The sequence below is a fragment of the Tursiops truncatus genome, chromosome 11 (assembly GCF_011762595.2).
Source record: "Tursiops truncatus isolate mTurTru1 chromosome 11, mTurTru1.mat.Y, whole genome shotgun sequence".
NCBI lineage: Eukaryota > Metazoa > Chordata > Mammalia > Artiodactyla > Delphinidae > Tursiops > Tursiops truncatus.
In genome coordinates this window covers 50671684-50743772 of record NC_047044.1, presented here as the reverse complement: position 1 = coordinate 50743772, position 72089 = coordinate 50671684, and the positions used below count along the sequence as shown (strand labels likewise).

Here is a 72089-nt window from a genome sequence, read left to right as displayed (position 1 = left end):
CACAGTGAGTCATAGCCAACCCCTGCCTCCCCAGCAGGCCCTGTAAAACCTCTAGGAAGCTCTCTGGTCCCTCTGTGGGCACTGTGCGGGCAGTTCAGAGTCTGACCTAGCCCAACTCCCACATATAATAGTCCCCAAAGTCCACAGCTGCTAGAGCTAGACCGTTTTCAGTGTTGGGAACACTCGCTGTCCATTCAGATATTCCATAGATGCAGGGTTTACCAAGCCGATTGCACGGATTTAATCTGTGGTTTGTGCAGCTGCATGGAAAGATTTTTGTTCCTCTTCCTTAGTCTCTCTGCCCCTAGGGCTCAGCTGTGGTTTTAGCCCCACCTCTGTCATTCAGCCACCCACAGGAGTCTGCTTCCAAGGATGCCCTGGAGCACTCGCGTCTGCCCCGGTGAGGACAGGGCGTGGAGGTGGCATGACTGCCTGGGTCGAAGGGGCCCTGATGGCCACAGGTGTCCGGGAAAGCTGGCAGCCACAGGCACGAGAGATCCAGCCCCAGTGGGAGCCTTTCCTAGCACCTGGTGGCTGGTGTGAGAAGGTCAGCCCTGGAGGGGGCTTTTCCTAGTGCCTGGCAGGGCAGGGAGCCAGTGTGTGGGGAGAGAGAGGCTGCAATGGCAGCTCCACCCCTGCGTGCCACTCAACTGTGGCACTTTGCTTCTATGGCAGTCTGGGTTTCCTCCACAAGCATTCCTGGTTGTGGATTTCCTCCCTCTCGTCCCCTCAGGCTGTCTCCTCACAGCCAACAGCAGTCCTCCCCCCGGTTTTACTCTCCAATCCCCAGGTTCCAGCTCTCAGCCCCTGTGTGGACTGGTGGACACACGTCCAGTCTGGGGCATGCAGGGCTGTGGCACGGACCATCTGTGTAGGTCTCACTCTGTCCTGTCTGCCACAGACCAGCCGTTTCACAGTCCTCTGACAGCCTCAGATGCTCCCTTTGTGTCCGAATTGATTTCCCCTTTGGTGATGGGGCTTCCCCGGATGCAGGAACCTCTCCTCTCCTTCAGCTCCCCACCGGGGAGCTTCTTTTTCCCTTCCTTCTTTCGTCCTACCTAGTTATGTGGGGATCTTTCTTGTCCTTTCCGGTGTCCAAGGTCTTCTGCTAGTGTTCAGCTGGTGTTCTGTGAGAATTGTTCCATCTGTAGATGTATTCTTTTTTTTTTTTTTTTTTTTTTTTAGGTACGCGGGCCTCTTACTGTTGTGGCCTCTCCCGTTGTGGAGCACAGGCTCTGGACGTGCAGGCTCAGCGGACATGGCTCACAGGCCCAGCCGCTCCGCGGCATGTGGGATCTTCCCAGACCAGGGCACGAACCCGCGTCCCCTGCATCAGCAGGCGGACTCTCAACCACTGCGCCACCAGGGAAGCCCCTGTAGATGTATTCTTGAGGCATTTGTGGAGAGAGATGAACTCTGCATCCTCCCACTCCTCCACCATCTTGGTTTTTTGGACACTGTTTTTAAAAGTACCAAAAATATCCCCAAAGTTAGTTTGCCCAACTGGCTTTGAATGTGCAGTGCTTTCTTCCGCCCTTACCCTGGGACAGAACTTTCTGACTACTGTGGACTCTGGTGTGACCCAGCCTCTTGGACTGGTTTCCCCATTAGCTCATTCAGGTGTTCTTGGGTGGCTGGATAGATGTTTCTGAGAACGTACCATTCTCAGGGCCACAATGATTGAGCTAAAATAAATCTTCCAGTCACCTACAATTCTAGCATAATCTTACAGATACAGCAAATGGCATTGAGAAGATTAAATCACCAAGTCTAGCCACACCACCCCCACCCCAACCAGTGACTGGAGCAAACTTGTTAGAGCTGCATCAGAAGGAATAGAAGAGCTTTCAGTCTTTCATGGCCCCTAAGCATTTGGTAATAAATAATAAAAAGTATTTATTACATGTTACAGTGACATTGTGGAATTCAAAAAAATAACACTTTCTTCCTCAAATGTTAATTAAAAAGAAAGAAAAAAATATTAGGATTGGGCAGGGACGACAGCAGGAGCAGTGGCTTTAAAACCCAAGGAATGTGGTAAAGAGAGCTTTGTGTGTTTTTAATAGTCATAGAATGGGGGAAGAAAGTGGGGAGCTGACATGGACAGGAAGTCAGAAATTAGAGTTTCGGGCCTGTTGTTGCCACTGTCTGGCCGTGTTACCTTGAATAAAAGTTCTACCCCTCTTGATCTTGGCTTCTCATTTATTACATAAAGGGTTTGAGAGCCTTCCTGTTTTATCAGCTATTTTCAGCTCTCTCATAAAACCACTGGGTCAGTCTTCCCTGAAATTCAGGGACACGTGCTTCTGAACCACGCTTCCTTCCCCCAAGAGGTGGCCAGGCTCAGGATGGGTGATGGGTAAGGGACAAAACAGCCCTGTGTGTCTCTGGCCCCAGTTTACTGTGCTATGAACTTGACAGCAAAGTCCCTCAGCTTGCCTCCGTCCAACACCACAGACGGCTTCTGGCACTAGAGGGTAGTGGTTAAAAGCAAAAAACTTCTGACTTGGGTTCTAGCTTCAAGTCACCTGTAACCAACTGTGGGACTTCAGGCAATTTACTTAACTCCTCTGAGCCTCAGGGTCCTCATTTGGGAAGTGGTGGCAACTGTAGGGCTTGTAGGGCTACAAACTTGTAGGGCTATTTTGAGTATTAAATCTGAAAATGAATGAAAGGGCGTAGCGTAGTGCTTGACATGTAAACTCTCAATGAATGGTAGCCAAAGAAATCAACAATAACAAAAATATATTTCCCAGGCCTTAGGTTCTTTATGCCGGTAAATGGTGGCCCAGAGTGGGAAGGAAGAGTGCAGTGATCTGTATGCAGGAGCCTCTGCTGGGCATGTGTTAGTTGCTCTGGGTGCTGGGAGCAAGTCTCAGGATCCACACCCGGATTCAAGGAATGGCGGGAGAGGCTGCAGGAGACAGGAATGAGAGACCCATATGAAAAAGAATGTCAATTTTACATTCATTCATTCAGCACTAAGTACCTATTCCAGTTTTGGTTTTTGCTTATTTGCCATGTGCCACAGCTGTGCTAGGCATGCAGCAGGATTCCAGAGATGAATGACCCTATCCCTGCTTTCAGAGAACTGGCTGTTCTAGGGCTACAAGTAAGCAGGCAGTTACAGTAGAAGACCCCAAGTCTGGGGAAGGTAAGCACAAGGAGCCTGGGAGACAGGGTGACTGTCCTGATTTCAGCGCTAAAATCCTCACATCCCAGGAAGTCCCTCAGTCCCAGGAAAACCAGGATGGTTGTTCACCCTAGTGGGACAAGCCAGAGAAGCAGCACCAAACCTAAACTTCCCAAGTCAGGGAAGGCTTCTTGTCAGAAGGAAGGCCTGCAAGGATAAGGGAGAGTTAGCCAGGCAGGTTGATGACGAGTGGGGAGTGGAAAGGGTTCCAAGCAGAAGGAACCACATGTGCAAAGACCTAGATGCAAGAGAGACCACAAGGAAGTAGGGGGGCCTGAGGAGAGATGCTGCAAGGCCTTCCACGGCCGTGGACAGATGATGCCCTGCAAATGTGCCCCTCATCCCCTGGATCTCCTCTCTGACTCATGTTGCTTGAGACTGTCGATATAGAAAATTATTGGAGATGCTGTCCAGGCACCCCTCATATCAAACAGGAGGGCAGAGAAGAGTAATTCTTCCCAAGGTCTCTTCCAACTCTTCTATCCTAAACCAAGAATTCACACTATCAGGCCATCGGCCAGCGAGGTATCCATTCAGTGTACAAGATAAGTGGCCTGCACCTTCCCTATCTATTTTAGCTGCCTCAGGGAGCCACACAGATCATCACTTAATTGGTTTGCCAGCAAGGATGTGTCCACTTTAAAGTTGGCCAGAATGGATGTGTTGGCTGGGCCACTAGCCTTCTGAGCCACCATGGGGATGCAATTTTGTTAATTTTGTTTTTCTAAATGGAAAAGCCCCTCTCCTGGTGAGGCCTCATACCCTTTCCCATACTTGTGAGGGCCCAGAGAACCATTTGGTCTTTTTTTCTTTCTTTCTTTCTTCCTTCCTTCCTTCCTTCCTTTCTTCCTTCCTTCCTTTTCATGATTCCCTAAATGGTAATAGAGGAATTTTCTCTATAGGAATGCTCTTTGCTTTAACTTGCTTCTTCTGCAGAGTCTATTCTATAAGTATAAACAGTATTAAGTCAATGATTCCTGGATTGCTAATCCTCTAGGTATGTGTTTCATCTTCTAATATTGGGCTTGTATGGACTTACTGGGAAAAACAACAACTTAGTGTCTTTTCTAAAGCCTCTCCCAGAACAGAAAAGAACATGAAAAAAAAAAAAGTCTTGACGTCACTTAATAAAGTTTTATGAGTAACTCCTTTGCTACTATAGATAACATTGCTAATGCATATTGCTCAATGGGAGAAAATGTCCCAGGCCACACTTTACAACTGGCAGAAAACTCTGAGCCGTCTTGCCAATGCTTTATACTAAGTGCCAAATCCTTATGACTTTCTTAGGCATTTATTGTAAGAACATGAATCATGATGCATCACTCTGGTATTTGTGTGGCTGCTCAGTGTTAAGTCCCCAGGACCTCCATGGAGTTGACTTTATTTGGTTTTCCACTTCCGTTTCTGAGCGAGAGCCACATGAACTCAGCCTTGAAGGCTCGCAGGAGCCCGAGTGGGCAGCTCTTTTTGTTGCTGTTTTGGTCTGCCTGTACTCGATGGTTGTGATATGTGCAGATCTGAACCACTTCAGGAGACTCGGCTGGAACTGCCCCCACTGCCTCAAGTTTCCACGGAAACAAGAGTTCTGGGATGATGCTCAGGAGAGCCTGGACAGTTGCAAACCTCAGGGGCACTTGGGAGAAATGTGGCTAGAATTTTGGAGCATTGACCTGTATGTCTTCTAACTTCCTATATGTAATCTTGAGAGTTGGGCTGGATGTTAAACCCCGGAGGTGGTGGGTTTTAGAGAAGAGCTACTGTCCAGAAAACAGTCCAGGGTTCAGTGTCAGGTTTTTGACTTGATGGAGAGTTGGGATGCGTGGCTCCTCTGTAAGGAAGGTTAACAGTGCCGGCCTCAAATCCTAGATGAAATGTTATGTTCTTCTCCTGCTTGTGGATATTCAACTGGCACAGTCAGGCTATTTACCTCAAAGGTCTAAATTGTGCTGGTGAATCACCAGGGGTGATGTTGCAAATATTTACCCCAGACAACAGTGAAGCAGAATGCACATCCTTAGCGATCAAAGGGATGATGGCTGTGAACAACAGATATGGCCGTGTCTGTGTTTCTTAGCTGAATATCAGCCCAGCAGAGCACCGACCACTTGCAGTGGCAGAGACACTGAAACCGATGGTTCATTCATTGATTTGTTCAAAGAGCACTATGTGCTTACTGTGTGTCTCTCACTTTGCTGGTCGCTGGGGGTACAATGCTGAACACATCCAGACTTGTTCCTGTCCTAGAGCTGACAGTTTGTTGTGAGAGATATTAATCGAGTAATCATAAAAATGTAGAAAGTGTCTTCAACTTTAAAAATGGTAAAAAAAGAATTAAAAATTAGAAAAATATATATATATATGTAAAACATTAACCTTGGTAAGAAATTGCACAAGGTTGCATGAGAGGCCTTGACCTAGCTGGGGCTATTAGACCTGGAAGATGAGAAGCAATTAACTAGACTACCCCATGACGGAAAAATGCTTCGGGCAAAGGGAATAGCATGCTCATGTGAACGTGAGTGATTTGCCCAGTCACACTGTTAACTGGTTAAATCTGAGATGGGTATAGAGCTCCAGGAGTCCCAGCTAAGGGTCTATCTATAGCAACCCTATCCAACTGAACTTTCTACAGTGACAGCACTATAGCTGTGCTGTCCAAGACAGTAGCCTTTAGCCATATGAAGCTATTGAACACTTAATCTGTGGCTAGTGTGACTGAGGAACTGAAATCTAATCTAATTTAAATCAGTGTAAATGTAAATAGCCACATGTGGCTACCATATTGGAAAGTACAGACCTATGTGAACCAAATCCTGAACTAGCCCAGGTTACATGGGGCAGAGGTTCATGTAAAGGGGATGAAATGTTTTTCTGAGATGATGATAAGTGCATTGACCTCAGGGACTTCATTTATTCACTCAGTCAATCAGAAACAAAAATATACTGGGTACCCATTTTGTGCCAAGCACAAGTCTAGACCTGGAGACTGCCTGATTAACAAGACCCTGCTCTTGAGGCATTCACAGGCTAACAGAGGGAAGAGGCTCGGAGGAGGAGTAGCAATCCACTGTGACTGAGGGGACAGAATCGTGCTCTTTTTGGGGTTGCTGTAAATGGGAAAAACTGAGGGATAATTCTCCCGTAACTCACCCTTGGATATGCTTAACTCTATAGGTGAAGGTCATGATTTCTAAATTCCACCATTCCCATACCCCAAGGACTTCAGACAAAGGGAGAGGGCTTTAATATAACACACTACACACTTTTTTTTAATCCCCCAAATTCAGTATAGCAAGTGTTAGAAAAAGAAGTAAATTTATACTTCCCTAGACTTTGGCTTTTCATATGTAGAGCATCTATTGCTAAGTTTGGGGAATTGGGCCCCACTGATAAATATTCTTCAGAAATAGATCATGGGACCTCAAATCAAGGATTTTGGTAAGTGATATCCTATTTTAGTCATGGTAAGAAGTCACCAGGCTAAAGAAGGTGCTAATAATGTTTACATATTTTTAAAAAGCACTTTCTCACAAGCAGCACTGTTCAGTCACTTCAAACATTTAAAGCTCCCTGCTATTGCAAACAGAATGTGAACAGTTATTACATCATTGTAAAAAACACTTCCTGACACTCAATTAAACTCATTATGCCTAAATAGTCAATTCCTGCCAATATAACAATTTAAATCACTTCAAAATAATTTGTTTCCAATTATCAGGATCTACTAAATTACCTCCTTAAACCAATCACCTGGAAAAACATTACATGCCAGGGAGGATAAAGAGACTTTTCCCATTATAATTCCAGGACACTTTTCAAGTGCTTCTTCTTATGGTGCATCAGTTTTTCCAGTGGGATCTGGCTCATAGCTTGTCACTCCATCTCGGAGATCCAAGGGGCAAGAACCTAGAGGATGTGTCCTACTGAGCTAGTTAGTACCAACTATGATTTCCCAGCAAAATTAGCTGGGACTTTGAAAAAATACAGAAGCAAAGGTCCCCTCCAGATGTGCTGTGCAAAAATAAACAACGGGGCTTGAGAATCTGTACTTTTAGAAAACATCTCAAGGGCTTTAATAATGACTAGTTAACAGACTAGAAAATACCATCTTACTCAATTAGCATACTTTATACTGCTACATTTATGATGTATTTTTCAAAGTGTGAAGGTTATCAATGTCAATTTTTCTCCTGAATTAGACCTCAGAACTCCCTAATTCCAAAGTGACCCTCTTTCTCTGTATTATTGCTGACCAGAGCAATGTATTCCCACTGACAATACTTATTTAAATTTCCTTATATGTTTTGTTTGTTTCTTTGTTCACCGATGCTTCTTGAATCTTACTCTTAAATTTTGTTCCTACTGAGGTATGTCCTTTGGTAATTCTTTCAGTGAAGTCTTAGTAGTAAACCCTTAGTTCGTGGAAGTCTAAAAAGGTATTTATTTTGCTGTCATTTAAGAGTGTTACCTTAACTGGTTGTAAAAAGCTAACGGTTGTGTCCCATCAGTACTTAGAAGATATTAATCCATTGTCTTCTGGAATCCATCACTGATGACGAGAAGTCAGCAGTTAAACTGATGATCATTTCTTTTAAGGTAATATGCCTTTTCCTCAGGAGACTATTTTTATGTGAAGTCATTTCAGTAATATGTTTAAGTATGGATTTTTATTTAATTATCATCTTTGGATTCCATGTTCTTTTTCAATATGAGGATTCATAATTTTCTTTATGTATAAAAACATATTGCCATCATCTCCTCAAGTAATACCTCTCTTCCACATGTTGGGCTTCTCATTCTATCTCCATATCTTTTATTTTCTCTTTTATGAGCCCCATCTCTTTATCTCTTTGAACTGTGTTCTGAGTGATTTCCTCACATCTATCTGTAATTTATTAATTTTCTCCTCAGCTTTACTTTGCTGTTTTACTCGGGTATTAAGGTTTTTAAAGCACTTTGTTTTTCATAACTAGAGTATAAATTTGCCTCTTTTTAGAAATTCTCTTATTATTTATCCAAAATATTTCTTTTTGCATGTTTCTTTCTTGTTCTCTTGAATTTTTTAGAAAAAAATTCTAGTTGAAAACCTCTTTCAGATTGCTCAGTTGTCTCTGTTCTTGTATATCTGCTCACAGTCTTTCATGGGAGTTTGTTTTCTATGTGCTTCTGAGTTCGTGTTCAGGGAGAGTTGTTTCTCATGGGAGACATCTTTTGGGGGAGGCCCAAAGTTTGCTTGCAGACCAGTTTTTATGTTAACTTCTCATTCCCATTTCATGAAGGGAGTGTGAATTCAGAACCCACTCCTGGACAGAGTGGTCCTGGGATCTCTGTTTCTTTCAAGTGACTTTCCCCCTCTTCAGAGCCACATCCCCAACCAGCAGGCAGAATTTTCCTAGTGCTACATCAAGACAGAATGTCCCAGTGTTTGGCTTTAGGCATGATTTGGGGTTCAGTTTTACAGCACACAGGGGTATGTGATTTCAACACTTGCCCTTCAGAGCTGATACTACCCCGGCCCAGTGTATTTCAGCTCCAACACGCCCATGGGAAATTCCACCTTCAACTTCTACATTGAGTTCTTTTTTTTTAGAATAGTCTAGATTCTGACAACTTAGAATTAAAATAGCTCTGCCATTTACTAGCTGTATGACGTTGGGCAAGTTACTTAACTTCTTTGTGCCTCAGTTTCCTCAACTGTGAAATGGGGATTATAATTGTATCCTCATGGAGTTGCCGTGAAGGTCAAATGAGTTAATATATATGAAATCCTGAGAACAGTGCCTGGCACATGGTAAGCATTAAATGCACATTTACCATCATTATTTCTTGCTTTCAAGCTTGCTTAACTATTAATGCATTATACATATAGGTATATATTAACACATTTTTATTATATATTATCTTGTTAAGTATATTTTGGTTTGTTACATGTGTATTTGTTTTATACATTTTCTTTCATAATTAAAAAAATATATTGTACATAGATAGCATATGATTTTCATTCTGTTGGAGAAACTTGCCTTTCTAAAGTGAGGGCACAGTGGTAGCAAGCAGGATATGGGAAGCTTACATTATGCTCAGTTGCTATATACAGGATTTGGGGCCCCTGAATTCTCAATGGTTGAATCCTTTTTTCCTCATTGAAAGCTCGGCTGGGCTCTGCTATCTTTCTCTACTTCCCATGGCTGTCACTGCTAATCTTCACAAATTCATCTTTATTTTGAAGGTCATGGAACTCTAGAGATATTTAGATGTATTTGAGCTGGCAGAAGAATTATTTTACTTCATTCATTCCTCCCTACAAAAGGTTTTTTTTTTTTTTTTGGTACGCGCGCCTCGCACTGTTGTAGCCTCTCCCGTTGCGGAGCACAGGCTCCGGACGCGCAGGCTCAGTGGCCATGGCTCACGGGCCCAGCCGCTCAGCGGCATGTGAGATCTTCCTGGACCGGGGCACAAACCCATGTCCCCTGCCTCAGCAGGTGGGCTCTCAACCACTGTACCACCAGGGAAGCCCCTACAAAAGGTCTTTTATCTCGCATTTTACCATTTTATTTGACCACACCAGCAAGTCTGTTTAACTGAATGTGGTATTTTCACAAAGAATAATGATCTGAGGCAAGGGAACCTGTTCCTGAAAGCGGAATTGTAGATGCTAGTCTTGGCTCAATTTCTGGGGTTTATTAAAAGAGTGTTTATAAAACCACTCTACTTGTATTTACCAAGAATATTAGTGGGGGAAAGGAGCAAAAAGATGGCCTGGGACTCAGAATTCTCTGAGGATAAATCAGTCATTTATTCAGTCATATATATACAAATAGCCAAGACTTGATGCAACGTGTCAGACAGCTCCCAGCCACAGGTCAGCAAGGATTCAGATGGACAATCAACCTTCTCTCATTCCTCAGAAATAAATGAAAAACTAGTCAACTAACCAGCAGACTGCTCTGAGATTTCTTGAGTAGAAGCATCTGAAAGAATTATTTGACCAACCTTTCGTATTCCTATCCTTTCGCATTCCAAGCCAGTTAGAAATTCTAGTGAGCTGCTTGCCGTTCTGCTGCAGATGCAATAAAGAGCACCACTTTTCGTGACCTTCTGTTTCTCCTTCCTTCCTTTCTTACCCTTGGAAGCCCAGCAGTAGCCATGTACCCTGGGGGGGCATACAGCTTATCAGAGGAACTTACTATACATTAAACATCCATTTTGGCAAAGAAGCCCCCAAAGATAGTCTTGAACTTGAGTAGGGAGTTTGTGCACTCCGTGAAATGGTGTGCAAAATGTGTATGTATATTTTGGGGGCTGGGGTGGGGGAGGGGTGTGTAGCACCACAAAGGGTCGTAGAGTCAAAGCACAGTGAGAAACCCTAATCTGAGAATTCCTTGCCGCACAGCCTTATTCTGCCCACAATACACCAAATGGATAGACTCATTCATATGGGGCACGACTTTGATATGTGTTACACAAAAATGTTTCTAAGCTACAAGACTGAGTTGAGTAAGTGCTTTCATTTGTTCAGATTTCTGTAGATAAATGCACTGTGCTATCAGAGGGAATCAATTCATAGTGGATAGAAAGGTTGGAATTCAGAATTTTAATCTCAATTTCATTAAGTTACAATTAACTCACTTGTTAATTAATGCAAAAAATACTTATCAGAAATCTAGTCTGTGTCAGGCACTGTGCTAGGCTCTGGAGATTTAATGGAGAATAATGCAGACATAGACTCTACTTTCTTGGAGCTTATAAGTTGGATGCCCATCACCAAATAACTTTACCTCTCTGAGACTCATTTTTTTCACCTGTAAAATGGGGTTGTAGTAAGTACTAAAGGAGAAATATATGGGAAAGTGCTTTATAAATTCTACTGTTTCACATTGGAGATTACACACACACACACACACACACACACACACACACACTCACGGCACAATCATCTTCCAGTCCCTGCAAAGCATAGTGAAGGCCTGATGAAGTTTAGTAAAAGAGATTATGACATAAATCTTCATATTTCTAAAAAGGGGAGGCTGTGCGGAGACTTTCTTAAAGCTGATTAGGACCCTGAGTATGACTGAGGCTTCTCTCAAGAATTTTTGGAAGGAGGCAGGTTATAAATTACAAGCCAATCTGAGCATTTTTTATCTTCTTCCGTGTGCATGCTCTTCGACTCCTGGAGCGGCAGTAGGTGGATGAACTGACAGACCTCAAAGTCACGGATGGAGACAAGACAATGTAACACAGGTCAGAAAGGTGCCAAGGGTGCCACCTGCAGAAATACTTGCCACAGGCTGGTCTTGTGAGCATCTTCTCCCAGACCCTAGGAAGCAAGAAAACACTATGGAAGAACAGGTTTTAATGGATACTTTGTGTTTGGGAGGAGGGAGATTGGCCTCAGCTTCTCTTCTCTATGCCCAGTTCTCTAAAACCAGCCTGAGGTGGGTGCTCTGGACAGGGTTGGACAGAGAAGATAAACAAAGAAGGCCAGAGAAGCTCCCAGAGCCTCGTGGGATGAAAGGCCATTGGACTGGAGTCTTGCTTCTTTTCTAGATCAAGGATGACATGTGTCAAGTACTTGTTACAGTGGAAGGGTAAAGGCAAGTGGTATACTATTCTCAGAGGGCTTAAACTATGACTTCCAAAAAAAGAGAAAGTATTGTGAGACAGGAAAGGGAACTGGAATGACAAATTAATATCATAAATCCATCATTCCTTCCATATGCACTGCTACCACCATTGACAGAGCTGCCATCTTATGGGGCCATGGACAAAGGCTCCCTTATTGACCCCCTAAATTTTACTTTTGACTTTGTTTTTTTTTTCCAGCTAAATTCAGATTATGTCTCTCTTTCCTGTTTAAAACTATTCTGTGTCTTCTTGTACCTGGAAGAAACCTCAAACCCTTTGCTTTGACCTAAAAGACCCTGCATGATCTGGCCCCTCAGATCTTAACAGTTATCTCTTACCCTTCCCTTCTGTCCCTACCTTCCATTCACACTGGCCTTGATGACTTCCCCAAATTTTCAAGCTTCTTCCTGCCTCAGGACCTTTGCATAGGCTGTGTCCTCAACCTCGAAGGCTCTTCTCTAGATGATTCTCCCTCACAACTCCAAGACTCCTCCCTGGTACCCCACTTAAAGCAAACCTACCCACCTTTCTTTTTCTCTACTATAGAACTCTGGTTGCTTCCTTCAAAGAGCTGCTCTCGTTTGTAATTTACGTGCTTGCTTATTTGCTATCTCCATGACTAAACTATAAGCTCCAGGAGAGCCAAATCCACTTATGTTTACTCACCATACCCTAGTGCTTGAAACATATGATGGCATCTGACAGATATCTAGCGAAGGGATAAATAAATGTTTGAATTTCTTTCCCCTTAATTCTTTTTTAAAAAAAATATTTATTTATTTGGCTGCATCAGGTCTTAGTTGCGGCATGCAGGATCTTCATTGCGGCAAGCCGCATCTTTCGTTGTGGTGTGTGGGCTTCTCTCTAGTTGTAGCACATGGGCTCTCTAGTTGCAGTGCGTGGGCAACAGAGTGCACGGGTTCAGTAGTTGCAGCATGTGGGCTCTCTAGTTGTGGCCCACGGGCTCCAGAGCACACAGGCTCAGAAGTTGCGGCACCTGGGTTTAGTTGCCCTGCAGCGTGTGGGATCTTAGTTCCCTGACCAGGGATTGAACCCGTGTCCCTTGCATTGGAAGGCAGATTCTTAACCACTGGACCACCAGGGAAGTCCCGTCTTTCCTCTTAATTCTTACCGAGAACACAGGCAATGATATGGGGCACAATTTCCCAGTGCCTCCTTGCCTTTGCACATGCAGGTCCTTCTATCAGGACTGTATTTTTCCCCTTTGCCTGATCTTTAAACTCACTGCGCATTCTGCTTCAAGACCCAACACCACCCTTTCTTCTTCTGTGAAGCTGTTTCTTGTCTCTCCTTTGTGTCTTCTCACTACCCATATAGATCTTTATTAGTGTTTACGACACCATATTGTGATTGCATGTTTATATTTCTGGACCCCTCTCCCCCCATAGTGAACTGTCTAAGGACAGGAAGCACGACTTATTCCTCTTTGCATCTCCAGCGCCAGCGTCTGGAATGCCATAGTCACATGATACACATTTGCGAGGAGCCTACAGATTTTTATACATTCCACAGAAAAAGACAGAGTGCGGGGAAAGCCGGCCAGTCCCGGTGGCTCCTGCCAAGTGGCAGGGCTGGTGGTGGTGTCCAAAATCTGTTTCTCCTGTTGAACAAAGAGCTGTCTATGAACAGAGAGGATGGGATGGCCCCCTCCCCTCCCTGCAGGCCCCATTCAGGAGTGAAAGCAGCCTGTGTCCATGCCTCACTAGGGTTTTCCTTTCCTTTGAGAGGAGACCATTCTTAAGGCAGATTTTCAAGCTGAAGTCATCCAGAACAAAAGCTGCTTGCCAGCTGGGGCCCAGCAGCCTGGTGCCCCTCCCCCTGCAGCCCGGGTGCCATTACCGCCTAATGGGAGAGGTGTGTGAAGGCTTCCGGTGCAACATCTGGCCAGGGCCGCTGTCAGCTGGGGAGACCGAGCCCAGCGACTTCCCAATCTGATTTCTTGAGATTGTTGGAGGTGCCTCTGAACCGCAGAGCAAGTGAGGAGAAGGAGAGGCCAGTCCTGGGGTGAGGCCGTTAGGAAGGCTGAGGTCAGCCTCCTTCTTCCCACGCTTGCTTTCCCTGCTGGCCACCAGGAGACTTCTGCTTGGCCCACAGCTGTGAACTCAGGCCCTTGAGAAGGATGACAGCCTCTGCTTAGGACCCGAGGGGCTGAAGGGCCGGCTAGACGCCACCTAGGCAGCAAAACTGATTTTGTTCTCATTAACTCAGGTCCATGCCCCGTCAGGATTTCCTAACTCCGAATGCTGTCTCTTCCATGCCTTTCCCAAGGACCCTCACGTTCTCCCTTCTATTCATGCCTCCCTTCGATGGTAGAGCTGGGACACTTAGACTCTATTCTGGATCTTTCTTTCTGCGTCTTTGCTCTCTGCTAAAGGCAGCTGTTCTGACAAAGATTTCTGATGGCAGCACCTAGCTATGTTCAGGGAAGGTTTTTTTGTTTTTTAATTTTTAACAGTGACTTCTGAAGACCAAGAAAAAACTCAGAGGAACAAGTGGAAATTTCAGGTTCTGTGGTAGGCTTTGGCGGGCAGCCTTGCATTTCAATAATTCCTCAAATCAGTTCCACCTAGGCACTGATTCCAGGTCTGAGTTTTTTTCCTTCTTGAGGCCCAAACAAACATGAGTTTGGATTTTTGGAGGGTCCACGTTGGCTAGTGAAGTGTCTGTAAACTAGCTGCAGACCAACACAGCAGACGTTATCTTAATGGTACTGATAGATCGGGAGTGTCATACATCATTAAAATAGCTGATTGATTAGAAGAAAATAATTAGCTTGCCCTGACTTGCTGGAAAGCTTTTTGACATACCAAGAAGGAGATATGGAAGGGACGAGGGGTCATCCATCTTTTGATCATTTGTTTTCCCTCCAAGGTGATGAAAATGGCCCTGATAACCCTTAGGAAAGGGAAGAAATATAAACAAGTCCTAGTTCTTCTTCGCCATTTACTCACAGAGAAGCTATCTGCAGACTTTCTGGAGTGTGGTGTGTTTATTACAGTTACAAAGATACACTCCTTTAAATCAAACACTCTGTTAGTGCCTTGGAGTTGTAAATCAGTGGTTCTTTTCAAGTGACTTGATAGAATGTGATATTCTGCTTTCCCTTGACAGGATATAAACACAGAAACCTAAATATTATAATCAAGGCCAGCCATTGGCAGGCAGGGCTATGCAGAAGGGCATGGAGATTCTCGTGGTTTTTCGATGCCCTTCTTGTCTTCTGTGTATCTGTCTTTCTCTGGGTGTTCATAATCAGCCTCTCGACGACTTGGGAGTCAAGCTGACAAACTTATTTATACTCAGGAGTGATACCGTTTAAGGCAATCTTACGCTCAAAGACGTTTGCATTTTAGCTAAAGGCACAAAGAATCTTAAGCCAAAGGATGTCTCTAGAGAGGTAGTCTGCTGATGTGATGGGCCTTCTCACTGTCCTGGAAATCATGCTGCTGACTCAGTGTCCCCCCCCATAATACCGCACCCTTGCACCCTTGGGGGACAGAGGATAGAGTAAGAGCAGATCTGGATCACCTGGCAGCCTTCAGCAGATTCTGAGATGTACCCCCTGCCTCCCTTCCCATTCTTACTCTCCATCATTGCTTCAAAGAGCTACAGACGAAAGTAGGTTATTAGGCTTGTGTTAGAAAATAAAATGGTGGAACTCCATTGGCCAGGAGAACAATGTGAGTTTGGGAGTCAGCGGGAATGGGGCATTCTGCCCTATAACAATCAAGTGATATTGCTCACATCACTTAATGCCTCTGCAGCAATAGACTACTGACCTCACAAAGCCTTATGAAGCTTGCGTCAGGCAATGTAGGACAAAATGATTAGCAAGTAAATATTAGTTTTTTTCCCTTTTAAAAGATAATTAGGAACTCTGAATTTCATCTGAATATAATATGTTGACTTTCAACTGTTAATCAACTTGTACAGCCTTAAAAATATATTTTTCACTTTTTTTCTGAGCATATAAATAATACACACTCTTTGTGGAAATTTGGGGAACTAAAAGAAAAGAAAATCCCATATAACCTTTCTTTAGGCGGGATAACTAAGTTGTTTGTTTTTCAAAAAAATTTCCAGTATTTTTTCAATGCATATGGCCCCCCCCCTTTTTTTTGAAGAATGTTTGCCATCATACCACACACACACATTCTGTTTTGTGGTTTTCTTTTCTCCTCTGACACATCATGAGCACTTTCCCATGTCATTAAAAGTGCATGGTGTGTATGTGTTTTATAGTTGCTGCCATCGCTAATGAGAGCCTGTTAGTAAGATGACACTTGTTCCTCTGGTACATATGTCAGTCATTGAAATGACTGCTTCCAAGCAGTAGTGGCTGCTTTGGGGTTATAATTTTTAATACCCTCAATTCCAAAGCTGGCTCTTGGCAAGACCCTGGGTTCTTGCTTGGATTTTTGTCTCTGGTACGACTGGATCTGGGAATAGGGATATAGGATGGCAGTGGATTTCAGCCTACTTCTTCCACTGGCCAGAAGTTCCCTCTGCACTCCATGACAAAAGGCCACGCCTCAAAATCAGTTATCAGAAGAGGTCCTTCAATCCACAACTGGCTCCAGGACAGTTGTGGCAAAATGGTTTTTGAAAGAATAAATGCATGCATGAGGCAAGTGGCCTTCCATTCATTCAGATATAAGGATTCCGTATTGGTTATCCATAGTTATTCTCAGCATGATCTTCTGGGTAATTTTTAGCATTCTCTTTTATGTTAATTAACTTCTCTGTGCCTCGGTTTCCTTTCCTGCCAAAAGGGGACAATAACGGTACCTATCTCGTAGGGTTCTTGGGGTGTTGAATGAATGAATACCTGTGAAGTGCTTTCAACAGTGCCCGGCCATCAGCAAGCTCTCATGAACCTTAGCTGTCCTTCTCCTCCTCCTCATCGTTATTATGATTATGTGCTTTTCTACATCTTATAAAATTTCTGCAGTGAGTCCAGCTACCCATACATACAATATTTTTTAAAAGAAATAACACATATGGAATTCCTTGGCGGTCCAGTGGTTAAGACTCTGTGCTTTCATTGCCGAGAGCCCGGGTTCAATCCCTGGTCAGGGAACTAAGATCCCACAAGCTGTGTGGCACGGCCAAAAAAAGAGAAAAGAAATAACACATAGCCAGGGGAACATAGCCTCTTAGGCCAGTGAAGTGCAACAGCATTGGAGGATTGATTAGATACCAGGAAAAGGAGGTTACCAGTGGGGACAGAGAGGGACAGGCAAGAAAACAAGGGAGGGAAAAAGGAAAAGAGTGAGAAAGGAGAGGACAAATGAAGGGCTGGCCAGAATGCAGGGGTGGGGAGGACCAGGCTTGTGTATTTCAAAGTTGCCGCATGGAACTTGAGCTCACTCCTCTAGCACCCTGAGGAGGGGGCTCGCAGAACTGCTACTGCTCTCCATCCGCTTCCCCAGTTCGTAAAGGGGAAACGGGTGGGCAGGGAGGAGCGACAAGAAAGTAAGAGTAGGAATTGGAAGATGAGAAAATGGAAGCTTGGGAAGATAAATCGACTTGTGAAGGCCTCAGCTAACTGCAGGCAACCCCAGGTCTAGAACTCAGCTTTCAGGATATCCAGACTTGTTCCAATACCTCTCCACCCCACCTACCAATTTCTGTCTGTACCTGGAGGCCAAAATGTAAAACCTGACCCAAGAATTTGGAATCTGCACCTTGGCCATTAGGGTGGCCATAGATTCAGAGCGGAACAAAGATGCTGGCCAGTCGAAGTTTCCCCCAATGACTTGTGGGGGATTAGAAAAGACCCCTATACTACCACCTGCCCCCCACCGCCCTCTCCGCTAACTCCCAATCCTCCTGGTCGTGTTTTCTAGACCTGTCTGTCTTTGCAGGAAACAGTCAGGGCAGGTGCCAAGCCAACTGCTTCATCAATTAACAGCTCATTGTATTCACTGTGCAAAATGTAAGGGGAAGGATCCATTGGATATTTTAGTTTGATACCCGCCGGTGAATGTGTGCTGTCAAAGTGCCCTGGCTGAGCACGACTCAGAAATCTCTTCCACTTCTAGGCTGATGGGCGTGGCATCTGGAATCACAGGGTCTATGACAATACTATATTTACTTTTTTTTTTTTGCATCTATAGAGTATTTGGTGCTACAACTTGCAAACCATGGTTGGACTTAAGAATATTTTTAATATGTAAGGAAAATGGTGTTATTTTTCTGCCACTCATTTGACTGGATTGTTGCCTCAGATATGAATGTGTGGGCTTCCCTGGTGGCGCAGTGGTTGAGAGTCCGCCTGCCGATGCAGGGGACACAGGTTCGTGCCCCAGTCCGGGAAGATCCCACATGCCGCGGAGCGGCTGGGCCCGTGAGCCGTGGCCGCGGAGCCTGTGCTCCGCAACGGGAGAGCCCACAACAGCGAGAGGCCCGCGTACCGAAAAAAAAAAATGAAAAAAAAAAAAAGAATGTGTGCCCTGTGAGGGAAACGTGTGTGTGTGTGTGTGTGTGTGTGTGTGTGTGTGTGTGTGTTTTGGTTCATAAAAGGTGGGGAGTAAACCCTGAGAGTAAACCTGTCACCATACAAGGTCATTCCAGGGGCCTCCGTACCATGCACACCGTGAGATGGCCAAGTCCTTGTTGCTCAAATAAACTAACTTTGAACAAAGGCAATTTAATACAAGGAAGAGGGAAGAAAGTAAAATTGGCACCCATTAATTAAGGCTATTTAGTGATATTTTCTATGGAAAAGTGTGTGAGTTGTGTGATCTGCTATCTGGCAGCTGTTGAACTCCCCCGCCCCGGCAGTGAACAAGGATTGGAGCCCAGGGAAAATCATCGGGTAGGACACAAGATTGCGTACACTTGGACTGGTACAGAGTCTGAGACAGGGTTCCTTAAGAAGATGCCATGTTCTTTGAGAGGAGGATTGTTGTATACATCAGGGCACTCTGAATCAGCCTAATTTATGCCTCTAGAAGTGATATTTTCTTCCCATGTCAAAGCTTCATAACACCTGAGAAAATAAGTAGGAATGTCTTTGTGGTTATGAACTTTATGTGAATGATGACAATTTTGAGATACATGCCAAAATAAAATAGTCCTTATTTTCCTCATTCCTCTCAAGGTCGTGGTCTGGACTTGTTCAGGTCTAAAACCTGTAGCAGAGGGCCCGTGGGAGCCTCCCCCTCCCAAGGAGAGCAGAGTTCCCTTTGTTCCCTCTGGAGTCACTGCCGAGCGATACAGCTTAACACCAGCAGATGGCATGTGGCGTCAGGCTCCTGGGCACTTGAACCTGGGAAAGCCATCTTTTCTCTACCATAAGATTCTAAATTTTAGTTACGAATAAAAATGTGATTGTTTTAGCTATTAGGTATTGTGCTTGCATATACATTACTGACACTGTGTATAAAATAGATAACGAATGAGAACTCTACTCAATGCACTGTAGTGACCCGAATGGGAAGTCCAAAGGGGAGGAGATATGTGTACATATATGGCTGATTCATTTTGCTGTACAGTAGAAACTAACACAACATTGTAAAGCAACCATACTCCAATAAAAATTAATTTTAAAAAAGGATACTGTGCTTGATCATCTAGCTGTGTCTTTCTATGATGTCCAGTTCACCCGTGGTAGAAACAGAACCAGATATAACTCAGACACCATCTCAGTCATTTCTTAAACTAGAAATGAATAAGGCTCGCCCTGTTCCTTGACTTGTCCAGGACATTCTTGGGAGCCTGATAAGATGCTGAGGAATGAAATAGCAGGAGTAGCAAACAACAGATTCTGGGGAGAAGAAAAGAGAAAAGAAGAGAATGAGAACACCTTCCCAAACATGTTCTGAGCCTGGAAGCAGATGTGCATCACAACCCCCTCCATTCTCCTTTCCCAGCCCAACAAAGATGCCTGGGACCAGAGCGGAGTTTCCTAGAATGCCTGCTGCTGGGGTATAGTTGGAGATGGTTGAAAGCATCACTTGGGGTTTTGAAAGTAGGTTATTCCCACACTTAGCAAAGAGAATTTAACTTAATCTCTTGTTTTCAGGCCAGCACCTTGGCCCTGAGCTCCTCTAGGCCTGGTATCCCCAGTCTGGAACTTCAACAGAGAAGAAACTTCTAGTCCTCTAAGGGGAGAGGAGGGAGGAAGGGACAAGCGGAAGTATAAATGCCTGGCTGCATGGGTGTGGATGAGGGAACCTAAAGGTCTGCCTTCCACAGGTCTTCAACCAAATCATGTTTCAGCTCCCTGCTCCACCCTCACTTTCTATAGTATGTCGTGTCTCTAAGGCCTGAATCTTTCAGGGGCTCTTAGGAGCAAATTGCTCATTAGAAAAAAATCTTCTTTAGCAGGTACCTGTCATTCTATTAACCCCCTGCTCTACATGTTCATAGTTTCCCACATTGTTAGTCTTACTTTCCCAGGGAGGAAATTCCCAGCATCTCACGCAGCTAGGGAGCAGGCATGTGACCTAAGGTCCACCAATCAAGCACATCCACGTGAAACTCTGGTTTGGATGTCGGCGACCCGAGGAAACAGACTGGGTTCTGACCACTGCGCATCCACGTTGCAGGTGAAAGTGGCGGCAAAGAGCAGTGGTGGCAGCGGCGTCCACATCGGGTCATTTCTGTGTGCCTAGGAGCCTAGCCTTGTGCTTCTTTTTCTCCAGACCTCCCGCTGAGTCACGGAGCTATGAATAACTCTTAATAAATGCCGCCTAAACCAGTGTGGATGGATTCTCTAGTTTGCAACTGAAAAAAGAAGGAAATAAAGAAAGGAAGAGAAAAGAAACTAATTTTAAAAATTGGTCCATGAAAGCAGGGTAAATCTAGGATCTATCAGACTCGAAAATGTGGAATTGGGCTTAGGGATGGGGGGCACAGTTCAGCAAAGGAGGCAAGGTGTCTTTTGTTATGCACCAAGTACTAAAAGTAGCCAATTCTGTAGGGACCCTCTAACTGTGGCCACAACTAAGCTAGAGGGAAGCCCCATGGTGTGGAGCTTTGAAAGGCTGACAAAGACAACTGCTTCTTTGTCCCCCAAAGAAGTAGTTAGAAACCATGACTTCAAAGTAGTCACCTTAGCTAGTGAGACCCCATGCTTTTCTCCCATTAATTAACAGCTCTCTGTAAGACATCTTGTTCAGACCCACTGGAAAACTTCAAGTTCAGTGGATGTCTCACCATAAGAAGCTATGACTTCAAATTGTTTCGAAGTGGGCATTGAGGAAGGACTAGGAAAGGACAGATGACTAATGTCAGAAGGAACAGGAGGAAATCTTCGGGTTTAAAGGCTGTTCACACAGGATCTTTGGCCATTGTCTACATGTACTTGCCGTTGACAGGAAGCAAGGAGAAGAGAAGCCAACTGAGATTTTTAGGAAACCACATTGTCAAAGATACCTCAAGTCTGCCTGGTGAACACCTATGATTTTATCCTGAAAACAAGTCTCAGGCCTCTAGGTCCACACCAGCAGGAAGAAGTCTATGAAATCTGTATATCCCCCGCTAAAGCTATGTTCTTTATTACTTACCCAGGATGAATTCATATGGGATAATTTACAAGGAGATTACCCCAGAGGGCAGTTTCTAGAATCACCAACCAAGTAAGTGGACTGGGAGTCATTGCTGTCTCTATTCAGCTGGATTTGTTATTTGCTATTGCTTAATGACTGCTGAGTGTTTCTTAGTCTTCTACTTTTTAACCTGAAAGTTTATAAATCTTGGTTATCCTGTCTCTTCTCCACTGCTGTATAATGAGTGTGTTGGGAAATGACTCATCTTTGAGGTTTGGGCTTTCAGTAAATAACAGTTTAAAAACTAAGTGTTTTTTAAAGTCCTTACTATTTAAAACAGAAGATTATTCTGAAGAAGGAAGACCCTAGAATGAGAAGAAACGTGTTCTGGACTCAAAATATTATTCAGCTATATTAGCAAGGACTGAGGTCTTAAAGGGGCTCCAGATACTAGTAAGAATCATTGTGTTATCCTCTTTCTCATCTGTTGGATGTTTTTCTTTTTGAACATGTGGTTGATGAACTGGGAGAAGGGAAGTGGTCTAGAGAGAATTAGGGTGGGTGTGTAGATAGGATACAGGTGGCCATTCAAGATGGGGAATGGTCACCTGTGAACAGAAACCATGTTGATCTCTCTGTTCTGTTTGCCCCTCTTCACTGCTCCTTATCATGCCCTCCTACTTTGGCTCTATCAAAGTGGCCCCATCCTTCTTCTCAACCCAAATCTACGGCATAGTTAATCCAGAGGACAGTTAAGGTGCAAATGAAAGTGGCTCAAACCCCTTTGCAGGTGTGGGGAAGGCGTTTGGATTAGGCAGTGGATGGGCTGGAGGTGGAGGTGAGAGGAGCTTGTGGCTTCCCTAATGAGCTCCGAATCAGAGCTCATACTTCTGCCGATCATCTCCAACCCAGAAGTGCTGTCTCATCCCTTTGGTTCCCTTAATACCTACTCAACCAACCAACCAACCAAATCAATCAAATCAATCGATCAATCAGTCAAAACCAAGATCTTTGTGGGTGTAGCAGAAGGCAGAGGGAAGCCAAGGTCTTTTTCAAAGTAATGCAAATAACTTAAAAACCTCAGAATTCTCAAGGCTAGAGAGACTTGGCCATTTCTGCTAACTCAGGTTCTAACACTACCTTCCCCCCTCCCCTCCTATTGTTTCTTCGGTCCCTCGATCCTTCTCTTCCTGCCTACCTCTCAAGAGTAATCATCTCACCCTACTAATTGTGCCCATATTTGAACGCAGAACAATTCAGCCTTCACTCTATTCTCCCCTCTTCTTCCAGACTCTGGGTCTGATTTATCTTTTTACACTCAATAACCTATTAAGAAATTATAATAAAGACTATTCCTCCCTAAGAAGAATTCTGAGGTAGCTGTTAATTATCCTTTAACCCTCTTACACACAGTTAAAAGGGTTGTTGTTGTTTTGATTTTAGCTTTTACTTATTGTTAGAATGGCTGTTGTTTTGGTAAATAGTACTCATAAAAATTTGTCCAAAAACTCAGAAAAGTACAAATAAGTGAAAAATTTGTAGCCTCTAAAACTCAGTATCTCTTAAGGACAGTCCCCATTTCTCCCACGTCTCATTCATATCTTTCAACCTCCCCTCTCTAAGCAAAGGATCATTGGCTTGACTTTTTAGGGCTCCCTCACTTAATTTTAGAGAAATATAGATCCTGTTTGAGATCCAAGGAGGCATTTGTCAGCATTAAGGGCCTCCCTTAGCTCCACCTATGCCCCCAGTATTTAGCAGGTGTTCTTCATAGTTTGTGGTTTGGGATTGTAGCTGTTTCCTTGCTTCATTCGTGATACGGAGATTTTTTCCTTCTATTTTTGTTCCATGTATTGTTTTCATTGGACTTTTAGGAAGAGGAATGGCATAAGTGTTTTTACTCTGCTGTCTTTAACAAGAAGACCAAGGTTTTAAAGTAATTATGTGTCTGCTTTTAATTTTTTTTACTTCAAAAAAGCGTTACGAGAAGAAGGTATTCAAAACTCCAGTTAATTTTCAGTTGTTTAGGTGGCTGATAAAGAGGAGCTTCCCTGAACTGCAGTCAGTTCCTTTCTGAAGATGGCCTTCCCATGGCACTGGTACCCTGGTTAGAATTTTCCCAGGGAGAGATGGCCTAGCTCCCTGAGAGCTATCACCATAGATTGCCCATGCAGAGAGAGCAGACCGCAAATTACACCAGCTGCAAACACTTACATAGCACATGTAGGGAGGATACATGCCCAGAGAATCTGATGCCCAGAGACTGAGAGGACTCATACCTCAGCTGCAGAACAGCAGGAGCCTGCAGAGGAAGACAACCTGCGAGTTACACGTTCCTCCCCCTGCTCCATGAGGATCCATAAACTTCTCCATCATCCAGATGCCACCTTGAGAAGAAGGGAGAAGGGAGAGCCTCAGAAGGTAGAGAATTGTCTCTGATAGGGAACTTCAATGGTTGAACTGCATGAATACGGCCCCCCCCCCCTTTTTTTCACCCTAAAAGAGGCTGTTTAGCAAATTTATTTCTGCCGTCTGTAGGAATGAGAGCTTCAGAGTGAGATTAAATCAGTTATAGAAAACAAATACATAAGCTACTGTTTTGGTACATCTGATCTGTAAGATGTAAATCTTGACCCTACAACATTTGCGGTGTCATCTCCATCTTTCTTCAGGAAGCAGCCTGCTAGAATGAAAACTGCATGGACTGGGAGCTGACCTCAGTGTAGTCCTGGCTCTGCCACAAACTAGCTGGCTGATATTGGTTAAAACAATCTTCTAGTTCTAAATTTCATCAACTCTAAAAATGCAGGGGTTGGAGCAGATCCATGATTTTCAAAGGGTCTTTTTATTTATTTATTTTTTTAGCTGTGCCCTTTTACTTAGATGGACAATGTGTAAAACAGATACAGTTGGAGTTTGCTCTGGCAAGTGGGGAGGAGGTGTCTGGGACCACATGTTATGGGGAGCCCCTTGGGCGCCCCCAGGAGTTTCTAAGTCACTACTGAAGACTATGATCTCTGGTCCTTTTTGATTCTAATCCTCAATGATCCAATATCTGCCCAAGGCCAGAAGTAGCTGGCAGCAGCATGAAATCTGTTCTGTGGTCCACGGGCATCTGAGGAGTTTGGTGCTAACTTGTGTTTTGGGGGAGAAGACAATTATCTTACTGTTAAAACAAAAAAATTCCCGGAACTTCATGATGGGTAGAAGTTCCCCCATTTACAACCAGGGGGAAAAAAGCTTGAGGTAACCCATGAACTAAAAACTGGGTCACCATTGTGTGATTAACATGGCAGAGTCATGTCCAAGACTCAGCAACCATTTAGCATTTCATATACGCTGGGTACTCTCTCTGTCATCTGATTGAGTCCTGATAGCACCCCAAGAGGTAGGTATGATACTCATTTTACAGATGAGAAGAGCAGGTTAAGTAACTTGCTCAAATATCACACACTATTACAGAGAATAACAACTTTTTTTAAAAACATTTACTGTCATAAATAAGATGTTCACATATACTATCAGTGAACCCAAACCATGGAACTTCTCATCCCACAGAACCTACCGTTCAGTGACTCTCAGAGCATTTTTGCACATGAAATGGATAAGGAAAATGTTTGAGACAAACAATCTGAATTTTAAATGCAGACCAAAAATCCTTGCAGTGGTGAAGAAAGCCTGTGGGTATTTCAGGGAGGTTTACCAAGAAAGCAGGCATCTTCCCCTCCACTTTATGGACTTACATTTTAAGAAGCTCAGCCATTCCAGTCCATGCAGAAAAATACTCTCAGAGGAATATTTACAATGTGGATCTTATATTAAACATTTGGTTTTATAAACTTAAATATTTGTAAAAGCATATGTGGAATAAATTTTAGTCCACAAACTGAAGTGTGCAAAACATATCAATTTCTTTCTTTCTTTAAATCAGCTTAGTTTTCTGACTCTCAGGCACCATCCTTCCTCTGAGATGGCAAGAATTGCTATGTCCTCCTTGTTGGGAACCCCTCTCCTTCCGAGACTCACACCAGAACCCAGAAGGTTTACTTGGAATGAAGACAATTGAGGAAGGGCCTCTACTCTCCAGTCTTTTAAGGTACCATTGTTGTTGCTCTGTGGAGCCCACAGTGGGGCCCTGGATTTTGGCGGCGCCATTTGGGGTTAGGGGACTTTGCAGAGGGTGCCCCCCTCTAGGCGCATCAAGAAGCCATCTCCTCTGGGCAGGGGTAGCTGCATGGCCATGTGACTGTGTAGTTTCACAGGGCTCCATGCTCAGCAGAGCCCTGAATTTGTTCTAGTGCTCTGCTGTGGCCATCTTGAAATTTGAACAAGGGCCACCATGGTTTCATTTTGCACTGAGTCCCCCAAATTGCATAGCTGATCCAGCTCCAGGTTTAAGTCACCGCCGCCTCTGCTCACCTTCTCTGCAGAGCCTGCAGTCTTGTTCCTCTACCTCCTTAAGATGAAGAGCTTCTCTCTCTGACTCTGTCCTCCAAAGCCTCATCCCTCTTCCTTAGAGTCTGGAGCACTTGTTATTTCTTCAGTGGCCATAGGCCTTTGCAACAACACAAGAAGAACTACAGACTTTTCAGGGGCGTCTGCCTTCTGTCCTGCAAAAATCCCTGAGGCAAGGAAGCACACAAAGGACTGGTTCCTACTTGAAATGAGAAAAGAAGACAAAACAAGTATGTGGGGAGAAAAACAATACCTTATTTGTCAATAACTTATTATGTCACATGTATAGTTGTGTTTTAGTTAACCCTAAGTTATTTTCATGATCAGTTTTGATGATTTTGGCCTATAAAATGGGTCTCTAGGACCAGAGCCCCAACACATATTGCTGCACCCATAAAAAGCAAGGGCACAGAGATCTAAAATGGGTTTCGCTATTAGTAGAGCGATCATATACATTCTAGCTTAAACTGGGACATTTTTGAAAGGGACACTATTAATGGTTACACAGGAGCATTAAGAGTGAACTGGGGCCACTATGGACACACAGGGATACATGGTCCCCCCTGTACAGAGTCAGGATTTGAACAAGTCTGTGTGGAGCCCACTGTCTTTTGATATTAATTAGAATAATCTGTAGCCAGTTCAACCAACTGCCATGAGTGCTTTATCTCACATCCATTCAGTTGTGGTCCTGTTGACATGGCCTGAGAAAGACTAGGTTCACAACCAGAGAATTTTATTCATGAAAAGCCCAAGAGCTGCATTCCTCAGTTGCAATTGGCCAGTGCTCCAGGCATGAATGGGGGAAGTTTCATCTTCAATATTTACTAAAAACAGACGCTGAAGTTTGAGAAGCAAATGTAAAGTGCTCATTCCAAAAGCCTTTTTATATACATGTTAAATCAGTTTGTGGGAAAAAGACCACAGAGATTGTTTAAACATTCATACTGATGACACAACTGTTCGAAAATATGCAGTTCCTTGTAGTTATATGTGGAATTAACTGCATATGGAGGAAGTCATCTTTTGAAACTGGATTAAAAGGAAATAGTTCATAACTCAGTGATATCAACATGCACACCATTGTGCCTGGGACTCAGCTTCACCTAGTCTTTCTTATCTCAGCCACTGTCTGAAGACATTGCTTTCTTGCTTAAGGCATCACAACTGAAGTATGTAGCTCTGTGAAGGAAAAAAAAAAAAAAAAATTCTGGGTCCAGAATGGAAGCGATGTCACTTCACCCCATGTGGTACTGTTGGGAGTCTCTTTCTGACCTTGGATTCTGGAGTTCAGCTCACGTGTGTCCGCCCCTTTGTGGAGGATGCAAAGAGCTGGTCCCTCTCTACGTTTCAGTTCCTTCAGAGTAATGTAGCCAGTGTTTGGGAGCACAGTTTCCTCCCTCATCACACATCACAGTTCAATATTCAGCCTTAAATGAATTACCCAGAGTTCTTAGCAGGGCATCTTGTTAACCACAAAGCAGTTAGAGGGCTATGTTTAGAGAGAAACGGCTTATCTCTTTCACTCCAAGGCAAATCAGCAGTCATTTCCTAGAGATGGTCTTAGCATGGCTCTGGGGCTCCAGTTTCCCTACGATACAATCAGCCCTCAACCAAGGCTACATAAAGTGGTGGCACTGCCCCGTATGTCTTACTCATGGCAGTAATCACACTTTTAGTACATCTGTTGTTTTTAAATTTCCAGTCCCTATTAATTCTTCCTTTTTTTCTTTTTTAAGATATGAGGAGTTGAGAATACCCATATTCACTTTGAAGTACCCTCACTTAAATGAGAGATTTGGGAAAAAAATCGAGACATGAGGCAATCCTGAAAATATGAATAAAAGAATATAAATATTTCTCTAGCCTCTCTAGTCTTCATTAAAATACACAAGAGGAAGAAACTGGTTTGCCCTTCTATATTTAATTTGGACTCTGACCTCTTTGAAAACTTCAGCAATATGATTAATTTTAGCTTATCTTCTGGAATGTCTCTCTACCTATAAATAAGTCTATTCATCTTCAGAAGAGCATAAATATCCCTCCTGTTTTACAGTTATTTTAAAATATCTCTTACATATAATTGTAATGGGATCTATTTCCAGGACAATAGCTAAGTATCAGTTACATTTCCATCATGCTCTATTAGTTTCATGGTTGGAAAACTTAAGGAAAAATAAGTTTCTTTGGATGAATATGAATCCAGCGTTAATCGGAATAGCATGAATAATTCAAAGAGCAAAGAGACCCTGATATTCGATCTAACAAGACCAAAAAGAATAAGAAAAGAGAAGAGAAGGAGACAGAGAAGGGAAGGGAGAGAAGAAAAAGAAGGAGGAAAAGAAGGAGAGCTTGGGAGCTTTTAACTTCAGGTAAAGGGATAAAAAATTCCTTTATTACATTTTTTATGTTATCCCACATAAGGTTGGAAAATCAGAAGAGCCTTTGCTACACTTCATTAGTGTCTGATTTTCCACTTTTCTATCTCCCAGAGCCTGCAGGTTCATGTGAGGTCCACGTAGCCACATAGGAAAGCGCTTTGCCTACATGAACACACTAAACCCAGCATTGCATTATTTGATGCCTTGAGGCAGGGGATGTTAAAAATTATTTCCAGTGTGAAGTTATCTTCAAATAATTAATAGTACTTACAACAATAATCTATGCTTCAAACTGGTGATAAAAGCAGCCTGTTCAAGGAGAGATGGCATATTCAGCTATTAAAAATCATATTGCTATGGGAAAAAGTTAAGTATCTGATATTTCTAGGGCCACAATTCATTTCCTATATTTGAATTCGAACCTTTAAAATGAAAACTTACACATGGAGAATTACACTTGGGACTCACACATGGGAAATGAATTACCAATTTTTTTGCTTTCTAGGACAATCCCCCATTGGAAGAACGGACTTTCCATCAGGAGACAAAGGACATGCTTTTCTCCGGAGAAATATCTCCCCATTGATAAATAATGAGCAAACGCAGAACACTTAAGTAGTGTTCCCGCCAGTAGTGCGAGCCGTGTCAGCACTAACCAGCTGGTCCTTGTCTCTTTTGCAGTCAAAGAAAATGGGAACTCAGCATGTATCCGAGTTCCCAAGGATAGGAAGATTTGAGCTGCCAGGTGTGCACGTGGGCAGAATGCCCAACTCCAGGTCATCTTACAAAAAACCTTGCTCAGGCATGGCCAGCAAAGGAAAGCAAGCAAAAGGCCACCGTTGCTATTTCTGCAACATGGTTACTCTCTGCAAGACATCCTTGTGGTGGTTTTTTTTTTTTTTTTTTTTTCCCCAGTTGTTAAATAAACGTTCAGGGAGCACATTAGAGTCATGAAAGAAGGTTGGAATGGCGGGCAGTTCAAGTGTCGTGATTTCTACCATTCATGAAGTCAACACAGTTCTTTCAGTAATCAAAGGTGCGTTCAGAGGAACCAAGAATGTGGCAGGCAGGGGTATTGAGTGAGGAACTGCCAAATAACTGTCACCTTTGGCCCATTTGCTTCTATCTACACCATCTAGGAACGGGGATCGTATTTATTAACACACTTTTCAGGCAGAGCTTTCAAGTATTCGCATGTAATTATTGCGGAGCAAATCTTGGGCAATCCACTTTGCTTTTGTCTAACCCAGAAACGTAAACTGGAATGAGAGTGATTTTCTGCATAATTTGATCCAATGGAAGAATACTCTGGCGTCACGTGGTGATGTCAAGGTTCTTGCAGCTCATGCCTTAGAACCCAGTTACATGGGAGACCATGTTTGAACAATGTCCTTTAAAGAATTCAGTAACTAAAACCCACTGGAAATGAGCCAAGACAAGCCTCTTGAATGCCAAATTCCACTCTAGTGGGTCAAGTTATTGGATGGCTCAAATGAATTTGGGCCAGGAAAAAAAGGTCCTCCTTTCCCTCAATAGTTGGTTTTTTGTCTGAATTATCCAGATAATGGCTTTACTTTTCAACTTTCTTTTGCCTGCATGGAGTAGAAAGGCAACGCTACTTTTTTGTCTTTTGTTGTAATAGAATTATTACCTGTAATTCTCAGAAGTCATTCTCATGAAAATGGGTAACTTTTGTATATATCAAAAAGAGCCACCTAATTTATAATAGTGATTTATGCTTTTATAATTTTTTTTATTTGTTCATTGTGATTCATTCAGCAAATATTTACTGGACAAACAAAAGACATACTATCCTTATGTATCATGCCCATTGTTTCAGAAATCTCCTACCAGCTGAAAAATCTCTTAAGGATTATGAAGCACCAGGAAAAGGTGAAAAAATTTTGGAAAAGTTTTCCTGCAGAGGCTATGTTTTTTTAAAAACAAAAAATTCACCTCTTAAGGCGCATGTATACTTTGAAGCTGACTTGGCACCTTTTGCTTGAAAAGATTTCAGGTATTAACATTTAATCCTGACTTTAGTCCCCACACCCCAGATACACTGTATCTCTCCTTGAAGACTGGAGAAGTGGAAACCTTTATATTGTGACTTTTCCTTCACTGGATGATCATTTAGATCCAGGACACTTGTCTCTGACCTACTCAACTCACCAGGTCATCCTGTAAAGTCAGAAAATATGAAATAAGGCTACAGGGAAGGTAGAGTTTTCTTTCCGTCTCACCTCTCATTTCCGCTCTCCCAATTCCCCTTCCCAAACTCAGCAGACCATTTGAAAAAGAAAGCAACTCATACTCCAAGGTAACCCATATGTTATGTATCTCTTTTTCTGCTTTGGTACTGATCACTGCTGTCTTGGCTCTTATAATAATAACAACAAATAACAAATAGATATCTCCCTGCTGAATAAAAGAAGCTATGTTACCCAAGGGTCAGAGGGAAGGAAGTTATGTCCTGAGGGTGCTAAGTTTTGATGTTAGGTTTGAGGATCCTTTTGAGGGCTTTAAATATGGTCTTCAGTGACCTGGCAGTTGGGAATTGAGGGAAGAGGGTGGACAGTCACAGGTACATGACAATAATGCTTGGAGACTCAACTGTTATTTGCCTGGGTGTGTTACTGCTCTCGTGAGCGACAACTACGCAACTCCAGCTCTTCAGAAGGGGTCAAGCAGAGGACAGAAAATGTTGTGGGGAGATTCAAGCATCAGATGAGTAGATAGACTGGATGATTGTAAGTTGTATGAATTCCAATTAAAATTTTTGTTTATTGTTGCAATTTTTCATCCTTTGTGTATGGGAGAGAATGTAAAATATAATGCACATATAGAAAAGTACATAAATCAAACCCCTGCAAAATCACCATTTAGGTAAAAAACAGAACATAGCCAGCACCTCAGAAGTCTCTCCATGACCCTTAATGATCACATGCCCACCATTCTGACTTTTATGGTAAACCCCTCTTTTTTTTAATAGATCTTTTCCTTAAATATGGATCTCTAAGCAATATGGTTTAATTTGTTTGTTTTCTAAACTTTATATAAGCAGAACTAAATACTTGTGTGTTTTGCTATTTTTATTCAGTTTTCTGTTTCTGATTGGCCCATGCTGTTAGATATAGTTGTCCTTCATTCATTTTTGTGGCTGGATTCAGATTAAGTTTGACAGGTGAAGGCTTAGGCAAGTCCTGAGCCCCCGTGACTTAGTACTTCAGCGGGACTGGTTACTTGTGTCCAGGGTTCTGTTGCAGAGAACAGAATCCTCTCTAGGTAGAGATTTACTGCAGGTTTTTAAGTGGCATGTAGATCGCTGGAAGGGCAGACAGTCTCTAGGGGGACCTTTTGGTAACCTTCCTCCCCTCTCCCCAGTCCCACCACAGTACTGGGCACCCACACATCTCCTACCACTCAGAACTTGGTCACCGCCTTGACCTTGAAGCCACTGCAATCAGAAGCTTACATGAGTAAGAAGGTACCATGCTTACAAAGCCACGAATGCTGCAGATTCCAGACCATTCTATGACTGATACAAACTTCACCAGCAAAAATGGACACCCCTTGCTTTTCTTCTTGATACCTGTGAAAAGCACCTATGCTAATGACTAAAACTCTGTTGTCATTGCCAAGAAAGACCAAACACTTCCATGACACGCTTGCCAGCAGAAATAGCAAAAGCAATACAAGGGCATTGGGTTTGCAGAGCCAAAAACACCTGGAACGTTAGCTGAAGTGGGTGGAAAATGCAGTCTTTAGCTTTCTAGCCTCTGTTATACAGGAAAGCACATTACGGCAATGGCTTTCACTCTGGGGATCAGGACTCATCATTAGTGAATCATGAAAGCACTGAAAGAAATAAAATAGAATAAAAATTTCAGAGGGCATCAGCGTAGTAAGGGTAAGTTATGTTTTGTGCAACACACACATACGCATGTACTGCACTGCAATGTAATATGTTTTTCTTTTAAAAAAAGTTTGAAAGCCGCTACACTGGAAGGGGAGTGGAGTAGATGCTAAGTGCCAATCAACCATAACCACCACACTCCTAACTGTTGAACATGGATGTAATAAATGTGTTCAGTAATGAGACACTTGGCAAGTCTTGCTGGCCAGTGTAATCTACCAATCCACTCTGGAGCATCTTTGTGCCTGGATTACCCTTTTAGCCCGACCAGTTCAGAGGCATGAGGCAATGCTGGCAGCTTGGATCAAGTCCCCTCCACAGATGCCTTAACTTCAGCTAAGATCATCTCCAGAAAAGACATGATCTTGGCAATCTGTGTGTTGGAAAGAACTGGGAGAGTGCTATGACTACTGCCACAGGTGTTTGTGTCTACCTGCCCCCCTTTTCAAGACATCCTCTGCGAATCCCAAAGTGATCTTTCTGAAACACAAATCTGATTATTTCACTCTGTTTTAAAGTATTCAGTAGCACCCTCTGACTTATAGCAGTGATCTCCAAACTTGAGGTGTTTGTTAAAATGCAGACTCCCAGATTTTCCTCAGAGATTCTAATTTAAATAACATTGTGATGGGGTCCGAGAAACTGCACTATTAGTGGGAACCCCTAGTGAATAAAAAATCCAGACTCCTTAGCATGTTTGGTCCCGTACCACGCTGGTCCCGCCTCAGTTTTTCCTGCCTTGCCACCAATCCCCCTTCCCTCCTGCACCCTCCCTTCTTCCGGACAGTGAACTACTTCTGTGTCCTTTGTACTTTATGCTTTTATACCTACATTATCACATGCTGTTTCTTCTAACTGGAACATTCTACTTATCCCCACTCTCATCAAATATCTCCCAAGCTCCCATTCACCTTAAAGGACCTAGCTCCAATATTACCTCTCTAGGAAACCTTCTCTTATATGCAAATAAAGTTTATGTTTCTTTGATACTCCACATATTTAATACTTACCTGCATTATAATACATTGTTGTATTATAATCACCTTGAATTGTAATTACTTGTTGACATTATTTTCCCTATAAAAAGCAGGAGCGTATTAGATATAAGCACTGTGTCTTATGTCTTTTTTTTTTTTTTTTTTTAATCTCCACAGCCTCGCACCATGTAAAAGTACTTTCAATACTTACTCAGTGAATGGATGATAGATGGATTGATAGATGGATTGTTAAATGAAAAGAACTGCTTCTCTAAGGTATGGTTTCTCTTTTGATATTGGTCTTCAACAGAGGTTAGAACTGTTGCTGCTGGAACAGCTGATCTTCTGTCAGGGTAGCTGATGCCTTTGGAAAACAAAATGAACTACATGTTAAGACCATGTTCTATGGATTCAGCGTGAGTCATCCATAGATGTCAGGCTGGTGGGTGGAGGTTCGATTAGGAGCTAAACATTGGTGCTGTCTCAAAATATCTTCCCACAAAATGCTTATCAGTCACAAGAGGAAAAATGGTGACTTTATAGTGGAGAAACTTGGTGGATATCAACTTGATCCAGTGAACAATAACCTCACTTGTTGTGGGACAGATTAACCTTGTGTGTCTCTTGATGTGATATCCCAAGAAAAGCATATCATAGCCTTTCGCTGCAAAGAAAATATGGCCTGATTCTGGACATGAGACAAACTCAGGTAAAGGAATATCTACAGACTGAAAAGGTGGAAAGACTGAAAAATGATTCCAGATTGAGTGATATTGGAAATCCATTACAATTAAATGCAATGCATGATCTTGGATTGGCTACTGGACCAGAAAAAAAGAGACATTGTTGGGATAGTTGGAAAAACTTGAGAGTGTTCTGTGAACTGGATGGTAGAGTTGTATTGATACTGTTTTCTGATTTTGGTTGTACTGTGGTTGTGTAGGAGACTGTCTTTGTTTTGGAAAGATAGACACTGGAGGAAGTGAGAGTGATGAATCATTGGGCCTGCAGTTACTGCTTAAATGGTTTAAAAAAGAATAATGATAATATATATGTGTGTCTATCTATCTATCTATCTATATATATACATGGAGAGAGAGAGGTAGAACAAATGTGGTAAAATGTTAATAATTGAGAAATCTGGGTAAAGAGAATATGGGAGTTCTCTGCACATGTCTTAAAATTTTTCTGTATTTTTGAAATAATTTCAGAATAAATTATTGGCTTCCTCTTGTGGCTGAGATAGAATGACAGGGATCAAATTTACCTTCTTGCCTCAAACAACTGCCAAGGCAACTTGAATTTATAAGATAGAGTACCTGGGTCAGAGGAGAGAGCTGCATAGCGAACTCTGAAGATCTGGAGAGACCCTAACCCTAACCCTAACCCTAACCTTTGAGCATTTAGCAGGGTACTGATCAGCTTATGTATATGAGAAAACTGTCCAAGATTGGAGAAAACATTAACAAAAACGTATTCAACGCTCACAAAGGACCAGTTACAGTGTCTGTTCCCACCAGCCAGACTGAAAAACCTCATAATTCATGGGGTATTGGGTAGAGTAGTTAGAAGGGTCTTGCCTCAGTACTAAGGGACACATTACCAAGATTAAATGCTGACACAAAATGATCAAAATGTTTCCAAGAAACTTAACTGCATACCACAACAAAGCTTAAGACTATTTATGGGTATACAAAAATATTTAGGAGCCAACAAGGTAAAATTCACAATGTCTGGTATCCAACAAAAGAGTAATAAGCATTCTAAGAAGCAGAAAAATGTGACCTGTAATGAGGAGAATAATCAATCAATTAAAACCTACACAGAACTGACACAGATGTTAGAATTAGCAGGCACGGACATTAAGTTATTATAACTATATTCTGAAAGCCCCCCAAATAGAGATACAGAACATATGAAAAACAAATACAAAAAATTGAACGACTAGAGTTAAAAACTACAATGTCTGAGATTTTAAAAAAATACACTGGATGGAATTAATAGCAAATCAGACATTACAGAAGAAAAAATTAGTGAATTTGAAAACTTAGCAATAGAAGCAATCCAAGATGAAATGCAAAATGAAGATGATGAGCTTCAGTAGCTTTGAGACAACTTTTAACATCCGAATATACCTCTAATCAGAGTCCCCAAATGAGAGGTTGGTGAGAGAGAAAAAAAAAATAGTTGAAGAAATGACTGGAAAGTTCCAAATTTGATGGCATCTAAAAACTACATATCTGAGAATCCTAATGAACTTCAGCACAAGAAACAAAGAAAACTACACCAAGACATATGGCAATCAAATTTCTCAAAAGTAGTGATAAATAGAAAATCTTAAAAAAACAGCTCTAGAAAAACTACATCACATACAGAAGAACAAAGATAGGGAACATCACAAACTCCTCATCTGACACAATACCAGCAAGATGACAGTGGAGAAACACCTTTAAAATACTGAAGGAAAAATAACTATCAACCTAGAAGTGTATACCCAGTGAAATAAAGACTTTTTCAAAGGGAACCCTCTTACACTGTTGATGGGAATGTAAATTGGTGCAACCATTATGGAAAACAGTAGGGTGGTTCCTCAAAAAACTAAAAATAGAGTTGCCATATGATACAGCAATCCCACTCCTAGGCATATATCCAGACAAAGCTATCATTCAAAAAGATACATGCACCTCTATGTTCATACCAGCACTATTTACAATAGCCAAGACATGGAAACAACCTAAATGTCCATCAACAGATGAATGGATAAAGAAGATGTGGTATATATATACAGTGGAATACTAATCAGTCATGAAAAAGAATGAAACAATGCCATTTGCAGGAACATGGATGGACCTAGAGATTATCATACTGAGCAAAGTAAGTCAGAAGAGAAAGACAAATACCATATGATACCACTTATATGTGGAATCTAAAATATGACACAAATGAGTGTATCTACAAAACAAAAACAGACTCACAAATATAGAGAACAGACTTGTGATTGCCAAGGGGGGTGGTGGGGGAGGAGGAGAGGAAAAAAGACTTTTTCAATCACCTAAGAGCTGAAAGAATTTATCACCAGCAGCATCTCAGTATAAGAAATGTTAAAGGAAGTCCTTCAAGCAGAAGGAAAATGTTACCAGATGAAAATTTGGATTTACTCAGAAGAATGAGGAGAACCATACATGGAAACTCTGGGGAAATAGATTATTTTATTATTATTTAAACTCCTTTAAAATATTCGATTATTTAAACAAAAATTACAGCTATGTGCTATGGGGCATACGTATAAGTAAAATGGATAAAAGCAATATCATAAAGGCTAGGAAGGGAGAAATGGAAGCATACTATATAAATGGATAATATGGGAATATGTTGAACAATTCTATGTCAATAACTTCAACAATGTAGATGAAATAGATAAATTCCTTGAAAGACACAAACTACCAAAGTTCACAAAAGAAGAAATATATAACCTCCTTAGCATTATATGTATTTTAAAAATTGAATTTGTAGTTAAAAACCTTCTCATAAAGAAATTCCAAGTTTAAGTGGCATCACTACCAAATATTTAGGGAATAAATAATACTAATTCTACATAAACTCTTCCAGAAAACTGAAGAGAAGGAAATACTTCCTATCTTGTTCTGTAAGCCCACTACCAAAACCAACCAAAGACATTACAAAATAAGAAAACTACAGATCAAGATTCCTCATGAACATAGATAAAAAATTTGAAACTAAATTTTAGAAAATCAAATCCAAGCATATATGAAAGGCATAGTACATCATGACCAAGTGAGGTTTATTCCAAGAATGCAAATTTGGCTTAACGTTAAAAATCAATCAGCGTAATTCATCATATTAACACAAAAAAAGAAAAACCATATCATCATCTGAATATATGCAGAAATAGCATTTGACAAAATCCAGCATCCATTCCTGATGAAAACTCTAAGCAAACCAGTAATAGAGAGAATTTCTGCTTACTCTGATAAAAGACATCAAAGAAAACCTACAGCCAGCACAATACTTAATGATGAAAGACTGAATGCTTTCCCACTACATTCAGGAAGAATAAAAAGATGTGCCTTCTCATACTCCAATTCAACACTGTACTAGAGGTCTGGTCAGAGCAATAAGGCAAGAAAAAATGCATTTATTTTGGAAGGGAAAAAGCAAAATTGTTTTTAATTCAGAATGCATGATTGTCCATGTAGAAAATCTGATAAAAATCTACAAAAACACTCTTAGAACTAACAAGTAAGTTTAGCAACTTTGAAGGATAAAAGACCAGTACCAAAATCATTTGTATTTCTGAATTTCTATATTAATAACTGGAAACTAAAATTAAAAAATACTATTTAGAATAGCATTAAAAATATAAAATACCTAGGGATAAATCTGAAAAATATGGTAAGCCTTGTACACTAAAACCTATAAAATATTTCTAAGGGAAATGAACTATGACTTAAATAATTGGAGAGATATACCTTATTAATGGGACTTAAGGTTCAATATTATTAAGATGATAATTCTCCCTAAATTGTAGATTCAGTGCAACACCAATAAAAATCTTAGCAAGCTCTTTTCTTTTGATAGAAATTGGGAAAATGATGCTAAAATTCATATAGAAATGCAAAGAACATAGAAAACCCAAAACATCTTTGAAAAAGAAAAAGAATGTTAGATGTCTTATACGACCTTATTATAAAGACTTACTGTAAAGTCTATATAGACTTACTATAAAGTTAAAGTAATGAGGGCACTGTGGCATTGGTTCACATATAGACAAATAGGTCAGTGAAACAGATCAGAGAATGCAGAAATAGATCCACATATATAACAACTGATGGATTATGGACAAAACAAATGTGGACAAGTAATATTCAACATAGGTGCAAAGGCAATTCAGTGGAGGAAAAATAGTCTTTTCAACAAATTATGCTGGAAAACATTAAAATAAACCCACGAAAACAAAACTTGGATCCACACCTAAAGCCATATTAAAACATGACTTAAATTCATTAACTCAAAATAGATCATAGATTTAAATGTAAACCTAAAACTATAAAAGTATAAAAACATAGACAGGGCTTCCCTGGTGGCGCAGTGGTTTGGAGTCCACCTGCCGATGCAGGGGACACCGGTTCGTGCCCCGGTCTGGGAGGATCCCGCGTGCCGCGGAGCAGCTGGGCCCGTGAGCCATGGCCGCTGGGCCTGCGTGTCTGGAGGCTGTGCTCGGCACCGCGAGAGGCCACAACGGTGAGAGGCCCGCATACCGCAAAAAAAAAAACCCAAAAAACAAAAATAAAAAAAACATAGACAAAGATATTTTAGGTAGATACATTACATACATGATCTATAAAAGAAAAAAAAGGTAGTGATGGGGCTTCCCTGGTGGCGCAGTGGTTGCGAGTCCGTCTGCCGATGCAGGGGACACGGGTTCGTGCCCCGGTCCAGGAAGATCCCACATGCCGCGGAGCGGCTGGGCCCATGAGGCCGCAACAGTGAGAGGCCCGCGTACCGCAAAAAAAAAAAAAAAAAAAAGGTAGTGATGAATCAGCAAAACCTTCAACATTAAAGACTTGTGCTGTTTACTCAGCTTTACAAGTAAGTATTAAAGTGTTGGACAAAAAAATCCATCCTATGGAAGGTGTCCTGCCCATGTGCTCCATTCCTTCCTGCTGTTTGGGTCCCTGAAGCTGCCCTGGTTCATGTCCTTTCTGAGTCCTGGTTTACATGTTTCTTCAATCCATTGAACATCCCCAAATCTTTCCATTAAGTTCCTTTCTCTGCTCAGAATCTCTTTCCGTTGATTGCAACCAAAAACCCTTAACTGATAACGTCTTGTTAAATTAGATATTCAAATCTTTCCATTTCCCTGGTTAGAGCAAAAGGTGTATCTTTAGATTTCAGTTGAATGAATACAATAACTAAATCTAGATAAAATGACCATGGTTTCCTCTTATGAAACTCAAGAGGAAACAGGTGGTGGTGGGGGAGATATACTGCAATTCCGTACACCCAGGCTGTATTAATGGGAATAATTTGGGGGGAGGGGGTTCTGACTCTATAAGGTTTTGTTTATTCCCAGTGCCTGTCAGTGTGCCTACCACATTCTAGGCATAAAGTCAAAGAGCACACTCACCATATCCTTCCAGCAGCATCACTGCTGTGAGGGTGCCACAATTTGAAGGCTAAATTCTTCATTGGAAAATACTCGGAAGTTATTTCGCCAATTACAGGGAGGTTTTGTTCTTCCGTATCACCCACAAATCATTATCCTTACCTTGCATTCTTGTTAAGTAAATTAAAGTTCTATTGCATGGACTGCCAACGACCTTGCACTGGACTGTCGTTTTATGACCCAACTCTTGGTTTTACTTTCATATGAAAATAATAACCGAGGTTCCCAAATGCCAGATGATTTGAACTAGTACAGCAGTTTTGGCAATTTCTTTTAAAGAAGCATGAACAACATATGCCTTCAAGATTCAAAGCATCTGCTGAAAGCATTTACACTTTGCATCCTTGATCTGCGAGCAGACTGTAGAATAATCCTCTGCCACCTGAGTAGGGGTGGTGTGTCTGGACGCTCTGCAGGTATTATAGAATCTGCATTTCTTGCCCTTAGAATTGGCAAATGCTCTACCTGTATGTGAAAGAGAGCATTTCTAGTAGAAGTGGTCTCTTTAATGTCTAATACACGTAACAATGTAGTTTCACTGTCTTTTGTGAGACCATTACAAATATGAAATCCCATTCAATCAGTAGGTGCATTTTGCTTCAGGCCAAATGTGGCATTCCATCCAAGAAGCCCCTAAAGTGCAGTGTTCAGATGGCAACAAGCTTTCTACCATGAATATAAATAGCAGCCTGCCAACCAGGCTTTTGATTCCTTTTTGGTGAAGTTGATAGCTGTGAACAATGATGATTTTCAGGTAGTCAGTACACTGCTAATAATCCCATGAGCTCATCAAATAGTCTAGTCTTATGTGAAGCAGAATACTTCTTACTGTGATAAATTGCTGGAGTCCCATAAATGGTCAGAAATGCAGTACACATATATTGAAGGGGCGCTAATTTTGTTTGCTTCAAGAGAGTTGAAATGCCTCCCTTTGTCATAGAAATCCCAGAAAACAGGAGAAATGATATCAAGCTTGTTCATATGCCTCCAAACTGTCATTTAAAAAAAATTCACCAGTTCCAGGGTTTGATTATAAGTATTTTTAATGAATGGAATTAATATTCATTGAAGCATTACCAATCATTCTTGAAAATGGATTTGCATTGTCGGTCTTCTAGTTGTGCTTAAGGTGACATTTGTGTCCTCAGAAAAGATATTCAACATCTGCAAGTATTACAGGTAGAACTTGACTTCTTCAAAACTCCTCTGGCTCCCTCCATCCACCCTGTAGCCTAAATTTACTGCATCCTGCAAGGTCAGGAAGACAATTAGACCAAGTTTTCCCTCCTTACCGCCAACCCCACCTTCATCGGCCACTGTACTCACTGGCATACGTAATGATAACAGTTCTTTATTTGCCAAGTGTATTTTAAGCCATCAACATATAGAAGCCACTCTTCTGAACCTCCTGTGGCAGCAGTTCCTTAGAATTGCAAAAAAAGGCCATCTGTTGTCTCAACTATCTGTGGAGCTGGAGTGAAGGCTTAACTTAATGCTCTTCAGCAGAGCAATAGGAAAACATCCATCACGCAGTGACAGGTTAGCTCGTCTGCCCCAATGAACGGATGTCTGCAATTGCACACATTAAGGAAACAGAGTTGATCACCCTAAGGATACAATAAAATCTCAGAACTTCAAGCAACTAAGGACTACTGCAAAGGGGCCAGATTCTTCCAGAACGCAAAAGCTATTTGCTAATTGTATATTTGGTGCATTCCACATTCACATGAAACTCTCAGGCCTTGGTATTGCTGACTGGGTGGGCGCTCTGGGGTCCTTGATGTGTTGGACTTTTGAGTTTTCCATTCCTGAAGTAGAATTAGCAAAATGACTCTGATTGCTCGCCCTGTGGGGAGGCAAGCTGGCTTTGCCTGCCCACATAGAAGACCTGGGAGAGTGGGGAGAGGCAGGCTCCATGATGGGACGGATGCAGGCAGGGTTTCTGTGCAGTTTAGTTTGTAGCACTTTCCTCTGATCTCTGACACTCAAACTTCCTCTTTTTCTCATTTTCTCACTTGCCCAGAAAATAGAAGTCTTCATACAGGATCTTCTTAAATTTCCCACCACTGAACCTGTAAACCTGTTTTTATTCACACTCATTCTTCTCACCTTGTTATAAAAAATAAGCACTGCCAATATTTATTAAGCAATTATGTACCAGGCAGTGTCTTGAATACTTTCCTGATATAAACTCAATTAATTCTCAAGCAGCTCTGTGAGATAGGCAACTGTATGGTCAACAAAATGTTGGTGAGGCCACTCAAGGGCAGAGTCCCGGCAACTTGTTTAGTCACACAGCTGGGAGGTTGCAGAGCCAGGCTTCAAACACAAGTGTTGTGACTGCAGACCCCGTCTTATCTACCACACTGTCCGGAATGAGGAGACCCACCTGCTGTTGATTAATGCCTCGCGCTCTGCTCTCATGTCATCCTTCTGGAAAGATGATTGAGTGTCCACTCCGTGCCAGGCACTGGGCTAGGTCCTGGGGATAGAATAGTACACAAAAATAGGTATTAAAGAAGTAGACACATTAACTCATATGTAATGAATGACAATGATGTGAGAAAGGAATACAAGACTGGGAGCGCACATAATAAAAGGACCTCGACCTAATCGATGAGGCTTCCCAGAAGAAGGGCTATTTATGCTGGACAGTGGAGGGTGGATAGGAGTTACCTTGGGGAAAAGGAGCAAGAACAGTCATTATGGAGGAAAGCAGATGTCAAAGATGAGCCCCCAGCTCACTCACTATTTTTGGAAGAGGACACGTAAGCAATTTCCTGATATTTTCCCTTGACTGGAAGTAATTTTATTATATAGTATTTAATATATTTTGTATATTTAAATAGTTTAACAAATATATAAAAATACATACTAAAATAAATGTATATACAAATATATAGATGAATAGAGATATATGTGCATACACACATGCATGCGTGTGTATGTGTGTGTGTGCATGTGTGTATCTCTATCCAAAAGCAGGAAACCAGAAAACCAACCCTGAAACGTTAAGAAATGTCATGATAGAGAAAAATGAACTAGGGGCCAGAAGTTCATGATTCTAGTACTGGCTCCGCCATTAACAATCTGGGTGACCCTGGCCCTTGGTTTCATGTCCGTAAGACAGAGATGGACCCGCCTTGGTTTAGTCCCCACAGGCACTGCAAGGATTCAATGATATAACCTACAGAGGGGAACAAGCTTTGTAAACATTCCCATGTTCTGGCTAGGAGCTTTGGAAAATGCTAGTTCAGTGGAGATTCCAGGGAAGTTTGCTTCAGTTTCCTCTGCATTATTGGATTTCTTGTTGGAAAAAAAAAAAAAAAAAAAAAAGTGTGTGCTTTGTGAACCAGGATTTCGGAGCCCCAGACTTCCTTAAGAAGCACAGCATACGTCCCCGAGGGTATACAGTACACACTCCCCTTTTAACAACTTTGCATTTCACTTAAGCTCAGCGTTTCTGCTTCAAAATGAATGCCACCCTGCAGCTGGTGTTGGCTGGTCTTAGTTCATTTTGTGTTAGTGATTAACACAGCTGAAATTGGTTGGAAAAGGAGGAGAATGCTGTTCTGCTTGATAAAAATAAAATACATTCTTTCAATAGAGGAAGTGAACAGAAAGCAAGCAATCGACTGGGGAGCAGGAGGGTGGTCTTACAACTTCAGAAGGGAATTTAAAGTTTGGCATTGGATGCCACTGGCTTCCCGTCCTAAATGTGACATATTGAACTGTGTGTCTTGGATGTATACACACAGACGCACACACACACGCACGCGCACACGTGCATACACACATATACATGCTTATGTCTCTGTACAGATATGTAAACATGTGTATTTATATTCATAACGCACCCCTTATAGAGTTCAGTGGGTTCTGAACTGCACTGGTGTACAGTTTTATGCTTTAAGATGATTTTTCTGTTATTTTAAGAAATTGGAACTTTTAGCTATTCTAAATTTATTTCTACTGTTTTAAGTCAGGAGTTTTAGTTGTAAGCAGCAGACAGAAAGCCATTCTAGGAGGAGGATTTATTAAAAGGCTTTTGAGTAGCTCACGGATTTGTCAGATAACTTAGCCTGATTCTCAGCTCCACTACCAGGAACAGTGCCCAGAATCCAACTGTGGAACTGCTCTGGGGAGGATGTCACAGTGACCCCGAGGCCCTGCAGCTGGCACGTCTTGGGCTGCCAGCTCTGAGAACTGGACACTGCCTCTGGCATTACCAGCTCCGCTGGCCCAGGACCTTGATTACCCTGTAGCTACCACCACGGCCAGAGTCTTCCTCACCATCCAAGCTCCTTGTATCACAAATTCCAGATTCTAAGTCTGTGATGGATGCATCTGATTGTGGGAGCCTGGGTCACATGTTTGGGCCCTCACTGTAGAGAAATTTGGAAAACAATGAATGTACAGCATTTTCAGCTTCTCTGCTGCTTAATAACCTGGCCTTCCACCAAGAATCCCAAGGCAGAGAAGTTTGCAAATATGGGTAAGGAGTTCAGATACTTTCTGGGCAACCAAAAAAGAATGACAAATGTCCACTGTGACAGAGTAGTGCTAACAACTGCCAACTCCAAATTCAGAGGGTCGAGCCTGGCTTCCTTCCCAAAGAAACTCTTTGAGAAAGGAATCTACACACTGAATTCCTGGTCTCAGGAAGAGTTGCAGTCTCCCAGGAATACCCTGATATATCACAACAGGAAGAAAGCAATACAGCACATGCCTAAGAAGCAGCTATTTCCATGAAGGTTTAAACAACAGAAACCCGAATAAAGAACAAAAGCAGAACCATTGATATAAAACATATGATACGTTTCAGCTGAACTATCAAAACATCTCTCACTTTTTTTCCAAAAAACAATGTTTTAGAAATGACCCATCTACTGTCTCCAGAAGGAGATGACTTTTATCCAAAGGCAATTCGGTTTCTTCAAGTTCACGAAACGAGCACTTCCTGCCTTCCGCTGTTCCACTACGGTGACAAATTCATTCGGTGAGTTGTAGAAAGCTCCTGGTCCTTCCATGAAGTTTGCTATGCCATGGGTCAAATAAGAAGGCCTGTTGCCTCTGGAATTGTCATCTCTTAGACCATCTGTAGTAGTTCCTCAGTATTCTTGAGAAAAAAAAGGAGGGGGGGACGACAGCCTCTATAAAGTAGTAGTTATGCTCTACATGGAGCCCCCTCGTTGACGCTGGTGAGGAGCTATGTTTGGGTGAGGGGTCTCAGTTAAACAAACCTCTGTGAAGGCCCGGCTCGGGCATACCCACTGTATCCTCATGCCAAGATCTTCCCGGAAGGAGTCTTCTGAGGATTTAGGTCTCTGAGTGTGGAAAGCTGGTTGGGAGCCAGCACACCTTCTCCAAAGGCACAGAAACATTAGGGTGCAGTATCAAACAGCCTTTCTTTCTTTACCCAGTCTCCGTTCACCCTTTGGAAAAAATATTTTAATATCAATTTTAACATCCCACGATTGCAGAGTGACCACCTGTCACCTCTCACCACAGATCAACAACCGCAGTCCCCCAGAGTCTCTGGCAGAAGGTCCTGCTTGCAGAGGAAGCAATTCGGCCGGCCTCTGGAAGGCAGCCGAGCAGCAGCAGGAGGCCTGTTAAATCCACAATTGTAGACTCTCGGGGTGGGCATTTTCTTGTGGCGTATTAAGTAACACACCTACTCAAGTTACTGTGTGAACTCAGTGGACAGCTGCCTTTTCAGTGAGAAGCAGAGGCTTGCACTGCACTCTGCCCACCCCGCCCCCCAAGTTCAAGCATAGATTCGTGAGAGAGGGATGAACGGGAAAGAACAGTGAAAATGGAAGAACATCTGAATGAAGATTCCGCCGGCCAGGAGTTACTCAATAATGGAGAACTGCAAGTGCTTGAGGGTTCACCCCAAAGTCACAACGAAATAAAGACTGCATGAACCCTAAGTCAAGATGGAAGCAGTTAGGAAGATCCAGTCAAAATGAAAATGGTCTCTATCTTCACGTTTGTCCAGGAAGAAACGCCCGAGGCAGGATGGAAAATGGTGGTTCAGAGGAAAGATGTTGAAGTCAGAAATACGTGGGTCCGAATTCCTTAAAGAGTCGGCATGACCTTGCACATGTCTTGCTTAATCTCTCTAAGCTTCGTTTTTCTCTTTCACGATGAAACTAGTATCGTGTCATCTCATAAGGTTGTTGTGGGAGATAAATGAGATAGTAAATATAAAACAGGTGATACCTACTAAGCACACACTTTATGGATCAGCTATTTTAATGTTTTCATGGCTAGTGGTAGACTAGTGTGGTTAAGACAGCCCTTTTTCCCCTGCTTGGTGAATGACATAGATATCTTTTCCTTTAAGGTAGTGTCATGTGCTATTCACATTTAATATTCTATTTCATAACATGTTTCTATTTAATGAAAAACTTTCACTCTGTGCCTCTTGCTTTGTGCTTTGCGAGGTAGATGCTTTCCTCATAAACTTCCTGAAATGAATTCTGATGGATTTAAATAGAAGAATTCCATGTGAGAGGGAAAATATAGTACCCAGAAAGGGAACCCGAGAAGGAAGGCAAGTAAAGAGAAGGAAAATGTGTGGAAATACCATTTACAGGAAGACCCCTTACCCTCCTGTCTAGACTGAGTAATATAACAATGACCAATATAGGGTGTCATAGAAATGCTAATGCATAATGGAAGTAATGATCGGACTTGAAGAGAGTTTACCTCTGCTTTTATTGTGTATTCCCTTCACAGCATAGAGTCCAACTTTCTGTGGTGAGGTAGAAGGGCATGAAATATAGATTGTCAGGCCTTTGGGGATTCTGAGGAATGAAAGGTACTTAACAAGGATAGAATTCATCCTGGGCTTATTATTACCTTGCCCTCTTCCGTCTCAGAGTCTCTTGTATCATGAAGTAAGTTTGGCAAGAAAGTAGGAGAGAGAGAGAGAGTCATTTTAAATGATGGAGCAGGAAGTCTGTTCCTGGGCAATTTTTGGCAAGTTTGAGGATAAACAAGGAGTGAGGTAATGAGACTAGCTCAGCAGTTCTCCAACTCTCTTATTTCCTACCCCTTCAGAGAGCCCGTCTGGTTTCTCCTGTTAAGGAGAGAGCTATAGGAATAGGTTTCCTTTGTTTTACCTCAGAAAGAAAATATGCTATGAGAGGCAAGAACAGGACCTAAGAGGACACAGGAGGTGAAAATGAGGGAGGGGGAGTCAAAAGGAAAGGGGGCCTTTGGCAGATGTGTGATTTGGAAAAAAAAAAACAGGAATCGGGTGATAATGTGGAAGGAAAAGAACTAATATACTTTACCACAAATTTCTGTTCAGAATTTGACAGCTCTGATTTCTTTAAACCTTTTGGAATTTCCCTACAGCCTTTCAACATATTGTGGTTCCCAACTTGAAGACATTTGACAAAAGGGTTATGAATGAACAATGGAAAAACTCCGTGCTCCAAACCTGAGATCAAAAAAGACTTTATTTCTGACATTTCCTACTTTAAAAAAGAAACCCCTTTTTTCATAGGGAGCACTAAACAATGAGAACAAATTTATACTTTCTAAATTTTTCTCATGAAAACCCCTTTCAGATGCATGCTCAGATTTACGGGGGATATGAAATGTCTCCAAATGCCAATTTGGAATTTTATGCAAATCTTAGAATCATAGACATCTAGATATGGGAGGTACCATGTAAGTCAACTCATCTGGAGTCCACCTGCCGCAGGACAGCCTCCTACCTGTATAACATCCCTGGTTTTTTTTTAACATCTTTATTGGGGTATAATTGCTTTACAATGGTGTGTTAGTTTCTGCTTTATAACAAAGTGAATCAGTTATACATATACATATGTTCCCATATCTCTTCCCTCCTGCGTCTCCCTCCCTCCCACCTTCCCTATCCCACCCCTCCAGGCGGTCACAAAGCACCGAGCTGATCGTCCCTATTAGATGCTAAATGAGCCTCTGCTTCTATACATGGAGAACTCAATGGTTCCCAAGGCAGATCATCCCTTTGTGAGAAGCTATCATGTCAGAAGATTCTGTATTGAGTCAAATCTACCCCCCTCCCTTCACCCCAATGTTTACCAATTGGATCTAGTTTTGTCCTGTGTAACTTCACATCATAACTCTAAAATTAATAACTCTTCTACAAAATAGCCCTGAAAATATGTGAAGACAGCTCTCATTTCCCCCACTAATCTTCTCTTTTCCAGGTAAAGAGATAGCTCCCCTTTCTGCATCCATTCCTCAGTTGTATAATTTCCAGATAATTCTCCATCCCCATAACACTGTAGTAGTTTCTTTCTTCCTTCACTTTTTTTTTTTCCCTCTCTTTTAAAGGGCAAACTTTCCTAGAAGAGCAAACAAAATGTTCTTTTCTAAGATCTGATTGGGCTTAACCATTCCATACGCATTACGGCGTATAATAGTGGACTATAAAATGTTTTATTGCTTTGCATTTGAATAGAGGATGACTGCTTTTGTTAAGCAAGCTCTTTCCAAACAAGTCATAATAAAAACTTTATAGCATCCCACTTCATCACATAACTTTTTAATGCTTCTCCTTTTGTTTGGTTTTGGTTCTGGTTTTCAGTCCTTCTTCACTTTTTTTTTTCCCCCTTGATGTATCAGAGTTATTCTGGAAATTCCCATGGAGAGTTTCAAGTTGGAAACCTGGTCCTAAAACGTCTTTTCCTTGAGACCGTCTCCTGGGTTTGGACTGTGAATCAGACTGTGGAAATGATGATGCCATCTGCATGGTAGGGCCCAGTGCAGTGCATATGGGCAGTATAAAGTCAGTTTATATATGGCTTGAAATTGTATCCCAGGGTTTGGAAAATGCAGAAGTTTATGTGATGGATTTCATGACTACACATGAGGTGTTGTGGAGATACATATGTATCTTAAAATATACATAGCTACAAGAATATACATGTCTGTATATACCTATAATGGAAAGCTTTAAGCTATCAAAGTCTTCAGGCAAATATTTTACAGCTATCTAATAGCGGGTATTTATAACTTAACCTCTTGACTTCAGAAGTTGAGATTTGGCACTACAAACACCAAGTAAATACCAGCCATGATTAGTGTAGGAAATTCATTCCATTGGCACCAGATAATTAAGGTAGCCTTACTTTAAACATTTGTTCGAACGTGTAAAGGGAGTACTAGCATTTTTAAAGCACCAGGACTGATTCTGAGATGCCTCTCTCTGGGATTCTGATTTTAAACACTTATTTTGGGACTTAACCAAAAAAAAAAAAAAAAAAAAAGTCTGTCTATGAAAAAAGTAGGATAAGTTAAAAGATTTAATGAATCCTTTTTCCTCTTCATCACCCACACCCGCTCCCTGAAATATTATCAGTATTTGTGGGTATGCTGGGAATAAGAAGATAAGCCTGTCAGTTTAACTTCAGTTAGAGGGAAGGACTCTGTAACTACTTGAAGGTATCAAATCAGGAACAGTTGGAATAGCAAGCTTGATTAAAGACAGCTAACATCATTTCAGGAAGGGGAGTCGTGCTGAACTAATTTGTTGGAATTCTTTGAGGAAATCACTGCCCCAGTGAGCTGGCTGGGGGAAGGGAGGAGATTATAGACTGAGTTTTTCAGAAAGTGCTCTACAGAATTCTCCACTGTTGGTGAAAATGTTTAAGGTCTGAAGTCATACAAATGCAGGACAATTGGCATATTGGACTAAAAACTGGCAAAAGGGGAGGAAAGAAATGGTAACTATGAACAGAAATGTGTCAGCCTTGAACACAGTATCATAAGAGGGATCAGAGAAGCTGCATTTGGCAGACGAATGGGGCTTTCCCAGGACACCAAAGGTGTCCCTCTGGGAAGTTTATATAAAAGGGAGTTGGGGTGGTGGGTGGGAACTCTTGGAAGAACTGGGCCACAAGCAGACAAACTCTTTTTTGTGGGGACTTTACCTCCAGTTGGAAGGACTCTGCATTATCATGTCCTGGTTGTCAGCCTGAGCTACATAGCACATTTCTTTCTTTCTTCTTCTTCTTTTTTTTTTTTTTTTTTTTGGAGAGTCTCCAAAACAAATATACTAAGCAATTCTCTTTGATTTAAAACCTACCATAGCATGAACCCAGAGCAATCTAGATATATTCTAGGATGAAACTACCTTTTCCCCTTTCTGAAGTTGTTTAAAGAGATATGAGAATTCATAAAACAACATTTTATACCTCACTTTCAGTGATTTAATATTCTGTTTCCTACAGAGCCACAATTCTGACTAGGGATTATGTGGCCCTTTCCACTCCATCCACCTCCAAACTTTCCCCTGATGCGGCTGTTTCTCTGCTCGTTAGTGTCTTTGGCAGAGTCCAGAAAGGAAAACCAAGGTTGATCAAAATTAATTTGTTTCTAAGCCTTGTATACTTTCTACAAGACAAGGTGAAACTCTCGGGGAATAGTCGTTAACCTTCCTTTGAGTGTTTTGTTTTGCAGGATTATGGGAAGAAAATCCCCTGCCCACGTAGAGAATGGACTTGAGGACACAGGGAGGTGGAAGGGTAAGCTGGGACGAAGTAAGAGATTAGCACTGATATATATACACTACCAAATGTAAAATAGATAGCTAGTGGGAAGCAGCTGCATAGCACAGGGAGATCAGCTCCATGCTTTGTGACCACCTAGAGGGGTGGGATAGGGAGAGTGGGAGGGAGATGCAAGAGGGAGGAGATAAGGGGATATATGTATATGTATAGCTGATTCACTTTGTTATAAAGCAGAAACTAACACACCATTGTAAAGCAATTATACTCCAATAAAGATGTTAAAAAAAATGCTTTGCTGGGGTTGGGGGATAGATTGGGAGTTTGGGATTGACATGTACACACTACTATTTAAAATAGATAACCAACAAGGACCTACTGTATAGCACAGGGAACTCTGCTCAGTATTCTGTAATCACCTAAATGGGAAAAGAATTTGAAACAGAATAGATACGTGTATATGTATAACTGAATCACTTTGCTGTACACCTGAAAATAACACATTGTTAATCAACTATACTCCAATTTAAGATTTAAAAAATTTTTAAATACTTTGCGGAAACCCTTTGGGGAGTTCAGGGTTGGAACATGAGCCGCCTGTTCTCCTTGCCTTGTCCTGCAATAAACCTTTCTCTGCTCCAAAAAAAAAAAAAATCCCCTGCCCACATTTGCCCCAAATAATCTCCCTCACTGGTTCTGGATAAATAGGTTTTCCCAGAGGGAGACAACCTATTAGATCTTTGTTTTGGCTTAGATAATACATTTGAGGAAGGGGGATATCAGAAGAGTAAATTTTGATGAAGAATCTGGGGGCAGTGTTTTCTAGGAACCAGTGCCTCAGGGGGCAGAGAAGTAACATTAACGAGGAAAGCAGTGAATGCCAGAGAGTGGAAACGGGGTGTTTGTGGTGCTTGCAGAAAGCACAGCACCAAGGAAGGGTGTCCACATCCAGAGACATTTGGAGCACTGGGCTGGCCAAACCATCCCGTCTGATGGCTGGATTAGGCCCTAGGGCTGCAGTTGTGGGATGTCTGGATTAGAGCAATAGTTTCCAAACTGAGAATGAGGAACACTTTTCAATGTAAAAAAAAAGTGAGTTTTCCCAATATTATAGTTTCATATCTATTAAGAAAATTCACAAAAACAAAACATTTTGATGCATGATTATAATATATAAAAATGAGTTTTGTGATACCCACTGAGTCTGAGGCTGTGAATATGAAATCGAACATGAAGTAGCCCCTCCCACAGTCTCGTGGGCTAGGTGACCAAAGTCAAGAGGTGATCACCAAAGACTCTGTTTACTGATAGAAGAGATGTGAGCATGTGGTGCTACAGGGTCACATAGGAAGGTATCGAACCCAGTTTTGGCAAAGGTCAGGGAAGACTTCCCCAAAGAGGTGGCAACTCAGGCAAGACTAATGTATTAGTGGCAGGTGGCCAGAACTTGGCATACGTGGGGTACTTTAAGGAAAAGAGAACAGCATGTGCAAAGGTTCTGAGGTGAGAGAACAGGTTTCTCTCCAGGAGATCAGTCCAGATCAGTCCAGCTAGAATAGAGTGAGGAGAGAGAGAAAGTGATGAGTTAAATCTAGAAAGGAATGCAAAGGACAATCACTGGGCAGTCTACATGGGTAATTCACACAGCATATTTCCTTGGCTTTAAATTAAGAACAAAATGACTGTATAAATCTTAGAGCTTCTGACAAGGCTCACACTTTGGGAACCAAATGTACTACAGCAAGTGGAACTGTGCAGTCCAGTATATTAGCTTACCAGGGCTGCCATAACAAAGTACTACAAATTGAGTGGCTTAAACAACAGAAATGCATTGTCTTACAGTTCCAGAGGCTGGAAGTTTGAACCAAGGTGTCAGCAGGATTGGATCCTTCTGAGGGATGTGAGGCAGAGATGTGTTCTAGGCTTCTCTCCTTGGCTTGTTGACAACTGTCTTCATGTTTACGTGATGTTCTCTCTCTATACAGATCTGTCTTCAAATTTCCCCTTTTTATAAGGACACTAGTCATATTGGATTTGGTCACCCTAATGACCTCATTTTAACTTGATTACCTCTATAAAGACCCTGTCTCCAAAATATGGTCATATTCTGAGGTACTGGGTGTTAGATTTCATCGCATGAATTTGGTGGGGGGGACACCATTCAATTCATAACACTCAGGTTAGAGTACTCAAAGCGAGTTGGGGGACCCAGAGCATTTGGCAACTTGCGAGAGGTTCCAGGGTACCTGAAGGGACAGGAGAATGGAGAGAGACAGCCAGGAAGAGGAGGGGAGGGGAGGGGGCTGCAAAGACCAGATCTGGCTCTTTCCCTCCACTTGCCTCCAATTGGCCCAACTCCATGATTCCTGACAAGCTGGCTGTACCAAACCACAGGGAGTAATCATTGAATTTCATAGATAAGGAAAAGGTTGAAGTCACTTCCCTTCTCTTCCTTTGCACTGTCTAACAGACCATCTTGCTAACAAAGAAGATCTTCTCCAAATGAATGCCTCCCTCTTGTCATGGGGAAGCCTAATCCAGAGTTAATTTTGACCTTGGCTCTTTGGAGAGAGTCACCTAATCAGAGTATTTCTCAGGAGAGATGTGTTCCCCACAGCCTTGCCTCCCACAGCAAATAGCCTCCTTCAGGGCTCAGAGCAACTCGTGCTGTCCGAATTATGCAGCGTCAAAAAGACCACTTAGAAACAGCCACCCATTCACTCAGTTTGGACAAAAACAAATCAAATGAAACAAATACAAAGACGGCAGATTCCAGTTCTCTACGTGGAGCCCCTCAAGAGAGGGCAGTTAATGAAAACCAAACTATTGGGGGTGAATTTTGATACTTTTTTTTTTTAAAGCCTTGTTCAGGCAGAGCAGAATCAAAGTTTCTGTGTGCCTCTGTGGGCAGCATCTTATTGTCTTGAGGAAATCTCTGGAAAATGTCAGTTGATTTGAACCCTCTTATTATTTTTATTTAATTTCCAGATGTGCTCTGATGTTTTTTTGGAAAATAAGCCCTCATGATTAATAGCCCCAGCAGTGTTCAATCAGTAGAGATTCTGGGATTGTAAGTGCTATTTCTCCTTGTTTTCAGGGTCTACTTAATCTCTCTCTTTTCTCTTCAAATAAGAGGCAAGACTTCATTGTAATACCAGGCAAGGGAGAAGAAAGCAAGGTTTTAAAAAATGAGTATATGGCAACTTTCTGAAAAGCAAGTAAGGTGGAATGGGTTTTCCTACCCTTTCCTGGCAACTCCTCACACTGAAGGTAAGACGAGAGAGGAAGCACTTCGGAAATATCACTCAAGGCTGCGAAGGACTCATCCACTCTTTTAGAATAAAGAGGGAAAGGAGAAATGCTAACTGGAGACTAATTTTCTCAGTGAAAAAGGTGTGATTAATTTGTAGATGCTTCCCTTTAAGGCCAATACACATAAGTGTTTCTGCCCCTTCTCCCCTTCCTCAGCAGAACTGAAGTCCATTTCTACCTCTCCACCCAACAGTGGATTTGGACTTGTCTGAGCGTGACTGTCCGTGGTCATGCCTGAGGCCGTCTGAGAGACCAGGTCTCAGAGAGGATTCCTTTCTAATATTCAAAGACACAGCTAGATGGTGTTTCCCTAGAGCCGAGGACTAATGCTCCCCGCTTAAAGGAGTGAGCACACAGGTGAGCTGAATAATCCGGAAGAATCCCTCCTAAGTCTCCAGCACTGTGAACTCTGGATGGATTGGGGAGATAATGTTTAAATTTGAACTGAAGGACAGATTGAACAATTTTCAGGACTCTCAGCTTGTGATTGTGTGTTGACTGCGGGACCATTTTGTTGCTGCCTATATTTAAATGAGCTGAAGGTATGTAGAGTTTAAGACAGTGCCTGGCACATGGTAACTATAAGGCCACATTTTGGACAGAAAATTGCCCGGAAATAGGTCAAAACCATAAGCAGATCATTTGGAACTTGGTTTTCCAGCCTCCTATCTGACTCTTAACTTGCAATTCTATGTAAGTAGGAGGTTATGAGCCCCTCTGCAGGGTGAAGAATACTGTCCACAGAAGGTCATTTTCATCTTTATAATTTCATAAGCCATTAAAATGGTGATTGAATTACTTGCGAGAGAAAGTGGAACAATTGACAGTAACAATGTATGAGGGGCTTACCATATGCTAACTCTGCTGGGCTCTGTGCAAAACATCCCATTGGATTCTCTTAACAACCTTGAAATGTAGCCTTAAAAAGGTAAAGCGATTTGCATCGTCACCAAGTTAATGGGTAGACAGAGTTTCAAGCCCAAATCCATCTGACATCAAAGCAGCTGCTGCATTATCTCTTGTGTGGACTAATGGCTTGTCAAACGCTTAGTCCTCATTGTGGGGAATCAATTATGGAGCTTTTTAATCCATGTGCAGTTAATTCTTGTTATTCACCATAGTCATGTGCTATAAAGTCACCACAAACACTGAATTAGCAAATCCTGAATCACTGCTTCCAGAGGAAATTTAGGGTTAGGTTCCTGTGAGTCTCTGATCACAAGCTTTCTGTCATCCAATCAATAGGTAGGCTTTTTTTTTTAATGTGTTTCTGTTTAAAGATACCTTATTTATTATATGTTATTGATTCATTAACATTGAACTCCAGGCCTAGAAGCACTATAACTTATTCCTGAACAAAGCTTATCTAACATACATGTTTTCTCCGTAAGACGCTTCACAGCCTTCTTGTACTTAGGAATGTTAGACAGCATTACATTTGGGGGAGGGGCATTTTAAAAAGCAAAATTTCCAACGAAAAGCACAAATATGCAAAAACATGACCTAACTATACCACAAAAAGTACAATTTTTTCATTGTATCGGAGCTGAAACAGAAGGTGCAGGGTATCATCTTGTTTAACCTCAGCTGCGAATGTGTATATGGAGCAACTCAAATTTTTCGCCATAATGTTGGTGAATAACTGCAAAAGTGCTCTGAATGTTGGTTTTAGGGTTACAAATAAATTGTAGCAAGTTGGCAAATCTGTAATTACAAAATCCATGAATAATGTGGATTGACTCCTTCCTGATGTAGTTATTAAGCTAGTCCAGGCAAAGAAATCCTACATTTCAGCAGAAAAATGAAACATTGCTCTTTCAGTCTAAATGTTTGAATGAAAAGAACAAAATACTTGCTAAATACATTCTTTTAGTTTTTGCTTATTTAAGTTCTCTGAGTCCAAAGATGCAACTCGTGGTTTATTGCATTGTTCCATGTAGAAGAGGAGTTTTCCAAAGACATTTACTTTCAAAGTTGCTAAAATTTCTTTTTAATTAAGTTCTTAATGAAATTTTTGCCTATCAAGAGAAGAGCTCATTAAACGTAAGATTCTATAAGTGCAATACTTGATTTTTTATTCTTTTGTCAATTTCTTCCAAATGCTTCTGGATAGCTGCTTTTTCAGTTCAGTCACGAGTAATATCATCAGCCATTTCAGCCCTGTCCAAATCTTGGGTGGAACACAGCTGCTCAGAAATCTCATGGAGACCACCAGACTCAATCTTTTCCAATAAAAGAGAGAGGAGGAATTAAGTGCAGCAAATTTAGTTAGCCACTCACCTAACTTTCCGGAAACTGTGGAACACAGAAATCAAGATGCTGAAAATCAGAGAAGGTATTTTCTATGTTTTTCCTTTTCCAGGATTTTTCTTTATAATGAATGATTGGTAAGCACTTGGCTAATAATGGTGAAGTATCTGTGGAGAAGAGGATGCTTGCCTTTCCTTTGACTGACATGGTGGAACATTTTGTTACTACTGCCTAAAGGCTAAAGTCTATCTTTTTTTTTTTTTTTGCGGTACGCAGGCCTCTCACTGCCGTGGCCTCTCCTGCTGCGGAGCACAGGCTCCGGATGCGCAGGCTCAGCGGCCATGGCTCACGGGCCCAGCCGCTCCGCGGCATGTGGGATCCTCACGGACCGGGGCACGAACCCGTGTCCCCTGCATCGGCAGGCGGACTCTCAACCACTGCGCCACCAGGGAAGCCCTAAAGTCAATCTTTTAACCTGGCTTTCAAGGTTTTCCATGATTTGGACATAGTTTTCCTTACACTCTATTTTCCACCACTGCCTTATTCAGAATCTCTGTCCCAGCCAAGTGGGTATTTTATGTAGATGAAGAATGAAGCATGAACCATAACTGTTTAGAGTTTAGAGTCTAGTTGAGAAGATAAGACTAACATCCATAAAAGTGAAAGATGTTAGGCGGTTATATAATTGAGTCATTGATGTGACATAGACTGTAGAGTTTATATGAGCTTGAAATTGCGAGTGCATATGCAAGAGAAAGACGAGGAGAGAAAGGGAATGGATTAGTCAGGGAAAGCATGGTGATGGCAAAATGGTTCTTGAAGAATAGTGAGAATTTCCATAGATCTGGGGGAGGTGTGGATTGGAGAGGAAGAGGAGAGAAGAGTGAATCCAGAGGAGGGAACCCAAAACAGTGAAGGTTTGCCAGTGGGAATGCAGTTTGTGGTACTGGAACTGTAAAGAAACCAACCTGTTTGGCAAAGGCAGTTCACATGAGAGAGTAGGAGGAAACAAATTTGGAGACACAGGAGGAACTGAGTTGAGATGGGCATGTTAAAAATAGGTAGAAGCACTGAAATTTAGTGAAGTAGAAAAAAGATAGGTAGACGCATTGAAATTTGGTAAAGTAGAAAATAGAAAGCCAATGAAATCTTTTAAGAAAGCATGCCAATAAACCAACTTGCAATAAACTGTAGGTGACTGAAATATACAATTACTGATCTTTTTTTTTTTTCACTCTGTATAGCAGGGATTCTGTTAGCAGGGATTTCAGTAAATATGAGACCTTCACCTTTCTGCATTTGTAAACATGTTTGTGTTGAACTTAGCCTTCCAAGAAGCTGGTACTTTAAAGACACAGCACTCTTACTGAGGAGAAACCTTCTCTGTCCTCTCCAAACTGGTCAGGAGCCCCTTGGCAGTGCTCTCAACACCCTGTGCTTCTCCTTGTTTCTAGATAGTATTTAGAAATAGCCCACTCTGGTCATAGCTACTTTCTTGGCATCTTCTGTCGACTTACTCCAACTAGATTGTAAGTACCCTGGGACAGAATCTTCCTTCATCTCTACATTACCACTGGAGGTGCTCAATAAATGTTTAAATAAAATGAGTAAATGGAGGCATGAAAGTGAGTTTTCCTTATCTGGATTTTTTTTTCCCTTTGGGTCAAGTTTTTGAGGGAGAAAGGATATGCCTAGTGCAAGGCAGAAAGATAAGGTCCACCTTTACCTTCTTTATATATGAGATAACACTTTTGAAATGTGTTTGGTTGTTCTTATCAGGCTAATTGGAATGTGGTAACAGAACTGGATATCTTGCCTTAAGGTGATTTAAAAATGACAAACCTCATGCATTTTTTCTTTTCCTTAATGGCTGTAATATTAACCCACCCCATAAATCACAACAGTTGCTTCTGTCTTAATGCCATAGGTATTTCTGTAATATAGACTGTTCAGTACGTTATCAGGTAGTTATTAGTAAGAACAAGGCAAATTTGATTTAACTGTAGGCATCTTCTTGGAACCTTCTAGCTCTGAGGTTTGGATTTAAAACACTTTGGATGTCACCATGAGACTTGCTACTTACAATTGATTGTCTATAATTCTCCCTGGCAGCTTTGCAAAACAAATCTTGGAAAGCGCCTAGAGAAAGCCATTCTTCCTAGAAAACTTGGAAGTCCTTTTAATTCAGTCTGGATGCCAAGGACAGTGAATGAAAGTTTTTGTCTTGTTTGTGTATTTTCCTGCTGCTTTTCTCATTCGCTCATTCTTTAATTTTTTATTTGATTATTTATTTATTTATTCAATTTTTTTTTTTTTTTGAGGTACGCGGGCCTCTCACTGCTGTGGCCTCTCCCGTTGCGGAGCACAGGCTCCGGACGCGCAGGCTCAGCGGCCATGGCTCACGGGCCTAGCTGCTCCGCGGCATGTGGGATCTTCCCGGACCGGGGCACGAACCCATGGCAGGTGGACTCTCAACCACTGCGCCACCAGGGAAGCCCTCAATTTTTTTTTTTAATAGCAAATATCCTAGGTTTTTAAACATCATTGTACTCTATGGCTATGGGAATGCCTCAGTCAGACTCTAGGAGGCGCCCCACAGTGAGCCTGGGAGGGGAAGGAAGGAGCTCTCAGACTGGAAAAAGAACCACAGAACATCCAGGCTGATCCTGAGACACGGGAGGGAGCTTCCCGTGTGGGGCTGTAGAGTAGGGAAGAGCAGGACCTGTGCTAGGGTTTCGTTTGGGGAAAAACGTACACCATCTTGCAATATAATTTACTTCTAGGGACTTCCCTGGTGGTCCAGTGGTTAAGACTCTGCATTTCCAATACAGGGGGCACAGGTTTGATCCCTGGTAGGAGGGCTAAGATCCCACATGCTGTGCGCCCAAAAAAGTTTAAGAAATTAAATAAAAATAAAATTGACCTTCTCGCTTAAAAAAAAAATACTTCTAGATTTCAATTTGGAAGATAGTATGAAAATATCCAACTTTTGTTCAACACCACCCTCCTTACCTCCTGGATTAGGTGGAGGTTCCTATATCTTCATTGCAATTGTATCACAGTTGTAACTGTAAAACTATTTGTTTATTTGTTTAATATCTTCCCTCCTTGGACTATAAATTCCATTTAGCAGGAGGACCTGGCTGCATTGTTCACTGGTGTGTGCTTGGTACCCAACTCAACACCTAGCAGATTACAGACACTCAAAATATATTTCATTTTGTTGGCATATTTGCCTGCTGCTTTTTGCTTGTTCTTTCATTAGGTCTTTTATTTATTCATTCCTTTATCTCCACCCTTCCCCTTCCCACACCAGCCTGCCCTTATCTTCTATACCCCCACCCCCACCCCAATTCCACCACTCCCAGTCTTCTACCCGGCCCCTTGCCAGACCCCACCCTCCCTCCCTCCCATTCATCATGAGTTTTAAAAGTTAACAAGCATTAAACTAAATATATTGAAAGCTATCTTCAAATAGTGAGACCTACCAGGGAAAGAATATTTAAAGTTAAGCAAAAAGGCAGCCTTGCCAACACAGAAGAGAAAGTATGCCCTCCCCAGCAGTCATTTCCCCTGGAGCGGTGGCTTTCCTGAGCAGATGCTGCACCTCCTGGATTTGGACAGCTGCTGGCAGGAGATCGGCACAGCCCTTCCCTCTGAATGGTCTGGACTGGGGACAATTGGCTGGAATCATAAGTGGCTTCTTGGCTCACCCCAGCGGTACTTCAGCTTTCATAAATGGCCCATTTCTGGAGTTGCAAGGCTCCAGCGCATGGGGATTTCCCTTTGTTAGATCTTGACCTGCAGAGCTGTGTTCCCAAGCCAAGACTGTTGTGTCTGCCTCTTAAAGGCAAAGAGAAAGAAGGAAGGAAAGAAGGAAGGAAGGAAGGAAGGAAGGAAGGAAGGAAGGAAGGAAGGAAGGGAGAGGGAGGGAGGGAGGGAGGGAGGAAGGAAGGAAGGAAGGAAGGGAGAGGGAGGGAGGGAGGAAGGAAGGAAGGAAGGAAGGGAGAGGGAGGGAGGGAGGAAGGAAGGAAGGAAGGAAGGGAGAGGGAGGGAGGAAGGAAGGAAGGAAGGAAGGAAGGGAGAAGGAGGGAGGGAGGGAGGAAGGAAGGAAGGAAGGGAGAGGGAGGGAGGAAGGAAGGAAGGAAGGGAGAGGGAGGGAGGGAGGAAGGAAGGAAGGAAGGAAGGAAGGGAGAGGGAGGGAGGAAGGAAGGAAGGAAGGAAGGGAGAGGGAGGGAGGGAGGAAGGAAGGAAGGGAGAGGGAGGGAGGGAGGAAGGAAGGAAGGAAGGAAGGAAGGGAGAGGGAGGGAGGGAGAAAGGCAGAAAAAGGAAAGAAAGAAGTCAAATTTTGGAGACTATTGATTGTTATTTACAGACACCTAACTTGCTATTTGTTAAAACACACTTTAAAGTTAATGTAAACTGAAAAATAGTTATTGTGATATCAGTTGTTCCTCTCTGCTCCTCACTGAAGCGATGTGAGTGGAGAGACAAGCTTTTGGAAGAATTTGTGCCCTGCATCTTTTTTTTTTTTTTTTTTGCGGGACGCGGGCCTCTCACTGTTGTGGCCTCTCTCGTTGCGGAGCACAGGCTCCAGACGCGTAGGCTCAGTGGCCATGGCTCAAAGGCCCAGTCGCTCTGCGGCACGTGGGATCTTCCCGGACCGGGGCACGAACCCGTGTCCCCTGCATCGGCAGGCAGACTCTCAACCACTGCGCCACCAGGGAAGCCCTGTGTCCTTAACATCATCACCCACCATGGAAACAGAACACAGGGCTGGAGAGGAACTTCAGGTCCTAGATGCAAACCCCTCACTGTGCAGGTCAAGATAATGAGGCTCTGAGGTGAGGGACTTGCTTAAAGCCACTCAGTTCAGGAGTCAGGGCCAAATCTCAGGGCTTCTGACAGTTCTGGGCACTCCACAGGCTGCAGTTTTTGTTTCAGTTAAAATAAGTTTCAAACAGACCATCCACCATACATACATGTATTTCCTCAACTCATTCTCCTGTGTGAAACCTCACAGGGGACCCACCTTCCAATGGCAAAGGAAAAACATTGTCTCCTTTAGAAAATGGTCAAAAGGACAGGAAACTCGATAGCACAGACATGTCACATCACCCTGTGAGTAGGAACCATCATTATTGTGTGGGTCATAAAGAAATAATTAAAGAAGCAGATTCCAGTTAATTCCACACATAGCGTGTGCCTTTGAAAAAAGGAGTCGAAAAATATTTTCCAAACGTTCTCACGTAGACTGAGTGCATCTGTCCTTTGTAACCTGAAAGTGATTTACCCTTGTGAAATCATTTGTGCAAATCTGCCAACGATATGAATGATTTTGTTTGTCTACTGTCTCAAAATAATTGATCTTACATACATTTTAATTAGCTAATTAAAACAGCCAGGTCCTTTCTTTGCAGAAAATCCATAAGCCCTCTTTTCATTGTACTTCAGAGGTCAAGAAAGCAACTCTTATGGAAGAGCCTAGAATTTGCTTCAATCTATTAAGATAAAGCCAAAGAATGTGTTTTTAATACATTGATAAAAAATACATAAAAATATTTGGTATTTTTAGTCAGTCTCCAACTTACTCAAGGGTCGTATCCCAAAAGTTAGTGGGTAAATGGGTTGTCTGGAATTCAGAGTGCATTTTCCCATAGAAACAATGTCACCCATAGGAGTTAGTTCCCAGACTACCCTCTAAGTGCTTTTTAACCCATAGTGTAGCAGACTGTTGTAGATTTTTAAATGAACATTTTAAGTTTAATATTCTTAATTAATTGGCACAACAGTAATTGATTGATTTACACATAAATGCTAACATCCAGGAAGATTAGTTTCAATTCTAGATTTTTGAGATAAGAGTTGGAGACTTTTGAGTCACTTCTGTAGAAGGCTTTGGGATACTTTCAAAACTCTAAAGACAGATGATGCTATTAGACCTCTAGTTGTCTAATCCCATCTGATCGCTTATGACGAAAAGGGGAAACAAGAAATGTCCCTGGTCCCCATTCAACTTTCACCACCAGAAAGGTGACAGGACAAGAAATGGGAAAGAAGGAAAGGAGTACAGAGGTTAAAATTATGTGCACAGAGAGTACCTGGGCAGTGAACAAGGAGAGACGAGAGACTTTGGGAAGTAAGACACACACAAGAGAGGGGAGGGGAAGGGAATATTGGTCTGAGAGCTCTCTGTGTTGTTCATAAAGTGGTAGTGCCGGCCCGGGGCCTCTGTGTGATTGTCCAGAACGTTCAGGAGGGAAAAAGAAAGTGTTAGGGGTAGTTTGTTTGTGATTGTACACACTGATGCTTAGGATATTTGGCAAACAGATGTTTGTTCCTCAGGGACAAGAATTATCTGACATAGGAAGAATTGGCCTCCCAGGTCAAATCCATACACATCTACCGAGGACCTGAGTGTTCCAAGAACTGGGGACAGAGAGCCAACTGCAGAAATGATTATATCTTTTACCTTGTGGAGCTAATAGTAGCTAACATTTATGATTTGTTTTTACTCATGTAATCTTCACAATGACCCTAAAGAGTAGGTATTGTTATCACCCTATTTTACACTTAAAGACACAGACACAGAGAAGATAAGTAAATAGCCCAAGGTCATATGTTTAGTAAGTAATGTTTGAATCCAGGTAGTCGGAAGATGGAGCTAATACTCATGACAATCATGCTATCCTCTGCCCTGATGTTCCTCTGGTCAACATTCTTGTCTCTCAGCGAAAATGGCTCCTGCCCTGATTCCATCTAGAATTTGGAACGTGCTCAGAGAAGTGGCTGTGTATAAAGGCTGGAAATGGAAGAGGCATCCAAGGTCATGACTTTCAGGCTCCCTTAAAATTCTACAGCTACTGTGAAGAAAGTTTCATTCCCACAGAGAACATGTCAGACTTGAAGAAAATTATGACAAAAGGTCTCCAAAAGGACTTCTGAATCTTGGATTTTATCTCATTCCACAAGCTGAAAGTTAGTTTCCTAAATCAAAGAATGAAACCAAGGACATCTTTATCAAGTATTGCTTTGACATCACTCTCCTTTGACATCACTCCCCTGTCAGGGACTCCCCTGACAGGCACTCCCATTGTCTCTTTAAATAATTTTTCAACACTCCTGAACTTTGGCATGGAAACCCTCCTTTGAAATGAATTTACCTCCCTAGACATACTAGCTCATATTTTTTTTACTTCAACCTGGCAAAAGTTATTATCCCTCATAAAACTTTACCCTCTCTCTCTTCTCTAAGCCATCACATAAACCATTCCTCCTGATTATACAAGCCTCTTCTCAAGCCATATCCATTACTCTGTCAACTTTCTATGGAGGTTAATCTGCTAGTGAGACTTTAAGTGGACTTCTGGGGCAGGGTATGCTCACAGTGGATGGAGCTTGGGCTCTGAATCAGCCCATCTATGTTCAAGTCCCAGTTCTGGCATATACCAGCTGTGCCATGTTGGGCAAGTGATTTAGCCTCTCTAACTCACTGTTTCCTCACCTGTAAAATGAATAGGATACTTCTCGTACTGGCATAACAGTTGTTCTGAGGATTAAATGAGTTATTGCCTATAAGGAACTTAATTCTGGGTAAACACATCATAAAATTCAAGGAATGTAAGTTCCCATTTATGACAACTCTTCTGAAGGGCAAAATAACAGGAGATGTGTACAGAGATGGATACTAAGAGACGTTGAACCCACCATTTTGTTGTTGTTTTGCAGTACGCGGGCCTCTCACTGTTGTGGCCTCTCCCGTTGCGGAGCACAGGCTCCGGACACGCAGACTTAGCGGCCATGGCTCACGGGCCCAGCCGCTCCGTGGCATGTGGGATCCTCCCGGACTAGGGCACGAACCCACGTCCCCCGCATCGGCAGGCGGACTCTCAACCACTGCACCACCAGGGAAGCCCGAACCCACCATTTTTTGTGAGTGAAAAATTTAAAACAATTTTTGCCCAACTGTAGTTGAGTATGCAGACAGTTAAAAGTCATGTTCTGAATATTGGGATCTATTCAGGCTATATTAGTGAGTTTTTAAAAAATTAATCACAAAACCTGTAGAATATGATATTGGGGTGGGGAGTGTATGCTTAGAAAAAAGATTGGAAGAACCTATATGGAAAAGTAAATTATAATATTCTCCCCAGAGATGATGTGTATGGAGGGTGCATGGGTATTGGGATAATGGGTGATTTTTTAAAATGTTTTGTACTTTTCTGTGTTTTCTAAATTGTGTCCCTTTTAAATTAGGAAAATTATATGCTATTGAAAAGTACTGTATAAATTTTGACCATAGCCTTCTCCAATGCTCTCCTCCTCATTCTAAGTCATTCAGACATCCAGCTCAAACTCTTCCTTTACTGCCTTTCTCACTGTCTACAGATTTATGTGTCCTCCGCACAGATGCAGTTGGTTTTGAATATTTGGCAGGGTCTGCAGTTGGTGTTTGGATATATTTACGTGGGTTCTCTCTCCCTCATCAGACGGCATTTCCACCAGAGTATTTTCCCTATGTTTTCTCTATAATTGTGCACAGTGATTTGGAAGCTCTTTGTCCCAAATGTCAAGTAATTGCGGTCGTTGTAAATAATTCAAGGAGAAAAACAAACTGTTTAAGTTGCTTCATTATTAGCACTAACACTTATTGGGAGCTCAGGCTCAAGTGTTAAGAATGGAGGGACTTAGAGACAGTTGGGAATCAGGCCTTGTGTCTGAGACAATGTTATATATTTATGCAGATGTCTCATTTCCTCCCAAAGCACAGAAATAACACATTCCCAAGGCCACTTGCATTGAAGAGGGGGTGACATGACTAGTTCTGACCAATAGAACGGGAGGAGAAGTGGTATATGATCCTTCTGGGCCCTAAATAATGTTGTGTATTTCTTTATGAAATCCTACTTCCCCTGCTGTCTGCTGGCTAGATAGTGCCAGGGTGACCTTGAAGCCACAATATGGCAGAACCACAAGATGGAAAGGCCCTGAGTTTCTGCTTAGAAGTGAAATACCCAAGAGAATTACCAGAACAGTAACATCTGAAATGAACCGTATCAGGGAGAGAGGTAAGGTTTTTATTATATAATGGCATTGAGATTTGAAGATGATTTGTTCTGGCAACAACTCTATACCAACTTATAACAGAAAATTATATAAATAGTAAATAACTCAAGATAATATATTCTAGGTGTCAAACAAATAGAATATAATTTTTTAAAAAATTAATGCTTTACTTTTCCACAAGACCCTTTACTTCATTGCTTTACCCAATCCTTTTAGAAATATTGGTGAGTGGTAATATATCTATCCTTATGTCATGATATAAGAAGCTGAACTTCATCCTTTGATGTAAGCTAAAACCAAGATTTTCTGACTCCAAATATTGTGCCCTTTCCTCTATTGCATACGGCTCTTTGCCTCTGGGCAAATACTACTAGAGTTCAGAGCAGTGACTAATGATTGTTACTTGTACAAAAGATGTTTTGCCTAAACTGCTTAGGCAGTATTTCTCAAACATTGGTTCTATAAGAAATTAATATGTATCCCAAAGAACAGAGTACCAAGGACAAATGAGTTTGGGAAACACTGGGCTAAGTAAATGTGACCAAGTCTTCTGTTTGCTGCCAAGCTCTCAGAGCCTTTAACTTATGCCTTGGAAGCTTGCATGGAGGTTGTATGCCATGTGTTCCTTACGTCTGGCTATGGAACACTCACGGTGAAGCAGTCACCAGGAGTAGAGTGCGCCCAAATATCCCCTGAGAAAAGCTGTTGTAGATAACTTCCTCAGTTCTCCATTGCACCTGCTTCCACTTTCATTTGTTCACTTTTTCCCAGAGTATATTTCTTAGCTAGTGTCGGGACAACAAAATCTCAAATAAGCCCATTTAACCAAGATCAAAGGAAACTCCCAGGGGATTTTTTAATGCATTTTTAAAATTTTTTATTTATTTATTTTTAACAACTTTATTGAAGTATAATTGCTTTACGATGTTGTGTTCATTTCTGCTGTATAACAAAGTGAATATGCATTTTTAAAGCTTCTTTCAAATAAGAACAGGGCACATTCATTGCAACTGGAAGATAGAAAATACAAACAGACAGGAGAAAGAGATGCAAGTCAACCAACTTCTTTTCAACCCCACCAGCATAGTCAACCTGTGGCATTTACTACCACTGGGGGCTGCTGAGGCAGGGGAGAGCAGGATCTGAGGAAGGATTAGATAATTTTATGAGTGTGACTAGCATTTAAAGCTATGTGAACTAGAACAAAAAAGATACAAGGAAATGAAGTCTCAAGTTCCAGGATGTAAATTGATCACATGTGGAGGGTGGGAAGGAATTCCCACCTCGCAGTCCAGTGTGGGATATTACACAATGGGCCAGGTGCAATAAGCTTGACTTTCCCTCTTTATTTTCCTTTTCCTTTTCTCTAGTACAACTGATTCAGGCTAAACAGGAGGTGGGGATGTTAGCCCTGACAAATAGCGATTTGATCCCACAGGGCAACTCCTATTGAAAACCAAGATAACACAAATATTTTCAATTCTTCAAGTTGAACCCAGACTAAGTATTTTGTTTTATGGGTGATCTCTCTGTTCTTTTATTAAGAGAAGATCATTTTATGAGAGCTAAAAATATTTGCATTCCTACCATGGGAAGAATTTAAAATTCCCAACCAGCATTTTGTTCAAGCAAATAAAAAGAATGGCAACCTAGAGACAGTCATACAGAGTGAAGTAAGTCAGAAAGAGAAAAAGAACTATCGTATATTAACGCATATTTGTGGGATCTAGAAAAATGGTACAGATGAACCGGTTTGCGAAGCAGAAATAGAGACACAGATGTAGAGAACTAACGTATGGACACCAAGTGGGGAAAGGGGAGGTGGGATGAATTGGGAGACTGGGACTAACATATATACACTAATATGTCTAAAATAGATAAATAATGAGAACCTGCTCTATAGCACAGGGAACTCTGCCTCACCTCGCTGTACAGTAGAAACTAACACAACATTGTAAAACAACTATACCCCAATTAAAAAAAAATAATCACAGAATTTTTAAATGTTAAAAAAAAAAAATGGCGAAGTTTCTGAAAGGTAAGGTAAGATCATCTTAATTAGTTGAGACTCCTGAGCAGGGAGAAACACATTCTTGAAGTACTGGCTATTTCAAAATACTCCCTTCATCTTAAGCAGAAAAATAAAATGTGTTTTTGAGCCGAAGTATTTGAAGCTTGGTCATGATTAAAGGTCCTGGAGGAGGAGATGGCAGATTTTATTGGGCTGGGTGGGTTTTCACCCACCATCTCTCTATGGGAAATTTTGTGAAAATATTCAACTCCAGTGGTTCAATGAAAAACATTTGGGCCCCAGGGAATCAATGAAAGCTAAGTTTTATAGAGTGAATCCCATCTGGGACCAGAAGAATTAAGAAACAAGAATAGCAAAACCAGCCTCATGGTACAAAAGGTTCATCTTTCAGCTTATAACCAGTCAATCCCTCAGTGTTATGATTTTCTCTGTTAAAGCTAGAATACATAATCAATCTGATCAGATCAGGAATGGTAGATTTTCACTGTAGGACCTTTTCTCCAAGTCTGAATTATTTGGTTGTGTGACAGTCCTGTGTCCCGGTAAGAACTCTATCTATCTTTTGTGTCAGGAGGGATTTTTTCCTCTGGATACCCATCAATCTTTCTGAACTTATGGCAACAGCAGACACTGTTGTCTATACAACTCCACTCTCCTATGCCTTCTTTCTTAGCAAAGCCCACTTCCCATGATAAAAACTTGCAATTCCAGATAGGCATCCAGTGTTCCAACTATATCTTGAACTAAGGTTGGTCATGTGACTCAGTTCTGGCCATTTCTGGCTTGGGGGATTCTAGGAAATGTTTTCCTTTTTGATAAAAGGAGAGAGGTATGGGAGGAGAGGTTTTTTCTGTGTGTTTTTTTTGTGTGTGTGTTTTTATTTTCCTGCCACCCCTTCTTCTTCTCTTTGATGTAACTGTGAAAGAATATGATGCTTGGAATTGTGGTTGCCGTTTTGTGATCCTGAGATGACAAGCCTGAGGATCAAAGATATCTCAGTAGGATGGACAAGATGAAAGGGCAGAAACTTCCTGATGTTGTGATTATATCATTGAGCCACTCTTTTAATCCTGGGACCAGGTACCTCTTGATTTCTTGTTGAAGCCACTTTCAGATGGGTATTCCATTACAATCCAAAGCCTTCTAATTAAATACATCCAGTGAAAAGGTGGCCGTATGTTCCAATAGAGCACATAACCCTGAAAAAAATCATGTGGGCTGTAGCCTCTGGTCATCTCGAATCTCTGGTATTCATGGATGTAGTCTGGCATATTCCTCTTGGCAAAAGTAGAAAACCAGTATTTGTTTGACTGTGATCTGAGAATTCGTTGGCTAATCTTGGCAGAGCTTAAGGCCATGAACACTCTGTTTATTTCTAGGAAACAGGAATTATTGATGTTACAATTCAGTATGAGAAAGGAAAGGAGGATTTTACTCCATATTTCACACCATGTTTCTTTACCTCCTTTTTCTCATTTTCCACAATCTTACCTTTCCTTTGTTTCTTACTTTGACTTCAGAGAACTTCTTTTCCTTTCCTATTTTGTCAACTCTGAGGTTACTTACTTTTTCAGTATGGTAAAGCAATAAAAAGAAAGCTGGCTGATTGATTTGGAGCGGTGCCAAAAATGTATATATGGAATGTTAGAATATGCTCTACTGAATAAGCAGAAATTTAGTTAATCTCCAAAGTGATCCAACTCCTCTCCCCCTCCTCACTGCCACCACTGCCCAATTTTTACATCCTCTAGTCCTAGTAACTTGCCAGACTGGCATGTCTTTCACTCTGCATATCATAAACTAAAATCTAAACTACTGTTACTGAAAATGGTACAACCCAATGGCCATGGGGATATTCTGCTCTAGGGAACATATCCATTTAAAAAATGTGTTTGTTTCAGAAGTTCCTGTCCTTATTTCTATTCTGGAAGAGTCTGAATTTCATTATACATGAGCAGGGAATTATGCTGTGTCCATATTTTTAGTTAACTTGAAGATCTACACTTTTTTCTTTTACATCTATTGGATTTTTGATTAATCCTAATACCATCCTGAGCTCAAAGTACAGACAGAGCTGATTAGGCATTCAAATTTCAGTGCTGAAAGTAGTGCATAGGAAATTCAGTTTTTGTGGCGTTCAAAAATTTAGCATTCACATCTGAAATGTTTAAGAGAAAAATCAAAGCCTGACAGAAAAGTGTTGTTTGCAAATGCTATGAGGGTCTATTGGGTACTCTAAAAGGTGCTTCATGTGTGAGGGACTCAGTATGATTTGTTTATGTGTTTTTGGTTTCCTTGGTTGTTTTTTGTTTTGTTTTTTCTGAAGGCTTTTTTGCTTTTGTTTCTCAGATGAAAGAAAGAGGGGTTTGCCTGAAAATAAGCAAGCACGGTTTTGCCCAGCATGATATGCTCTTGACAGCCAACTGTGTTCTGGTCAATGACTGCTGTCTCTTTACAGGTGTTGATTTACCAAACATTACCCTTCTTCTGTATTACACAGGCATGGCCAGACATAGCCATTGCTCAAAGTGTTGAGACAGCTTCTTGGTTCCCATTAAGCAGAGGGAGCAATCCTTGGAGATTCAACAACGAAGCCTCCGTTAGCTGGATGGCTCAGAACTCTCACTATAATTTCCCATTCCTTACCTGTAAAGATTACACAGACAATCAGGAAGTTTTCTGGGTCTGTCTCCTCTGCGGCTAGGTAGAGGTGGTAACAATGTAACCTTTCCTCACAATGTTGTCGGAAGGAATGGTTATTTAAAATAATTATAAAAATATGCTCAACATCAGTTGTCATTAGGGAATTGCAAATGAAAACAACAAAATACCAGGAACTCTCATTCACTTCTGGTGGAAATACAAAATGGTACCACCACTTTGGAAGACAGTTTGATCATGTCTTACAAAGTTAAACATATTCTTACCATACCATCCAGCCATTGTGCTCCCTGATATTTACCCAAAGGAGTTAAAAACTTATGTGCACACAAAACCTGCTCATGGATGTTTATAGCAGCTTTATTCATAATTGTCAAAACTTGTAACCAATCAAGACGTCCCTCAGTAGGTGAATGGATAAATAAACTGTGGTATTATCCATACAATGGGATATTATCCAATGCTAAAGGAAGGAGCTATCAAGCCAGGAGAAGACATGGAGGGAACTTAAGGGCATAGTATTAAGTGAAAGAAGCTAATCTGAAAAGGCTACATACTGTGTGATTCCAACTATATGACATTCAGGAAAAGGCAATATTATGGAGGGAGTAAAAAGATCAGTGGGTGTCAGGGGCTTGGGAGGAGGGAAGGAGAGATTAATAGGTGGAGCACAGGGGATTTTTACGGTAGTGAAACTACTCTGTATGACACTGTAAGGATGAATACATGTCCTTATACATTTGTCAAAATCCGCAGAATGTAACCAATGTATAACCAAAGAGCCATCCACAATAAACGTGAACTTTGGTTGATAATGATGTGTCAATGTTGCTTCAAGGACTGTAACGAAACAGAGTGTGGGATGTTGATGGTCAGGGAGGCTGGGTGTGGGGCGAGGGGTTCTGTGGGAACTCTGTACCTTCTGCTCAATTTTGCTGTGCACAAAAATTGTTTCAAAACTAAAGTCTATTAATTAAAAATAAATGAATTTGAAAACCTAAATAAATTATTATACAGTAGAAAGTGGGAGTAATTACATATTAATCATTTATAAATGAATGAAAATCATTGTTGAATGCATGCTTTAGGATTATACCTGACAGAGAAAAACAACAAAATCTTAGAAAAAAGAATATTTCTATCTCATGTAAAATAAGAAGTTGGCAGTCCTGGGCCAGAGTGGTGACACCATAAAGACTTTGTAGACCAAGGCTTCTGGCTTTGCTGAGGCTCTCGCACCAGCACGTAACTACTATCCCATGGCCTGATATGGTTGCCAGATCTCCAGCCATTACATCTGCCTTCCAAGAAGCAGAGAGTAAGAAACCAGAGAATAAGGCCTGCTTCCTCCCTTTAATGGAGACTTGCTGGAAGTTTTATATTATACTTCTGCTTCAATCTCATTGGTCAGGCACGTAGACAAATGGCCACACTTACCCCTCAAGGAGTCTGGCAAATTTTTAGCTATTTAATTTATATTGAATTAAAAAAAAATAGAGAGAGAGGCTTGGCTAAAAATCAGGACTCTTTTTCTACATAAAAAGGGGGGACAGGATGTTGGAGAAGGCAGCTAGCAGTCTGAGACACTGAGCAACAGTTGCTATGTTGAAAATACAGCTAGATGCAGAGGATGCAAAGACATTAGATCAACAGGGGAAATAAACATGTAAGCACATAGATGTCACATATGGCGGCAACTTGTTAATGACACAGAAATTTCAGAAGAGGACATGAGCGTGCCCAGCTGGGGTGATCAGAGGAGGCCATCTAGAGGGAGGATATTTTATAAGGACCTAGAGGATGAAGAGAATTTGGATAGTAAGAGGTGGGACAGAGGGCAAAGCTGGTACAAGGATGGCACGAGAGAAGGCAAATTGTTGTTTGATAATGAAGGCTGTGCCTGTCATTGGCATGTATTATATCGTGCACAGGTACAAAAATTTTCCAGGCCAGGAGAAATTGATGTCTGTAGTTTGGGTACATATCCTAATGACATCAGTTTCTCTCTTTACAATCTGTCCATCATCCCCATAAAGTGGGGAGTGAGGAAGAATTTCATTCAACAACACACACTTTGAGTGTCTCAGGCAAAGAGACTTTTTTTTTTTTGTATTTATGATAAAACACCCAAATATATATTCAAGTGGGATTACCAGCCTGGGTTGGATCCAAGAGACTTCGGTTAACAGAACTATTTCTCATCATAAATCCCCAAACAAGTTGAGTTTTTCACTTCCTCTCCTAATCTGCTATGGAGCACAGCCGAGGGGCTTGAAGTCATCTAATTTTTGGCAGTGGCTACAATTCCAAGATGATGGAATGATTCTTTTCCATATACATCATTATTATTTCTAGTATAAATATTTATGAAGCACTCACTGTGTAATAGAAAAGAGCTCCTGCTTGGTGGTCTTCCCAGCTGAACAAAACAAACATGAGTAGAGGCCAAGGGAAGAGGTGGGAAGAGAACCTCAGCTGGTGGGAAACAATAGGAATTGATTCTTCACCCACCGACTTTTATTCATGCTAGATATTATTCGGAAGTGGCCGCCATATTTCAGATTTGTAAATTGTGTGTTTGTATTGGTTTAAGATACACTTACATAGGGCTTACCATGTGCCGTGCATTGTTCTAAGCTCTTTACAAATATTAACTCATTTAATCCTCATAGGAATCTTGTGAAATGGGCACTATTTATTATCCCATTTACAGATGAGGAAACCGAGGCATAGAGGAATTTGCCCAAGGTCACCAAGTCGTAAGGCTCTAGAGCAACACTGTCCAATAGAACTTTCTGTGATGCCAGAAGCATTCTATATTTGCATTGCCCAACAGGATAGCCACTGGCCCCATGTAGCTATTGAACACTTGAAATGTGGCTAGGGTGACTGAGAAACTGTACTTTTAATTTTATTTTATTTTAACCTAGTTGACGTTTAAGTAGCCACATGTGGCTAGTGGCTACCATCATTGGCATAGCAGCTAAAGTCCAAGCTCTGTA

The 72089-nt window shown here is 41.7% G+C and overlaps 1 long non-coding RNA gene across 1 annotated transcript; it reads right to left on the bottom strand.

The window, feature by feature from the left end:
• Positions 1-17973: 17973 nt before the first annotated feature.
• Positions 17974-41806, bottom strand: LOC109547207 (uncharacterized). The gene is made up of 5 exons (XR_002172963.3): positions 41642-41806; positions 33277-33429; positions 25756-25993; positions 23616-23723; positions 17974-19610 (listed from the first exon to the last, which is right to left on the bottom strand). It is a non-coding gene; the product is annotated as an uncharacterized lncRNA (long non-coding RNA).
• Between the last annotated feature and the right edge of the window lie 30283 nt (positions 41807-72089).